Below are 72,089 nucleotides of genomic sequence, written 5' to 3' on the forward strand. Positions count from 1 at the left end.
ACCGGGACCAACGTGGCGGGACTAAAGGGTCCGGTTTAAAGTTGCACCGGGTCTGAAGGTCCCGTCACGTGGTGCGGCCAGGGGGCTCGTAGTGGAGGACCTTTGGTCCCTGTTCGTGGTACGAACCGGGACTGGAGGGTCTCTGCCGCGGCAGAAAATTGCCGTTTCTCTGCCGCGGCACAGGTTTAGGATGGAGCAGCGTTTCTCTGCCGCGGCAGAGTTTCAGCAGTGCATATATCATTCAAGAAACCACAAAATATCGTCGTGAATATATATAGACATCGGCAACAGTACACGTAATGCATGCATATTTACAATATAAAGTCGGATCTCTTTACTAAATCTATTTGCCTTTACGAAGTTGTTCAATACATAGCTACGACCTTCCGATAGTGCTCGCCAGTTGGATTTCCTCTTGAATTGCTCGTATGCGATCCTCCGTTATGAGAGTGTCCCGCAGGCGTATCATCTATATTAAAAAAGGAGATCAATATATATGAATGGAACTCAATACAATTGATGGTAATAAGATTAATTGTGAAATATTGTTCACGTACACGAGTGTGGTGTATAGCATCCTCCGCATCCCTGTGACAGGCCATCTCACGAATGACGTCGCAAACGTAGTATCCACATAAGTTATTCCCGGGTTCCTGCCTCATACACTTTACGAAAAAATAGTTCGATCAAACTAATAATCAAGCATCGTATTGAAAGAAAATATCATAGAGTTTCACGGACATAGCTATATATATAGTACTACTTACAGGGTAATCTTTAAATGTAACCTCCGGTTTCCATTTACCCGGAACAGTATTGATGAACCGTTTCCAAGCCCTGCCCGGCAAAGAAAAAATGAGTAAATGAGTTATTGATTAGTCGATGATATCGTCGAATTAGAACCGATGAAGATGCCGATACGAAATTGATTGAAATTACCTCTGGAGCAGGGCAACCATGTTTACCCATTCCGCATGTTCTTTACGTTTCGAGTCCATGACATTTACGACTCCTTTGTGAAGATCAATGATTAGGAGAATAAAGTGGAATCTGCACAAACATAGCTCAATGATTAAGAGAATAAAGTGGAACCTGCACAAGCATAATGTATGTTATAACACTCACTTGAAGTTGTAGGGAAAGAATATATCCTCTTTGTCTGCTTGCTTCACTAAAAACCTTAGCATGTTGTCTTCTGTGTCCTTGGGGTACTGTCGAACCGTAACTTTATGAACTGTGTCTGGGTCAATGAACCCCAGCTCGTGGAGCTTGCCTCTTTTGCATTCGAGCTTCTTCATTCTGCATAATTAATATATAGCGTACACAAAGAATATAGTGAGGATAATTGTTAGTGCAAATGAATGAGCTGAGCTACAGACTTAATTACATAAATAAATCACTTACAGCCAGTAGCAACTGATGACAGCTTTGTCGAGGGTGTCTTGATTGAATAACTGAAATAGTTCTTCTAACTCAAGGTTTATCTCCTCTCGCCCCCGGAAGTAATGCTCATCTCTAAGATACACCGTGAGGTAGCGATCACCTCTTCGACAGGCTCTCAGGTACCATTCATGCAACCTTCGCATCTGAGTCCCTAGACGCGCGAGCTCGCCAGGTTTGACGAGATCAGATCCATATCTATACTTGTTTACGACTTGAGCCGTTGGATAGTAATCTTGGTACTGAACATCTGCTCCCTGACCTCTAGCCTCCCGTTCGATCATAGATGCCGTCTCTGGATCATCATAGGACTGCACGACGAAGTGGGGTATGGACTGAATGTCCTGCTGTCCAAGCTGGGCGACATTTTTCGCTTTGCTCGCTCTAGAGGACTGTCCAAGAGAGCGGTCATAATCACTTCTCAGCTCAGCTCTCTTCATTCTCGTCTCGGCAAAGTGCTTCACTGTATGCGGTGGAATAAACATCTTCTTCGGTGCAAGAAAGGCCTTTTGCTCATCAGTCTGCTCATGTGGTAACAACTCTGGAGTCTGTGCCCTCATCGGAGTTGATGATCTCTTCGGAGCTTAGGAGGTGCCGCGGTTAGCTTCCTCTTTTGCTTAGGTGGAGGCGGCGGAGTCTCCTGACGAGGAGGAGGAGACGGCGGACAAGTATTGTCACGCGTGGGAGCCGCCTGTGATTCATGAGGAGACTGTTCATGCACAGGGGAATCATCATCGCGCATAGGAGAATCAGACTACACAGGTGGCGGAGGAGGTGGACGAGGTGGTCTGCTTGGTGGCTTCTCACCTGGAAACACAATGTTCTCCTTCCGCCATTGCACGGTGGTTCTACGGGCTTCTCCCAGTTCTTTGATTTCCCCATCTTCACCTGCAGGGTGCTCAAGGACCAACTGCTCATAATCTCTCAGCACTTCATCCACCATCACAACAGCAAAGTCGTCTTGGACGGGACGGCAATGGTAAGTCCTTGTAGGTAAGAAAATGCCGACCGCCGCCTTGAAGGATAGGTTGAAAACTTTAACATGCAGCTCACAAGGACGGCTCTCAGTGAGATCATCCACGGGGGTAGTGAGGAGGCTCGACCACCTAGTCATCATCATCATTATCCAGCTGAGTGGAAGCCACGCTGCTTTTCCGGTGTTGAGATTGCAGCGGGACGATAGCATCGAGCAATGCAGGATCTACAGCCTGCCGCTGACACTACTAGGAAAAAGCTATTCACTGGCGCACCACTATTCCCCATCAGTGGCGCACTGCTGGTGCGCCACTACTATCACGCCACTGCTAGGTTTTAGTAGTGGCGCACTACTGGTGCGCCACAACTACCCTAAGTAACAGTGGCGCACTGCGCCGTGCGCCATTGAAATGTCTGGCGATGCGCCACTATTACTCCAAATGGGTGCGCCACTGTTCTTGAGTAGCAGTGCGCCACTACTCTCAGTTGTTGGTGCGCCACTACTGCCTCCTGGGGTGCGCCACTGTTACCTCGAGCTGGTGCGCAATTGCTGGTTGTCAAGGTGCGCCACTGTTGTATCTCAGACGTGCGCCATTGCTAGTAGCTTCGGTGCGCCACTGCTACTTTCGAAGGGGATCACCGAGTAGTGCGCCACAGGTCCCAGACTAGTGCGCCACTGCTACTTAGTGGTCGTGCGCCACTCAGGGTCTACCAGTGCGCCACTGCTAGTTTTTTGTTTTTATTTTTTTGCATTTCTGGCTGGTAGTTGTACAGGTTGTATAGAACAGTATAACAGCACAAATACAACACAAATACACATATAAACAACATCACAGTATATCAATACATAGTTCTTCACATTAGCCTCCATGATTCACAAGATTTCGAATATTAGACGAGTTACGGGGTTACAAAGTCGCAAATGAGCTAGTGGTTACACAAGATCGATCATCTAAAGTACAATCACATAGAAGAGAGCTAGAGTCACTACTAGCACCATCCCGATGATAGTGGTCTTCGTCCGGTTCCTCCTCCGCTCCCTCTCTCCCGCCAAATAGCGTGCGTATCTATCTTCGGCCTCCGCTCTAGTGGTGTACCCTTTGTAGCTGTTACCGCTAAAACGATGAACCTGTCTCCGACACTCCTCCCAGTCGTTGTAGACTCCGGGAACCTTGCCCTTGTACACGACATACCACGTCATATCTGCACATATATGAACAAGCCAAAGAAACATTAGTGCACGCTCATAGATGTTTGCAACGAATAAGAGCAAACTCAAAAACGATCCAAGTAGTATGAACTAAAAGGCATGCCTCATACATTGTTGGTCGGAACAAATATTAACATTTAGGGAAGGGGTCAGTGAAACCAAGTAGGATGCACAAGAGATTGATACTTGTGTCATTGCACCAGGTTCACTGACCCCTCCCCCAAGTGTATAGGTGACCAAACATTCTAATCATCGGCATTTTGAGATACCAAAGCAAATGGAATGACAATGGCCTCATACATTGTTGGTCCAAACAAATATTAATATTTAGGGAAGGAGTTAGTGAGACCAAGTAGGATGCACAAGAGATTGATATTTGTGTCATCGCACCAGGCTCATTAACGCCTCCCCCAAGTGTAGTGACCACAAAATTTAATCATCGGCCAATGCAATTAAGAAGTGCCAACTCAAATAAGAAGATAAGTAGCTAGTATGAACTAAATGGAATGCCTCATACTTTGTCAGTCAAAACAAATATTAACATTCCGTGATGGCGTCAGCGAGGCCAGGTAGGATGCACAAGAGATTGATATTTGTGCCATCACACCAGGCTCGCTTACGTCACCACGGAGTGTACAAGTGACCAACCATTCTAATCATCGGCCAATACAATTAAAAAGTGCCAACTCAAACAAGAGATAAGTAGCTAGTATGAACTAAATGGAATGCCTCATACATTGTTGGTCAAAACAAATTTTAACATTCAGGGATGGAGTAAGCGGGCCATGTAGGATGCACAAGACATGGATATTTGTGCCATCACACCAGGCTCGCTTGCTCCACCCCCGAGTGTACAAGTGACCAACCATTCTAATCATCGGCATATGCAAACAAAATTAACGACCAAATCAAGTGCGGAAAACGATAGAGCCATATATATAAGTTCACAAACATAGCCGAACTAGTAATTAATAGCAAGTAAAGTGTTGGATAAAGTTTATTACAACAGAAGCTCGTCTTTACTTCACAACTACATAACTAGGCTCGCACATCAAGACTTTCTCAGAGCGTGGATAAAACCGCCGCCTTTCTTCAAGCACATCCATGAGCGGTAGTCGTCACCCTGCATTTGGAGCATTGTGTCTATGTCACTGTTTGACGGCTGATAGCCGGCGTAGAACTCCCCCGCGCTTCTAACAACATCTTGATGGATGATTTCACAAAACTCTACTTGGATGTGGAAGAAGTCTTGCTTGATGCCGTCGTCAGGGACCCGCGACAATTTGTTGGCCCAGTCTCTGAGATGCTCAGGTAGCGTAAGCTGCTGCTGGTCCCGTATGAACTTATCCATGTGATAGAGGGCGTAGTAGGCATCCTTGTTACTAGAAGGCGGCTTCTTGACGCAGGGAAACTTTGCTTGGTGCTTGAACACATGCTTCCCTTACCTAACATTTGGCCTCTGCATGTTGCCTTTCGCTTTGACGTAGCCATCGAGAGCATCATCAAGTACGGCCTTGACATTCGTGTAGTCCGTGGTTGACTTACCGTCCGCATCGAGATATGTGGCCATGGAATGTTTCGGGGTTATGGAGATGAGTGTGCAGGTTTTGTCTCTGCGTAGAACACATAATGTTTAAGAACATGACGATTGAAATCTAAAAAAATCACGAGTTAAGACCGGTACGGTGAGGGGGTGACTTACTCGGGAAATACAGGCAGGAGGATGTTACACTTCTTCTGGTTCGCTAGAAAGAAGTCTTTGAGGTATCCACTCGCGACTGCCCGGTCTCCGGCGGTGGCCAAGTGGACGGCACGCATGTAGAAGGTGTCGGCTATCGCGATGTCCGGGATGTTGTGTCTAATGATCCGCATCGCCTTGCTGAGCGAGTATAGGCGAATGAAGGTGTAGTGCAGCGGATAACTGTTCAGCATGGCGAAGATGTCATCATACCACAGGAAGATCTTCTCCGCGAAGCCACTATCGACAAAGCCATGGCCCGAGGGCACCTTGGCAACATACACTAGGTATCCATGATCTTTCTCCCTGAGACGCCGCTCCTCCATAAACATAATACCGTCAACCAGAGATCGCATAGGACCGGGTGTAGCATCGTACAATCTTTGAATTAGAATCCGCTCACCCGACACATGCACCCTCGCCTCTATATTCTTGGGCACTGGTGGCCCGTCCTGAGCACGGATAAGTGCCGGCCGGCTGGCAGACTTGTCGTCCTTCTTCTTTCTTTTCCGTCCCTTCAGCTTCGTTTTTAGTGGGACTGCATTCTCCTCTTCGCAAGCCTTCTTCAGTGTGTTAGGACTGATAACACTTCTCACCTCAGCTATTGGCTGAGTCTCGGTGAAGTCGGCAGCTGGAGGCGTCTCCTGAGAACAGAATAGGCGCCGCTTGTTGCAATAGGTTTTCCCCTCGGCGGCAGCTTGAGAGGGTTGGCTACTGAGATCGTAGTCCATCACCCCAAAATCGAAGTTGCAGTCAAGGTTGGCGAACGTACTGTCCTTGTCCGGACCATCGTTCGGATCCTGTGCCATCTGCATGTCCACATCAGCTGATGGCAGCACCGTTGGGGTGGTCTTGCCATGGCTTGGCGCCGGCACGGCTGGGGGTGCTGTCTGTGGGGTGGTGTCCCTCGCCCCCAAACGAATTTGGCTCTTTGGCCAAACCATGGACCAATTGAAGCAATGCTGGAGGGTAAGGACCTCATCTTCGTCGGCACCATGGGGTTGAAAGGGAGGTAGCACGTCGTCGTAGCCGCTAAGCACCGAACTAGTTGAATCCTATACACGTCGGGTTGCATGGGTCTACCGTGTAACTGACGGTTGATCGGTTGAACGATTTTGGCCTTGGCAACATCGATCAACTCGCCGTTCACAAACTGCAGGAGAGTGCATGGGACGTCGACAGCGGAGCTCTGCGGAAAACATGTAGGGCGTTAGGGATGGCTAGCTAGTCAAAGGCAAGGATATGGAAGTCATTGGCCAAGGGTTGGTTACCGTGATGGCGTCCAGCTCGGCTAAGGTCGAGGCACCGCCGGCGGCGGGTGTGCAACTGATGGAGTGGCCGCTTGTTGGCACGGTGCCGGGAGGCGTATTATCCGCAGCGACGGGTGCATTGAGCTGAAGTAATGGCGCCGCGGGAGACACCAAGGTTGGCACCGCGGGAGCCACCACGGTTGGCGCCGCGGGAGCCACCAAGGTTGGCGCCGCCAGAGACACCATTGTTGCCGCCTGCGGACTCACCGATGGCTCCACGTTGTGGGAGTTGCTGCCCGCGAAACTGGGAACCGGGGGTTCCCCCTTTTGTCCTCCCCTATACCACGCGTCCAGACCGGCAACCAAGGTAGGGATGAGGGAGCTAAGCGTCGTGCCCACTTGGTCCTCCACTTGCTGTCGTTGCGTCCTCTGTTGGGTCTCCACGATGTATTTCACTTGTTGCCGCACTTGCTCCTCGACCAATGTCGGGATCTGCGCAACTTGTGCCTTGAGCTGTGCGACCTCCTTCTCATCGATGGTGGCCTTTTTCTCCTTTTTCCCCGACTTATAGTATTCTGACCATTTCATAGAGCATCCTTCGCCGACCACACGACCAGCCGACGTCGGCTTACTCAATGGATCCCTCTTCTTGTGGACATTCAACGCCCTATTTAAAGGGTTGTCCCAAGGGGCACACTGCGAGGAGCTCGTGGACCCCACGCCGCTACTAGCTTCCTTTTCACTTTCCGCAGCAACCTCCTTAGCCTATGGGAGGAACATGCATGAACCATTTAGAAATTTGGATTCATCAATAAGAATGCAACCATAAAGGAGCTAATTAAGCGGGTGCATTCCTTACCAGAAGAGCCTCAAACTGCTTCACCTCCGGAGTGGTGGTGAGCTCCTTTGTTTCCGGGTCAATACGGTACCGGGCAAGGAGAAAGTTCCTAGTTTGCTTGTTTTTGTATTGCGAGAAGAGGGGCTCGAGGCCGTTCTTCACACGCTCCTCATCCGCGGCGTCCCATTTCGGCCGCGCCACCCTAAAACCGCCAGGACCAAGTTTGTGGGTGCCTAAGTTCAGTTTTCGCATGTCCTTCCCCCACTGACTAGAATCCGACGTTGACTCGCTCTCGCACTTGATCTTGAAATCAGCGTAGTCTTGCTCGGTGATCGAGGGATTTGACTCCTTGATCTTCTCGTAACTCTCACCACTATTAATCATTTTCTTCACTCGGTTCCTCCAACTAGCGAGGGCGGTGCTCATCTTCGTGAGGGCGGCATTGTGCACTTTGTTCCGCATGAGACGCTTTTCTGAGCAGTCCACCGGGAACTCGTATCGTTCGTGCAGCTTCTTGAAGACACTACTAGGAAAAAGCCTATAGGTGGAGGCAATATGTGCCGGCGCACCACCTTGCACGTGCGCCGGTGGGAAGTGTTGCCGGCGCACCCCTTTTCCGCCGCGCCGGCGATGGAGGCATACTGCCGGCGCACCTTCGGAAATGATGCGCCGGGGACAAAGTTTGGCAGGGGCTCGGCCGGTTCGGGCCAGGCCCAGGAAACATTGCCGGCGCACCAGCCCAGGAGCGCGCCGGCGGTAAATTTCTATTGCCGGCGCGCTCCTGGGCTGGTGCGTCGGCAGTGTTTCCTGGGCCTGGCCTGGGGCAGATAGAGCCGGATCGGCTTAATACTGCCGGCGCACCCGTGCCATGGTGCGCCGGCAGTAACCTGGGCAGTTATTTCTGCTCAACAACCACTCCCCCCACTACTACCACTCCACTCCTCCACACAACCCGACCCTTCTCCCAACCCACCTATTTTTTGCCCATTTCTATCCCAAATTTAGCCAATTTGACCAAACAAAATCATATTTTTTACCAAATCTTCCCTTCCTACATGCATCTCCCACATCCCCCTATGTAGATCTAGATCTACTATCCCGCATTGACCGCTCAATCTAGATCTAGATCTAGAAAGTCGGCTTCCATACGCTGTGGTAGCGGCGCGACGTCTCGATCTTGTTGACGAGTATATCAAACCAATAGGTGATTAATGAACAAATTGAGGAATGAAATAATTTGAAGCAAAGCTCGTGTGTGGCATATATATATGTTGTGTTTGTGCTTGTGCTTGTGTGTGTTGTTGGCGTTGAAAATGAGTTGCCAACGTTGCGCCGAAATGTTGATTCTTTAAGTTTCCGTTTCGGCACATTTCTGGCGCTCCTATGTCCTACCGTGTAGGAAGGTCATGCCAAAATTTTCCGTGAAAACTATACCAACGGATGCATGGTTCTAATCAATTATGTAATCTTACCATGCAGGCGATAATGGTTATCGAGATGAGTGAAAGCATCGTGATGAGATATCTGAAACACGCGATCATCGACATGTATGAAAATAACCGCACGGAGGTATTGTGTCCGTGCCGGAGATGCAAACGATGGAAATGGTTTGACCCGTATTCAGGCAAATTGCAGGGGCACCTGCTCACTAATGGTTTCATGCATGGACACACTCAATGGATGAGTGATGATGGCGCGGAGGTCAATGGGGCGACGGCAGCAAGTGGTAATAATGGCCGGCAAGAAGGAGGGCATCATGATATTGATGACGATGAAGAGCTTGTCGCACAGGACGATAACCTTGACGACGACAATAACCTTGACGACGACGAAGAGGTGCCGCTAGCTTCAGTCGTGCGGGACCCTCATCTTCAAAATCTGCTTCTCGAAAAGACAAAAGGCGCCAAGCGGAAATCAAAGCTTGAGCAACTCGAGATAGACTCGAATACTCCGTTGTACGACTCAGGTCGCGGGTTGGGGGAGTCTCGCTTGAGAGTAGCTCTCGATGTGCTGCAGATGAAGGCGAAACACGGATGGACGGACACAAGCATCGACGACATCCTGGAATACGTGAAAGATCTCCTTCCTGCCGGGAACACGTGTCCTGGTAGTCTAGCCGAGGCCAAGAGAATCACGTGCCCTCTCGACTTACCCCACGAAAAGTATCACGCCTGCATCAACGACTGTATCATGTATCGCAAGGAGCACATGGACAAGACCAAATGTCCTGTGTGTGAAGCTGAACGGTACAAGAAAGGGAAGAAGAAAGCTCCTCGGAAAGTTGTGTGGTACTTCCCGCTCGCCCCCCGGCTTCAACGGTTCTACGCGGACCGCAAGGAAGCAAAGCTCATGCGCTGGCACGCAGAAAGAAAGGAGGCAGTGTTGAATGATGAAGAGCGGATTGAGCACCCGGTCTTGACGCACCCTTCGGATGCAAGCCGTTGGAAAGCATTAGACAATGAATTCGGAAGTTTTGGGGCAGATCCCGAAACATCGGGTTGGGTGCGAGCACGGACGGATTCAATCCGTTCGGAAACCCGAGCAGCACACATCGCACATGGTCCGGGTTTGTATGGATCTACACCCTCCCGCCCGGGCTGTGCTAGAAGAGGAAGGACATAGAGATGAGTATGCTAATTCAAGGGCCGACACAGCCAGGAAACGATATCAACATGTATCTCGAACTATTAAAGGAGGAGCTTGAAACGTTGTGGGCGGAGGAAGGGGTAGATACATGGGACGCCGTCGCGGAAGAATATTTCCCTTTGAGAGCCGCGTTGATCACGACGGTGCAGGACTACCTCGGATACGGTTACATTTCGTGCCAGGTGTGCCATGGACACAAGGCATGTGTCAGGTGCATGGAAGAGACGATGTTTTTGCAGCTTGGTAAGGATCCCGGCTCTTCGAAAACAGTTTACATGGGGCATCGAAGGTGGCTACAGAAAACTGACCCGTGGAGAAAGCGTGGAGATCTGTTCGATGGTACAAATGAACCCCGAGGACCTCCACGTAAGAAGAGCGGCGAAGAGATCGATACATTACTGAAAGGTTGGAAGGAGTGCCCTGCGCCGGGAAAGATTCGTCAAAAGCCTGGAGAGAAGAAGAAGAAAAAGGAAACGATGCCGCTCATTGGTGTATGGAAAAGGAGGTCCGTGTTTTGGGACTTGCCGTTCTGGAAAATTCTCGATACACCTCACTGCCTTGATGTCATGCATATTACAAAGAACGTGTGCGAGAGCTTGCTTGGCACTCTTCTCAACATGCCGGACCGGACCAAAGATGGGCCGAAAGCAAGACAGGACCTGAAAGTTTTGGGCATCAGGGAAGAGCTTCAGATCCCGCCGGCCCAAGAGGGACAGTCGGAGGAGGAGGCGGACGGCGGTCAGAAGCGCAAAAGGATTAAGCAGCCAGGACTATTCTGTCCCCCCTCCTGCTTCACTTTTAGTCCGGCCGAGGTCGATCAATTTTTCAATTGCCTTGTAGGAGTCAGAGTGCCCTTCGGTTACTCCGGGCTAATAAGCAGATACATGGACCCCAAGAAACGAAACTTCAGCGGCATGAAGTCTCATGACTGCATCACGTGATGATGACGCAGATTCTTCCGGTTGCAATCCGAGGTATAATGGATGACCATGTCCGTGCAACGCTGATCGGGCTCTGTAACTTCTTCGACGTCATAACTCGGAAGTCGATAAGCGTGAAGAAACTCGCAAGGCTCCAGGAAGAGATCGTGGTGATCCTATGTGAGATGGAGATGTACTTCCCGCCTGCATTCTTTGACGTGATGGTCCATCTGTTGGTCCATATCATGGATGATATCGTCAGTCTAGGGCCGGCATTCTTACACAACATGATGCCGTTTGAAAGAATGAATGGGGTCATTAAAGGATACGTTCGTAACAGGTCACATCCGGATGGAAGCATCGTACAGGGCTGGCTCACCGAAGAGTGCATCTCTTTACGCACGAATTATCTACACATCGAGGACCCTGTTGGATTGCCTCTAAACAATCAACTCCGCAGTATCGAGGGAGTAGGCCACAAAAATGGAAGGAAGGAACTGCACGTGCACATGTCTGGTCGGAGTTCCGACTTTGACAGGGCCAACTTAGTAGCGCTACAACACATTGACTTGATCGATCCTTGGTTGAAAGAGCACAAAACCATGATAGAGAACAGTGGCAAGCCGATGATGACGGAAGCGTAAATATACGAGAGCACAACTCCTCTTTCGCGCGCTGGTTCAAAGACCACATTGATGCTAATCCCCCACCAATGGATTCTGACAAGGATAAACTAGTATTGGCCTTGTCACATGGCCCCGCGCCCAACATCATGACTTACCAAGCGTACGATATCAACGGGTACACATTCTACACGGAAGAAAAAGACAAGAACAGTGTTTACCAGAACTCAGGGGTAACGATGGATTCCTGGACGGGTGACGTAAAGACTAGATACTACGGAAGAATCGAGGAAATCTGGGAGCTTAGCTACGCTGGGGAGAAAGTGTCGATGTTCCGTATCAGATGGGCTAAGAGCGTCAGAAAAGAAGACCGGTATTTCACCACCATGTTTCTACCCGAAGCCAACAAATCAAAGTCCACGAACGCCACCGCGCAGAATGAGCCATGGGTACTGGCAGAACACGTGCACCAATGCTTCTTCATAACCGACCCATCCAGGCCTAGCCGTGTTATCGTGAGGAGAGGCAAGAGGACCATCGACGGAATGGATGGAGTCGCCAATGAGGAAGACTTCGAAGGACAAGTCGGAGACCCAATGATGGAAGAATCCGAGGACGAAGACACAACATACACCACAAGAAGAAGCAGGACCACGCTACCGAGGTCAGGTCGACCCTTCAAAAGAAGAAGTCACGACACGGGGCTAAATTATTCAACGACGAGCAAGAAAAGCAAGAAGAAAGCGAAACACTCTTCTCAATCGATGATGTAAAACTTTATTTGCAATCTATAACTCATATTTTGTGTAATTCATAACTACTCATATGGTCATGGCCAATATTTTATGTATGACTAATTAATATTGTGTTGGTCAATATTTTGTGTATGTATAACTCATTTTTTTTTGTTTTTGCATACTCATGCATATATATATTGCTTTGTTATTATCTTGAAAAGATAAGAAAAATAAAATAGTATAGCATTTGGGGTAAAATAAAAGAAACATAAAATAAAGAGAAAAGAAATAAACAAAAAGATTGGAAAAAAGAAAAGGAAATGGGCAGGCTAGCTAGGTGAATTGACATGTCCCAGGTTACAGCTGTGCCAGGTTTATTGCCGGCGCACCAGGCTTATTAATTCGCCGGGGGTATACTTGTCCCCGGCGAACCAGGTAGGTGGTGCGCCGGCAATAAGCCTGGCACGGCTATACTACGGACTTAACCGTTTTCTCCTCATCTTCTCCAGTACACAGTCGATCCCATCCCCTTTCTCCTCATCCGCCGCCGTTCACCGCCAAATCCCCCCTCCACCGTCCGCCTCCGTTCTGCCCCACCACCATCCTCCACCAGCGCCGCCACACCGTTGGAGGAGGGGACATCGGCGCCGCCGTTGGAGAAGAAGGAGCCGCGCGCCAGCCGTTGGAGAAGAAGGAGCCGCGCGCCATCCGTTGGAGGAGGGGATGTCGGCGCCGCCGTTGGAGAAGAAGGAGCCGCGCGCCAGCCACTGTGAGCTTCCCTCTCCCCTTCCCTCTTCCCTTTCCTCTCCCCTTCCCTCCCCCTTCCCTATCCCCTCCTCCGTAGGGTTAGGATTTACCTACTGCTAGTTAGGGTTAGGGTTCCTGCTAGATGCTCTCTGGTTGCATAGACATATTGCATCATATTTTTCATGTTGAAAATGAAATTGAATCATATTCATACATTCAAATGAACTACTTCCAATTGAAAAATTGTTGAATAAGAAAATGGAACAAGTGCTGTTGAAAAAAGAACAAGTTCTACTGAATTGGGGTTATTCATAAAAAGAACAAGTGCTGTTATTCATAAAAAGAACAAGTGCTGTTGAAAAAAGAAATTGAGTTGGGGTTTTTTATTATAGTGGAAATGAAATGGAAATGCTACTGGTTCATTTAAAATAGTTCTCTGGTTTAGTTCACTATTTCTACTTCACTATTTAAAATGGAAATGGAAATGAAATGAATGCTCATGTTGATGCTCACTGGTTGCAAATAAAGATTTTGAAATGGTTTTGAAATGCTACTGCTCATGCTCATGCTCACTGCCAAAAAAGAAAATGAAAATAAAAATGCTTCCAGTACCTAGGTAGCTAGGCAGTAGGTTTTTTTTGGTTATGCTACTGCCAATTCATATAAATTACAGTAACAATTAAGCTCTCTGGTTTGAAACTAAACCAATTTTAAACTAAACCAATTAAGCCCTCTGTAATTTTTCAACTAGAAATAAAATGATGCAGTAGGTTTAAATGATATAGCAATCAAGTTGGTTTAGATGAAATGCAAATGAAGTAGCAATATTTAGACCCTACATTAGAATATGATTTTTCAATGATGACAGTTAGGCACTTAGGCTGTAGCTCTCCATCTCTGACCACCTGGTTCATTCTCCACCAGTAGGCACTTAGGCTGTAGCTCTTTGATACTCGAGCTGTATGCAAGATATTAGAAATGAGGTAGACAATTTGGTGAATTTAGAAAATGATTTTAGTTGCGGGTTGCTAGGGTTTAAAAAATTGTTCATTTAAAAAATTGTTGCTACTACTATTGTCTCTGGTTATATTACTTGAGTTATGTAATTTGAGATGGGAGGTTGGAGAAAACTCTTAGATGTATCAGGAAATCAGGTTGAATTTTTTTAGCAAATGTATGATGTGTTTTTGCAAATATATGATGTGCTGTTGCAAATGGACAGTAGCTAGCTAGGTTCATTTAGTTGATTTATAATTGGAGCTTTCTGATAATCCACAAATGAGAAATGACACATGAGCTTCTCTGGTTCATTTAAAAGAAAATGAAAATTGGTGCTATGTTCCTTATCTGGTTCATTTAAAACAAAATGATAAGGTACCTAGTGTATTTTGTATAAGTGGGTACAAGCTCTCTATGTTGATGTAAAATGGTTATGGTGTAAAATGCTAAAGATGGTTTGAATTCTGGTTTTTATTTTACTGTTTGAATTCTGGTTTTTATTTTAGTGTTTGAATTCTGGTTATGGTGTAAAATGCTAAATAATACAGAGAACATAGTCAGGTGCTACTGTAATGCTACTCTAATGCATGCTACTGATCCGGGGATTTACTTCATTTCTTAATTTGCTAGCAGTAGGTTTACTAGCAGTAGCTAGTATGCAAGGTTCTCAGTAGGTGCCAGGGATTTAAAGTGTTAAGTTGCAAATATTTCATTTGTTTATGTAAATAAGCAGTAATGCTAAGTTGCTAGCTACTGCTATGCTAGCAGTAATGGGATTTAAAGTGTTAAGTTGCAAATATTTCCTTTTCTGGTTTTAAATGGATGCTGTCAAGTGTTATTTTTATGCTGATGTAAAATGCCACTGTAATGTATATGCTGAAATGCTACTGTAATTTATATGGTGATGGTTATGGTGATGGCATGGTTATGGAGATGGTTATGGTTATGGTTATGGCATTTATATGTTTGCATTTCTCACATTGGATTGAGTTGCTATTGAGTGCCGGAATGTCGATTCATTTCCGTTCCGGCAATTCTAGCACTCGGCATGACCAATTTTTAGCAAAGGTCATGCCGAATTTTTCCGTGAATTCTAACTCTTTTTCATCTTCTATTAGTGCAAGCCACCATGTCGTCTCAAGAAGAGTTAGAGGAGCACTACAATAGGCACTTCTTTAGGACGGAGGAGGATGCCGAGGCCGCTGGTGTTGGCGGCGACGAGGACCATGAGATGGAGGATGCCGCTGGGGGTAGTGCCGACGAGCCGAGCGGCAACGAGGCAAGCGACGCCGCCGGGGGTAGTACCTACGAGCCTAGCGGCGATGAGGCAACCGGCGCCGCCGGGGGTGGCGGCGAGACAAGCGGCGACGATCCTAGCGGCGCCGCCGGGAGTAGTGGCACCGGGACAAGTGGAGCCAAGAGGCCGCGGAAGGCAAGGCGCCAAAACACGGTCGGCACCGGCAGAGACACAGTCAAAGAGGTGGACCCCGCCAGTGGTTTGCCGGTGGAGCCTAAGGATGTTGCCAAGGGGTACGGCAACCAACTGGCATGTATCCTCCGAGAGGTCGTCAATCTCAACGAGACGGACCTCCGAGCTGAGAGCAAAGCGCCTTTGCGAGCCCAGGTCATTGCGAGGTTGCACGCACGATACAAGTTCCTAGGCGACTACGCCTCCAGTCATCAAACCAACAACATTGTGAACTCACAAGCCCTCCTGAAGTTCACCAAACACCTCAGCAGCTATAAGTACATGGTGCGGAAGCTGATTGCTGAGGGCAAAGGTTTCGAAGAGGTCCACTCCGCCTTTCCGCATGTCACCCAGGCGGACTTTGATGGTTTTGTGGCCAATGAAGAGCTACAAGCAACCAAGAATCGCAAGTTGTGGGGGAAGGAAATGCGGGAGCTTAACATCGGCAACCACAACCTTGGGAGCCGTGGGTACGAGGGAAAGGAGCCCTATTGGGCGAAGGAGGACGAGGAGTATGTAAATGCCGGCATTGAGAACCCCTGGCTCAAGTACAAGGACCCGCTTGAAAGAAGATTCATCAGGTCCCGGTACCATAAGAAGAAACTAACCGGGGAACTTGTCACGGACCCGAAGGTCGTAACCGACATAATTTGGTTCACGAACGACCGAAGGTCTGGCGTTGGAGAAAAACTGGTAAGCAATTTACCGGTTTAATTAGATCAAGTATCGTTCATATAATAGTAGCAACATTTCTAAATGGTTCGCGTTTCTTCCGCAGGAAGAAGAAAGACAAAGACTTTCTCAAGGTGACGAAGGCTCCTCGTCCCAGGCGTCGACGGGCAGGGTAGCATGGGACAAGCCTCTCGTACGGGCGCTAAACATCGTTAATGAGCATTCACCGACGAGAAGGCCGCATAGAGGCCGTGTGGCTGGCGTCGGTACAGGCTACAAGCATGGTCACTATGGCTTGTCGTCTGCGGCCGATAAAAATGCGCGTAATGAGAGGAAGCAGCGGGAGGCGGAGGAAATGAGGGAGTCAATCCTAGCCCAAGTCCAAGCTGGTTTGGTACCGCAACTGGTACCGCAACTCAAAGCTACACTCGTACCTGAAGTCAAAGCTGAAGTCGCCGCTTCAGTCCAAGCAGATTTCAACGCTCTACAAGCGTGGTATGAGGGTGGCAAACAAGGCCCCCGAAAATGCAAGTGGTTAGCTTCAACGGCAGCAACTCGATGGTGCCGCCATCCGCCGGCAATGACAATGTTATAATGGAGACTCCACCGGCCGCCGGCAATGTCGCTGGTGCTAGGGATTCACCGTCCATGCCGGGTAGCAGCCCCTCCGTCACTTGCACGCCCGCCGCCGCATGTGCTGGCCCGTCGACATTAGCCGAGCTCAACGCCCTCACGGTAATTAACTAATGTGTACATCAAGTTAATATATTAGTTTCGTCATCCTTGCCCTCTCTCTAACGCCATACACATGTTCTCGCAGGCGCTCTCGACGCCATGCACCTTCTTGATGAGAGTAAACGACGAACTCAAAGACGTCGCGAGGGTCCATCCTTCGGCCCCCTGGATAAGAAGTGGCACACACGAGATATGGCGGATGACGTTTACCGGGTTGAAGTGGATCGGGCGTTACCGGGCTATGAGGATTTGTTTCCTCCTAATCAACCGCATGGTGCCGATGACGATAGCCCGTTGAATCTGGCCTCACTGAAGGGTTGGGTACTGCTATGGCCGAAGACCCTAATTCGGATCAACACCTACTCGGGGTCGACGGCAAGCAAAGACAAGCACCTTGCGGTGCCACATGTCAGCGTCCCTCCACGACAGCCAGCGGCGCCGATGGTCATCTCCCCACCGAACGGCCAGCTGCGCCAGAGGTCAGTGCCCCACCACAACAGCCAGCTGCGCCAGAGGCCGAGGAATACGAACGTGACAACTTCCAATGGGATATTCCTACATCTTCACAAGTTGTCCATGAGGATGCGCCGGGCTTGAAATATGTGTGCTCCAAGAAGCTGTTCGATTCTCAAGAAACGGCTGAGGAGGAAAATCCTGAGGAGGTCGCCACCGCCGCCGTCAAAAATATGTTGAGCCCAAACACACTCCGTGCTACGGCCACTACGGCGATGGAGGGTCCATCAGTACAACCCAAGAAGAGGAAGAGGCAAAATAAGAAGGACGCCCAAGACAAGGCGGCGGCGGCCAAATCCAAGGACAAGGTCCCACTCCTTGACAAGTTGCCAAACAATTGGCGACCTCTGCATCACTTGGGTCAACCGATGCTGCCGGAGCATGTCGTGAAGAAACTCACCCCGGATATGAGGAGCTTGCATGAGACTGTCTTGCATGTGGAGAACCTTCTTCTCAAATCAAAAGATCCTGGTTACCCTCTCTTGGTGGCGAAGGTGCCAACTGGCATGAACTTCGTCGAGAAGTACCCCGCGGACTTGTGCTTCATCCGGTTCAACGACATCTTCAGCATCTATCGCATGCAAGCGCTCCACTTTAGTGTGGTTCGCCTAGTTGCTCTTAGCTTGTCTGCCCAGATTGTTAAGGAGGAGACGCCGACCATCGCGATAATGGACCCCTTCTATATGCGGGAGAGCATCATCTGCAACGCTGGGGATCGGGCGATTGCCACCCAGCAGGTCGAGGATTTCATGCTGGCGAACATTAAAAAGGGCGCCATTCTCATCCCTTACTTCCCCGAGTAAGTAATCACTCGCTAGTCCCCCATTACCATTCTATCCTATATCTCCATTTGCATTTCCAAAGGTTAATCCGTGTGTTTTCCGCAGAGACAAGTTCTGCACCCTCATCGTCGTGCACCCGCAACACTCGCATGCAATTTATCTCGACTCGGGTAGGGACCACAAGAAAGACTACACCCACATCAAGGCCCTTCTCAATGATGCTCTCACCGGCTTCGCCAACAAGGCAGGCCCCCTCAAAGTAGAGAGGAAATCCCGAGGAGGCTTGGTCTTAACCCACACAATCAACTTCCCCTGCCTCAGGCAGTCGACGCCCGACAATGGGATGGACGCGTGGTACGCCATCCTTCAGATGCAGGAGTACATAAAGTACGCAGATGACATGTTGCTGCCAGAGAATCTCAGAAACAGGTTTGCAAACATGGCGGATGTCCCTGATAGAGAGATTAGAAAGAACTGGGGTCGCATCCAGCAGTTCATTTGCACGATAATCCTACAGGATGTCAACAATAGGTCTGGCGAGTTCTTCTACGGCTACGGTCTACCACCTAATGACGAGATAGAACTCCGCTTGGAGATGTCGCGTGATGAGAGGCCGTTCAACTCGCTTGAGGGCTGCCGTCCATTCCCCCCTAGGCGTACAACCTGATCCTACGACGGGAACACTTGTTAAAGCTTGAACGATATGTCCTTTAACTTCCGTACTGTAATAATTGCTATATATTCCCATAGAATCGACTAGTTGCTTTTATTTAGTTGTATGAATGTGCATGTGAACATGTGTCTATAGTTTCATTTACTTTGCTATATATTTCAAGATTATGGCGTACATAGCTCAATAATTATTTGCATTTACTCGACCACTACTTGCCTCGTATTTGGAGTTCGCCGATGATTAGAATGTTCGGTCACTCGTACACTCGGGGGTGGAGCCAGTGAGCCTTGGTGTGACGGCCACAAGTATCAATCTATTGTGCATCCTACCTAGCCTCACTGACTCCATCCCTGGATGTTAATATTTGTTTCGACCGACAAAGTATGATGCACGCTATTTAATTCGTACTACTTGTCTTATATTTGAGTTCGCACTTCTTAATTGCATTGGCCGATGATTAAAATGTTCGGTCACTTGTACACTCCGGGGTGGGGCTAGTGAGGCTTGGTGTGATGGCCACAAATATCAATCTATTGTGCATCCTACCTAGCCTCACTGACCCCATCCCTGTATGTTATTATTTATTTCGACCAACAAAGTATGAGGCACATGCTATTTAGTTCATACTACTTGTCTCTTATTTAAGTTGGCACTTGTTCATTGCATTGGTACTAACGTTTTACTTGTCTTGTGAATGGAGATGCCGACGACATATGTCGTGTACAAGGGGAGGGTTCCTGGAGTCTACGACGACTGGGAGGACTGTCGGAGACAGGTGCACCGTTTCAGCGGCAACAGCTACAAGGGATACCCCACTAGGGTGGAGGCGGAAGGAAGATACGCCCGTTATCTAGCGGGAGAGATGAGGGACATGAGGAGGAACCGGATGAAGACCATGGCCTTCGTGATGATGGTCATCATGACCATGTTGGTCATGTTCTATGTGATTGTAGTTTAGGTTAGGACCTACATTGTGAGGTGTATGACGATACTTGTGACGACTATGTACCGAGACTTCTAACTTTGTGAAACTTCGTCGTTCGGTGTTGCATATGCACATGTGTTGTATGAATCAACACATTCCGGAACGAGACTTGCGTAATTGTGTATTGATACCGAAATGAAACTTGGCTCTCTATGTGCTTCTCATATTGCATGTAATGCTGTCTAAATATGAACTGCGTTGTAAATATATACTGCTGTCAAATATGTATTGTAATATGCTAGAAAAAAAGCTGTAAAATGAATTTTCGAATATAATTACCGGCGCACCTAAATGCCCTACTACCGGCGCACGTGGCATGCGCCAGTGCTGGAAGACCTACTGCCGGCGCAGCTGCACGTGCGCCGGTGGAATTTGGCTTTGCCGGCGAAGCTTGGGTGGTGCGCCGGCAGTAGCTGACATATCGTCGGCGCACTGCCTGGTGCGCCGGCAGTGGCCATTTATCACCGGCGCGTTCGCACCGGCGGGCTCGTGGTGCGCCGGCAATGGGCCTTTTTGGTTCGCCGGCGGTAGGCCTTTTCCTAGTAGTGAGAGGAGGGTGCGCAAATTCGCTTGGTCAGGATGCCTAAGGTTCTCGGTGTTGATCGAGACCGTGCTCCGGAGGATGCACCCGAGTTGGGCAGCGTACCCTTTGACTAAATCAGGGGGCGCCGTTGGAAGCCCACTGGCGTTCACTTCGGTGAATGCCTGCTTCACGGTGCTGAGCACATTCGGGCGACGCTCCCTCCGTAGCTTCTTCGGTGCGCCGGTGTCATCCTCGCCGGCACCATCCGTGGTGTCATCCTCGCCGGCACCATCAGTGGTGTCATCCTCGGCGGCATCGTCCGCTCGGTACTCTGGATCGGTGCCATCATCCTCGCCGTCGTCGCGGCGAGGTTGTGACTCCATCACCTCCATTTCATCGGTTAGCATCCAGAATGGCTTGCTGCCGCTGCCGCCGGCCTCTTCGTTGTTGGCCATGTTCGAACTAAGTAGGAAAAAATGCATAAAGTTAGCGCAAGATTTCACAGAAAAATTGGGCATGACCTATGCTAATTTATGGACATATGAGTGCCCCATTTTCGCCGAAACGGAAATGAATCAACATTTCGGCGATAATGGGCAACTCTGTCGATCCCTGCACAAGAATATGACACCATATACACTAGCAAAACAAACCACCAGCTGAGCTCCATGGCACGTATACACCAAAAAATCCAGCTAAGCACCATAGCACATTGTACACCAATTGAGCACCATAGCACATATACACTAGCTGAGCAGCCAGTAGCACCATCCAACATCACCTAGTAGCATCAGCAATCTAGCTAGCAGAAGCAGCAAGCTAGCACCAAGCTAGCAGCAGCAAGCAAGCTAGCAGCAGTAGCTAGCACCAAGCTAGCAGCAGCAAGCTATAGCAGCACAAGTAGAAGGCGTGAAGCAATTACCAACGGCAGCAATAACAAATGAGAAGGTCCGCCTCGAAGAAGACGACGATGCTCCGGGAAGAAGACGATGACGCTCGAGCAGGTCCGGCTCCAAGTCGATGAAGGGTGCCGACGAGGTTGCAGCCACTGGAGCACCTACACAAAGAAGCTATGAAGGTTACTGGAAGTCGTAAATAAATAGAAGTAAACAGATACAAATATTAGAAATAAATAGTACTTGGCCCACTTGACAATGAATCAGTAACCTAGGTATGGAAAAACACATCCTAGATATAAATTCACAAAGATTCAGTAACCTAGGCATATGTTTCAATAGTGAGTTGTACTCTGGATATGTTTCAAATGGATTTTTATAAATTCTTCTTGGTCACAGAATTGCTTCTACAATATTATTTTGCTTCAGTTAGCACTGCAGTACCTTTCATCAAATGAATTGATAGTAAATTACTTTCGGGTTCAGTTAGCAGGGCAGTAATTCGTATTATCAAAAGCACACCTAGCATGTTACACCATAGCAAAATAGATGTGCATTACACTAACTAACTGCATTTGCAACAAAGAACTCCAATGAACTACAGAGAACCACCTTTTGTGAAATCAAAATTCCTCATTTGGTTTGCATAAGGTGCACAGACTAGTTACTTAGCAATTTTCTTTTGCTTCACTAGACTATCAATTAAGCATCTTGACAACCCCTATGTTATCCATGTTAGCATGAATCGCGATGTGAGAATCACAAAATGATTAGGCCAAGCTATGTTGCATCAATGAATGCCAGTGCTCATGTCATTTAAAGAGAACATTTCCATCATGATTAACTTATTTTAACCTTGATTTGATGAACAGCAGAGTACTTGAGCAATTACAGAGTATGGAAACCACATTTCTACAGCATCACCATGACAGAAATTAACAGCAGTAGGAGTGTTGATGCTCATAGTGCCATGCTTCTTCTTCATTACTAATTCTTTTGCAGTTAAATCAGCAGTAGTATGTTGTATCTAATTTTAGTTTCTCTGCCATTTAGTAACTACTGATTCTTTTGTAGTCAGTAGCTTAAAATCATAGCAGCCTAACAGCAGCAGCACCTAACAGCAGCGTAACAGCAGCAGCACCTAACAGCAGCATCAACCTATCTAGCAGCAGCAGCACCAAGCAGCAGCAGCAGTGCCGGCTCAAGGGGGAGCACCGAGCAGCAGCATCATCGCCGGCTCAAGGGGGAGCACCGAGCAGCAGTAGCATTGCCGGCTCGAGGGGGAGCACCAAGCAGCAGGAGTAGCACCTAGCAGTCAACCTAGCAGAGGAGGAGGAGGGGAGGAGCACGGCGGCTACCTGGGAAGGATGCGCAACGGTGAAGGCGTGTGGCGTCAGCGGTCGAAGGCTCCTCCGCGGTGAGGTCGAGGACGAGGTCGCAGGCGGCATCAGAGGTCGAGGGCGTGCGGCTCCTCGGCGGTGAGATCGAGGACGAGGTCGCAGGCGGCGTGCGCTTCTCCTACTCCTGCTCCACGGTGTGTAGCCTGGGGAGCGACGAGGCAGAGGATGGGGCGCCGGCGGTGGGAGAGGTGGTCGCCGCCGGGGATTCGAGGGGGAGAGGGTCCGGTGGAGAGAGGCGTCGGTGAATGGGGGCGAGATCGAGATCGAGAGGGGGCGCCGGCGGGGATTGGGGAATGGTGAATGGGGATGGGGAGAAGAAGATGGTCGGGATTTGGCTAAGTCCCCGACTCCCCTTAGCAATAGCGCACCTCTAGGGGTGCGCCACTACGAGGCTTAGCAATAGCGCACCTCTCGGGGTGCGCCACTGCCTCTTTAGGTTTAGGTCAAAAGGCTCGCGGCACCTACAGTTGACAAGATCCGAATTGTACCGCAGTGGCTTGCTCCCCCTCTCTGTTCGGTTTACCCTGGCCGGCCAGGTTCGAACCCTGGCGGCCCCAAAATTTTTCACCTTTTTATTAAATTGATTTAACACTATAATAAGTAGCATAATACACCAAAATAAAGGCATAAATAATTATAATTATGTAGAATATTTAAAATACTGTAGAATCTAGAAAATATCCAAAAATATAAATTATATGTCTATTTTGATCGGTACAATGTGTAGATTAACAATATGACATCCATTATTCATACAAGAAAATGATACATAATTATCTTTTCACAATCTTCTTGCCCTTCATTCTCGCGGTTGAATAATTTAGCCCCGGAACTCCTTGACTTCTTCTCTTGAATGGACGGCCTTTAGGTAGGGTGGTCCTACTTCTTCTTGTTGTGTATGGTTCTTCATCATCGTCGTCGTCATCTTCCATCTTCGGATCACTGTACTGGTCAAAGTCTAGCTCGTTGGCGGCTCCATCCATTCCGATGATGCTCCTTTTGCCTCTCCTCACGACAACACGGCTGGGCTTTTGCGGGTCGGTAATGAAGAAGCATTGGTCCACTTGGGAAGCTAGTACCCATGGCTCATATTTCACGGTGACCTTTGCGCCCGCTGTCTTGGATTTGGCTTCGGGTATAACCATGGTGGTGAAATGCCGGTCTTCTTTTATGACGTTCTTGGCCCACCTGACACGGAACATCGGCACATTCTCTCCGGCGTAGCTCAACTCCCAGATCTCCTCGATCTCTCCGTAGTATCTCTGCTTGACGTCACCGGTGTAGGACTCCATCGTTACCCCGGAGTTCTGATAATCGCTCTTCACGTCCTTTTCCTCGGTGTAGAATGTGTAGCCATTGATATCGTACGCCTGAAATGTCATCAGGTTGTGTTCGGCGCCCTGTGACAAGGCGAATATGAGTTTTTCTTCCGCAGAAGAATCCTCGTCTATAGGGTACGTCAGCATCTTGTCCTTGAACCACCGCGTGAAGGTTGAGTTGTGCTCTTTGATTATATCTCCGTCCGTCCTCTGTTGGCCCTGATCACTGTACGTCTTTGCGATGAAGGTTTTGTGCACTACCACCCAAGGATCGACCACGTCTATGTGTTGTAGCGCGACTAGGTTTGCTCTTTCAAAGTCGGCGATTCGACCCTTGAAGTCGACATGCATTTCGCGGCTACCGTCGCGGTGACCCCATCCAGCGAGCTTCCCGAGATGCCTGTTTACGGGCAGGCCAACGGGGTTCTCGATTTCTAGATAACTCGTGCAGAAGGAGATGCACTCTTCGGTCAGAAAGCCCTTGGCTATGCTTCCGTCTGGACGTGCCCTGTTGCGAACATACCCTTTGATGACATCATTCATCCTTTTGAATGGCATCATGTTGTGCAGGAACGTCGGCCCCAGTTGGATGATATCCTCCACGATATGTACCAGCAGATGCACCATAACGTCGAAGAATGCGGGCTCAAGCTCGCACAGTATCACCACGATCTCTTCCTGTAGCCTTCTAAGTTGCCTCACACCAACAGACTTCCGAGAGATGACGTCGAAAAAGTTGCATAGGCCAAAAAGCGTTTCACGGACGTGCGCATCCATGATCCCACGGATTGCAACCGGAAGTATCTGCGTCATCAGCACGTGACAGTCGTGAGACTTCATCCCGCTGAACCTCTGCTTCACTTTGTCTAGGTACCTGCTTATCTTCCCCGCGTAACCGTAAGGAAGTTTTACTCCTAGGAGACAGTCGAAAAACTGCTCGATCTCCTTCTGACTTAGAGTGAAGCACGCGGGGGGGCAGTAATATTCAATCTTTTTGGCATTTTTGCCCTTGCGACGACTTTGCGTTTCCTCCGCCTCATCATCGTCATCGTCATCATCATCATTAGGGCGTCCCGCGTGAAGCTCCTCCCTGATCCCAATTGATTGCAAGTCGTACCTTGCTTTCGGCCCATCTTTGGTCTTCTCTGGCATGTTGAGGAGGGTACCAAGCAGACTCTCGCACACGTTCTTCGTGATGTGCATGACATCAAGGCTGTGAGGCACACGGAGGATCTTCCAGTACGGCAAGTCCCAGAAAACAGACCTCGTCTTCCATACCTTAAGCAGCGGCTCCGGCGCCTTTCGCTTCTTTCCCGGCGGTGGGCACTCTTTCCAATTTTTCAATAGCTCGTCTATTTGCTCGCCATTTCTCATACGTGGCCGTCTTCGGGGTTCGTCTTGACCATCGAATAGATCCTTGCGTTTCCTCCATTGGTCGTCCTCGCAAAGCCACCTTCGATGTCCCATGAACACCGTTTTCGAGGACCCGGGATCTCTATCTAGCTGGCAGTACATTGTGTCGTCCATGCACCTGATGCATGCATTGAATCCGTGGACCACCTGCCCCGCGACATATCCGTAACCGAGAAAGTCGTGCACCGTCGTGAGCAGTGCGGCTCTCATAGGGAAATATTCTTCCGCGGCGGCGTCCCACGTATTGGCAGGCGTGTCCCATAGTGTGGCTAGCTCCTCTTTCAGAAGCCCCATATACGATTGATGTCGTTCCCTGGTTGTTTCGGCCCTTCAATTAGCATACTCATTTGAATGTACTTCCTCTTCATGCACAACCAGGGGGGGAGGTTGTACATCCACACAAACACGGGCCAGGTGCTATGCGTGCTGCTCTGGCTGCCAAACGGATTGACTCCATCGGTGCTCGCGCCCAGCCTTATCGTTCCCTGGTTGTTTCGGCCCTTCAATTAGCATACTCATTTGAATGTACTTCCTCTTCATGCACAACCAGGGGGGGAGGTTGTACATCCACACAAACACGGGCCAGGTGCTATGCGTGCTGCTCTGGCTGCCAAACGGATTGACTCCATCGGTGCTCGCGCCCAGCCTTATGTTCCTAGGATCGTCCCCAAATTCTGGGTACTCGAGGTTCAACGCATTCCACTGGCTAGCATCCGAAGGGTGTCTCAACATCCTGTCCTTTTTTCTTTTTGTCCGGATCTGTTATCACCAGAATTTGACCGAGTCAGAGGTGGGCCGCGATCAAGATGGGCTTAAAGATTATACATGGAAGAATATACGTGAATCGGCCTGTTATGCAAGGTTTGGGCTAGTTTGCCCGTGTATCTGTAACATAGTAGATTACGTGTCGGTTAGTTAGAGTTTGTCTCGTGCACGGTTGGGATTATTCCCACGTTAGAAAGTCTACGGACTATAAATATGTATCTAGGGTTTATGAAATAAACAACAATCATCGTTCACCACAAATCAATCTAGGCGCATCGCCAACTCCTTCGTCTCGAGGGTTTCTTCCGGGTAAGCATCATGCTGCCTAGATCGCATCTTGCGATCTAGGCAGTACAAGTTTATTCGTTGCCATGCGTTGCTCGTACTGAAGCCTTTTTGATGGCGAGCAACGTAGTTATCTTAGATGTGTTAGGGTTAGCATTGTTCTTCGTATCATATGCTGTCGTAGTGCAACCCTTAGACATCTAGCCGCCCTTACACCTATCTTAGGTGTAGGGGCGGCACCCCGCTTGATCATTATTTAGTAGATCCGATCCCTTACGGTTGCTCCTTGTTCTTCAAGGATTAGTTTAATATCTGCAATAGTTAGGCCTTACAAAGGGTTGGAGGATCCAGCGACGCGTAGGGTGTAGTTTGCTAGCCCTAGACAGGATGTTCCGGGGATCAACCTCGTGTTGGTTTTTAGGCCTTGTCTAGGATCGGCTTACGATCACCGTACGTGACCGCGAGGCCCAATCATGAGTAGGATGATCCGATTATGCGGTGAAAACCCTAAATCGTCGTAGATCGTTTTAGCTTTATCTTGACCAAGCAGGACCACCATATATTCGTACACCTCGTGCGAATCATGGGTGGATCGGCTCCTTGAGCCGATTCACAGGATAACCTGAGAGCCGATCGAGGCTCGTATTTAATGTTTACGTGTATGCCATGCAGGAAACTAAGCGAGGCATCTCCATCACCTTCCTGACCAGGTATAGGTCAGGTGGCACGCCCTTGCACCAGCATCGGACGTGCGTGCCGGAGGCTTTGCGGGCCGTCGCTCGGAGGGACCAGGGCCAGCCGCAGCCCTAAGTTGTTCCCGGCTCTACTGTGTTGCCCGTCGCTACTCGCCGGTGGGTTTCTGACCGCAACACATTCTGGCACGCCCGGTGGGACAATCTTCGACATCAACCACATCGCCATCTACATCTGAGATGGCGGACGGCACCCCAGTCACGTACGAGGATCTGACCGACGAGCTCAAGAAGAAGTATGACGAGGTTAAAGCGATCCTCGAAGCCGGCCTCATCGGCTCTTTTCACAGAACCCGTTCGCATGGCATCAGGTGGAAAGGGTTCTCACCTGAAGGCGCGCTCGATGGAGTGGACCTGTCTGTCCCGTCAAAAGAGCGCACCAGGTCCCTGCATCAGGAGATTGGCTACATGGTGACTCACTCGCTGCGTCGCCATTCTGAGAGCCTGGTGAATACTTTGGAGCAGGTCGCTTTTCGGATGATACAGGAAATCATGAGGCATCAGTACTCTCCGTCAGGACCAGCTCTTGGGACCTACCAAGGAGAGGTGCCACTCCAGTCCCGTCCACCGTTGTCATTCGCATTGGCAGCACCAGAAGTGCCGAATTCACCGGCATACGTCGTTGACATGGTGGAGGGCATGTACCCTGGGAGGTGCCAGCCAGGATACTCGTTCAACATCAATATGGTAGAACTGGGGCACCGCCCTGATAAGGGTAGAGACGAGGGCAGCTGCTCTCATAGCGAAGATAAGGAGGAAGCTGCTCCACGCGATCGGCCCCGACACTGCCAAAAGATCCTGGTGATGATCAAGATGAAGGCCGATTCTAGCGATCGGCCCGTATTATCCGTACCACCTGCTCTCCCAGTATGTGGCGTCGACCTCACAGGTGACGGAAAGCTAGGGTATGGGTTTACATCGGCTGATGAGCTAGAGGAAGTCGACATCGGTCCTGGGGAAAAGCCGCGACCAACTTTTATCAGCAAGAAGTTAGATCCACAGCTCAGGGGTCAGATGATAGCTCTGTTAAAAGAATACCCAGATTGCTTTGCATGGGATTACACAGAGATGACTGGGTTGGACAGGAGCATCATTGAACATCGGCTCCCCCTCAAGAAAGGATTTCGGCCGTTCCAACAACGAGCACGTCAGATGAGGGCCGAAATTCTGGAAGAAGTCAAGAAAGAGATCAAGAAGATGTTGGCCGCCGGGTTCATCAGGCCATGCAGGTATGCTGAGTGGATCTCCAGTATCGTTCCTGTAGAAAAGAAGGACGGCCGATGGCGTGTGGCCATCGATTTCCGAGATCTCAACAGAGCCACTCCAAAAGATGAGTATCCGATGCCTGTGGCAGAAACGTTGATCAATGCAGCTGCTGGCCACAAGGTGTTGAGCTTCATGGATGGCAACGCCGGCTATAACCAAATCTTCATGGCTCCGGAAGATATACACAAGACCGCATTCAGAGTACCGGGGGCAGTAGGCTTGTTTGAATATGTAGTCATGACCTTTGGGTTGAAGAATGCTGGTGCAACGTACCAACGAGCCATGAATTATATATTTCACGATCTGATCGGTAAGCTGGTGGAAATCTACATCGACGACGTGGTAGTCAAATCTGTCTCCATGGAGGGACACTTGGATGATTTACGGCGCGTCCTAGACCGAACTCGGAAGTTCGGACTGAGAATGAATCCGAAGAAGTGTGCTTTTGGTGTGACGGCTGGTCAGTTCCTAGGTTTTCTGGTTCATGAACGGGGAATTGAGATCGGCCTGAAAAGTCAAGAGGCGGTGCGTACCATGCAGCTGCCCACCATGAAGAAGGAACTCCAACGTCTCATCGGCAAGATCAATTTTGTCCGACGATTCATTTCTAATCTGTCAGGACGAATCGAGCCGTTCATGGCACTGGTGAAGACTAAATCTGACGACGAGTTTCACTGGGGGGCAGAACAGCAGCAGGCGTTTGATGAGATTAAGCGGTATCTGACGACGCCGCCTGTGCTAGTTCCGCCCCAACAAGACATGCCTTCTACATCTACTTGTCAGTAGCTGACACGTCCATCGCTTCGGTGGTGGTGCAACTTTACGAGGGTGTTGAAAAGGTCGTTTTCTACCTCAGCAGAAGGATGTTGGACGCGGAGACAAGGTATCCTGAGGTCGAGAAGCTTTGCCTCTGCCTGTTCTTCACCTGCACCAAGCTTCATCACATCCTTTTGACGGCAAAGATCATCGTCATATGCAAGTCAGACGTTGTCAAACACATGCTGTCGGCCCCTGTTTTGAAAGGCCGACTTGGTAAGTGGATGTTTGCATTGTCAGAGTTCGATCTTCGGTATCAGCCTGCAAAAGCAGTCAAGGGGCAAGCATTGGCCGATCTCATAGCTGAACGGATCAGTACCAATATAGCAGCACTGTCTATACGTGCATGGGCTATGTTCTTCGATGGATCGGCTTGCGACGATGGTTGTGGCATCGGCATTCTGCTCGTGTCGCCTCGGGGGGCAGCATACTCCTTTTCAATCAGATTATCTACCCCTTGCACCAACAATGTCGTGGAATATGAGGCGGTGCGTAAGGGAATGGAGCTGTTACTCGAAGCCGGGGCAGAAGCAGTAGAGCTTTTTGGAGACTCCAGGTTGGTAATTAACCAGCTCACGGATGAATATAAGTGCGAGAGTGAATCGCTTTTCCCATATTGGATGGAATGCCGTGAGTTGATGACACGTTTTCGGTACATCAACTTTAATTGGTTCCCAAGATCCCAAAACACCGAGGCCAACAATCTCGCACAAATGGCGTCAGGCTATATAGACATACCTGACGGGGCGGAGGTTCAGGTGCAATTCCTGGAGCAGGATGATTGGAGAGCCGAAATCTTCAATTACTTAAAAGATTCGGCTCGGGGGGCACCTAAATGGATAAGGTACAAAGCCATGAAGTATGTCCTCATAGGAGACGACATGTTCTACAGGACGTTGGAAGGGTTACTACTCAAGTGCCTGGGACCAACTGAGTCTAATCGGCTCTTGCATGAGGTGCATGAAGGCGCCTGTGGAACTCATCAGTCGGCTCATAAGATGAAGTGGTTAATCAGGCGATCAGGGTTTTATTGGCCCACCATGCTTGAAGATTGCTTCAATTACTACAAGGGGTTCCAAGCGTGCCAGATGTTCGGGAAGATTCAGATGGTACCCGCATCAGCAATGAACCCTATCATCAAGCCTTGGCCGTTTCGAGGGTGGGGCATGGATATGATCGGCAAAATCCATCCGGCGTCGAGTAAAAAACATGAATGGATTTTGGTTATCACAGATTACTTCACCAAGTGGGTGGAAGCCGTCCCTATGAAGAAGGTGAAATCAGAAGATGTGATCAAGTTTGTGAAAGAACACGTCATTCATAGGTTCGGGATTCCCCAAACTATCACGACCGATGGAGGTTCGGTCTTTGTTTCTAAAGAATTCAGAAAGTTCTGCGATGACATGGGGATTAAACTGATCCGATCATCTCCATACTATGCTCAAGCCAATGGGCAAGCTGAAGCGTCCAATCAGAGCTTGATCAAGCTGATCAAGAGAAAAATTGACGAGAGCCCTAGGGATTGGCATGAAAAGTTATCAGAAGCTTTGTGGGCCTACCGCATGTCGTGCCATGGAGCTATAAAGACTTCGCCGTACCAGCTCGTCTATGGACAGGAAGCCGTATTACCTTGGGAAATTACGGCTGGATCAAGACGTGTCACGTTTCAGAATGATCTGACAGCTGAAGAATATGCAGCTTTGATGAGTGACACTATTGAGGACGCAACAGAACTTAGGCTTTGGTCGTTGGAGAAGATTAAGGAGAACAAAGCCAGGGTAGCTCGTGCCTACAATAAGAAGGTTAGACCAAAGGAGTTTCAAGTTGGTGATCTAGTATGGGAAGCTGTGTTGCCGTTAGGAACTAGGGACAAGGCATATGGCAAATGGTCTCCTAATTGGCACGGTCCGTACAAAGTCGTCCAGGCCTTGAAGGGTAATGCATACATGCTGGAACAGTTGGACGGCATGAAGTTCCCAGTAGCCGTCAATGGTCAACACCTCAAGAAGTATTTCCCAAGTATGTGGGATGATGGGCAGTAAGGTATGGAGGCCGATTTTAAATCGGCCAGTAAAAAAAAAAATCACAGCCGATGCGCAGACATCGACTTGAGAAAACATGCGGAGACAACAGTATGCGAGTACAGCCGATGCACGGGCATCGACTTCAGAATAATAAAGCCGATACATTGCTATCGACTCTAGAGGAATAAGCTCAAATTAGCAGGTTAACGGGATCGGTACAGGCCAGAAATCATGATATTTGGGATGAATCTCCTAGTGGCTTGCTGAGGAGTTCAATCTGATGGTTTGGACGTGGTTTGGATGTGAGTTAGACCTGTTGGACCGCGTGTTTAGGCGACGGCTTGGCCTCAGATCGCGTTTATACTGCGAGCCGATGTCCTGCTATCGGCTCTCTATACGACGACTTCGTTCGACGATCGGCAAAGTTGACAAGGAAGCGAAATTAATTGAGGAATATTTTCTTCATTAAGAGAGGGATTTCTTACAAAGAAAGAGCCGATTGCTCAGAGAAGAAGAGGACAAAAGCCGACTACTACTACTAGTCCCTAATCTAAGGGCCGTTGCTGCCCTCGTCGTCGCTGCCGCCGGCGCAGCTGCTGATAGGCTCCTCATCGGAACTCCCGTAGCCTTCTACGGGAGCCTCATCTTCCTCATCGTCGTCATCGCTGTCGTCGTCCCACCAGGTGCGGAGGCGCTTCGCTGGTGGGTAACCTTCGAGGGAGTCGTCGTCCTCCTCCTCCACCTCTTCCTCGGAGGAGGTGAAATCGTCCCAGGAGAAGCGGTCGTCCTCGCTCTCCGCCTCCTCTTCCCCTTCGACGAGGAATTGAAGGTCGCCCTCTCCATCGGTCAAGGATTTGTCATCCTCAGACCAGACGAAGGAATCGTGTTCCTCCTTGTCCCACGTCGTTGGGGCGAGAATGTCGTGCGCCGCCAACGAGCCCCACTCCGGCGTCGGCTCGCGAGATGAGGAAGAGTCGGAGAAGACCGACGAGGCGGAGGTGGAAGAAGAGGAGGACATGGCTACGGGAGATTGGGGGTTTTTTGGGTGCCGATGGCCGGAACAGAGCAAAGGGATGAAGTGGCAAACTGCTCAGAGCGGTTAAATAAAGGGGATATAGTAGAGATTCAATGCCACAGCAGTTTCCGAGGAGGCGGTGCCCAAAGACAACGGTCAAATCACGCGGAATAGTTGAGAAGGCAGGGCATCATGATGGAGGGTGCTGCGACGGTTCTGCTCTGCCACGACATGACCCGACGAAGAAAAACAGAGTGATTTTGGAATTATCAAATCCAAAACCAGGGGGGCATGTGTTATCACCAGAATTTGACCGAGTCAGAGGTGGGCCGCGATCAAGATGGGCTTAAAGATTATACATGGAAGAATATACGTGAATCGGCCTGTTATGCAAGGTTTGGGCTAGTTTGCCCGTGTATCTGTAACATAGTAGATTACGTGTCGGTTAGTTATAGTTTGTCTCGTGCACGGTTGGGATTATTCCCACGTTAGAAAGTCTACGGACTATAAATATGTATCTAGGGTTTATGAAATAAACAACAATCATCGTTCACCACAAATCAATCTAGGCGCATCGCCAACTCCTTCGTCTCGAGGGTTTCTTCCGGGTAAGCATCATGCTGCCTAGATCGCATCTTGCGATCTAGGCAGTACAAGTTTATTCGTTGCCATGCGTTGCTCGTACTGAAGCCTTTTTGATGGCGAGCAACGTAGTTATCTTAGATGTGTTAGGGTTAGCATTGTTCTTCGTATCATATGCTGTCGTAGTGCAACCCTTAGACATCTAGCCGCCCTTACACCTATCTTAGGTGTAGGGCGACACCGCTTGATCATTATTTAGTAGATCCGATCCGTTATGGTTGCTCCTTGTTCTTCAAGGATTAGTTTAATATCTGCAATAGTTAGGCCTTACAAAGGGTTGGAGGATCCAGCGACGCGTAGGGTGTAGTTTGCTAGCCCTAGACAGGATGTTCCGGGGATCAACCTCATGTTGGTTTTTAGGCCTTGTCTAGGATCGGCTTACGATCACCGTACGTGACCGCGAGGCCCAATCGTGAGTAGGATGATCCGATTATGCGGTGAAAACCCTAAATCGTCGTAGATCGTTTTAGCTTTATCTTGACCAAGCAGGACCACCATATATTCGTACACCTCGTGCGAATCATGGGTGGATCGGCTCCTTGAGCCGATTCACAGGATAACCTGAGAGCCGATCGAGGCTCGTATTTAATGTTTACGTGTATGCCATGCAGGAAACTAAGCGAGGCATCTCCATCACCTTCCTGACCAGGTATAGGTCAGGTGGCACGCCCTTGCACCAGCATCGGACGTGCGTGCCGGAGGCTTTGCGGGCCGTCGCTCGGAGGGACCAGGGCCAGCCGCAGCCCTAAGTTGTTCCCGGCTCTACTGTGTTGCCCGTCGCTGCTCGCCGGTGGGTTTCTGACCGCAACAGGATCATCTGCGTCATCTTCTCCCTTCCTCATCTCCGCGTGCCAGCGCATTAGCTTTGCTTTCTTAGGATCCGCGAAATACCGCTGCAGACGAGGAGTGATCGGAAAGTACCACACCACCTTCCGAGGAGCTTTCTTCCCCTTCTTGTACCGACTGACGCCACACACCGGACATATGGTACACTCCGCGTGCTCGTTCTGATAAATGATGCAATCGTTCAAGCACACATGATATTTCACATGCGGTAAATCCAGAGGACACACGATTTTCTTGGCCTCCTCGATACTAGTCGGACACGTGTTACCTTTGGGAAGACGTTCGTGCCAGAATGACATGTTGTCGTTGAAGGATGTGTCGGTCATTTTGTGCTTTACCTTCATCTCCAGAGCCATGAGCGTTACTTTCAGGCGGGTATCCTCCGGCCTGCATCCTTCATACAATGGAGTAACCGCGTCTACCTCCAGTTGATCCATCTTGGCTTTCTCTCGGGCGGCAGCTCTTGCGTTACTCGTTTGCTTGAGAAGCAGCTCTTGAAGATAAGGGTCCTACACCCAGTCCATCGATGATGGTCCATCGTCTTCATCTTCATGATCGTCATGATGACCTCCATCTTGATCTTCCTCATCATCAGGTCCAGGATCTCCTACATTGTGATCATGATCATCTCCGGGATCTTCTACATCCTGATCATGTCCGAGATCTTCTACATCCTGATCACCTCCTTCCTTATTTCTTGTTGAAATCCCATGGACAAATTCATAATCATCTTCGTCGCCTTCCCACCGATAGCCATCCATGAAACCACGCATGAGAAGGTGGTCCCGCACCATATCGGCTTTAGGGTCCATAAGGCTCGTCAGCTTGCATCTTCGACACGGACATCTTATCTCCTTTTGGTTATTTCTAATCATCTCGGCTGTCGCGGCTTTCAAAAACCTAGCCACAACGCCTTCGCTCATCATGCGGACCATGGTCGCCTGCGGGTATAGAGAAAATGGATATCTTAGCATACCAAAAGAAAATTTTGGCATGACCTTCCCTAAAAATAGGACATATGTATATGCGTAGTATGCCCACTATTCGCCGAAACAGAAATGAATCAACGTTTCGGCAAAATATTGGCAACTCCATCGCATTTCAAATCCCTGCAAACAAAAACATGCAACACATGTGTGGAGGCTTCGCATATACAACACATGTGGAGGCTTCGCATACAACACATGCACGTGACGCTTTTCGCGCGTGCGCACAACACATGATCGAGCTTCGCACATAACATATGTGCACACACACGTGTACGTGACGTGTGTGCAAGACGATCGGAACCGGTCACACACAAAGCATAAAACCAACAAAGTTACCGATACGGCGAGACCTAGAGTGTTGGATGCGCGGTAAAAAGTTGAGATTGAGTAGGGTATTGAGCTAAGAAAGCTTCACCATTACTTACCTATGAAGAAAATTAAGTTTACCAACTTAATTTTGGTGAATGAAGAGGTGAAAATGAGGTGGGAAGGAGGGGCAACACGACCAGATCCAGATTTGGTGGGAGGTGGTGGTGGAAGAGTGTTTGGGGAAAGTGGGTGGCACATGTGAGTGGAGGGGTTAAAAGCAGGAAATGGTCCCAGGTTAGCAGTGGCGCACCACCTAGCCGTGCGCCACTGCTAGGGTGACATAGCAATGGCGCACTGCCAGGTGGTGCGCCACTGCTAAGCCTGTCATCTCTAAAGGGGCTCTGGCCACCCCCTAGCAGTGGCGCACCTAATGACATGCGCCATAGGTAACCTATGTAGCAGTGGCGCACCACTGAAGTGCGCCATTGCTAAGCCTATCATCTCTAAACTGGCTCTGGACACCTCCTAGCAGTGGCGCACCTCTCCAACGTGCGCCATAGGTAAGAAATGTAGCAGTGGCGCACCCCCGGGACGTGCGCCACTACTAGGTTGGGGGAGGAGCTGGCTTCCTGGCACCACTTACTTATGGCGCACCACAATCAAGGTGCGCCACTACTACTTTTGTAACAGTGGCCCACCGTTTTGTGGTGCGCCACTGCTAAGTAGTAGTGGCGCACGGCAGTCATGGTGCGCCACTGCTGGCAGTCTTACGGCTAGGCCTTTTCCTAGTAGTGTGAGCCATCTGGGATGTAAGTACTTCGGTTACTTTGACAAATTGGGCTTGCATGACGCTAAAAGAACTCTCTAAGCACGCTATGCGATCTGTTTCCCTGGCCTTTCTCCTCTCATGGCTTTTATCAGGAAATCTCTTCCTTTCCGGAGCAAAGCCATACACTACAAGAAATCTGCCATAATATGACGTTTTTTTATGACTGGAAATCAAAATGTCATAGCTTTATGACTGACATAGGCATCCCAAATGGGCCTGCCGAAGATAGTACCCGGGGTTTACTGAAGGCCCACTACCCGAAGAATAAGAAGATTCGGGAGCCCAAGATATATCAAGGAAAGTCAAGAGTTGTAATAGGAAGTGTTATCTGTAATCTGGCGGGATGAGTTAGAAACCGTCCCGGACTCTGTAACTTGTATAGCACGAATCCCTCGGCTCCACCTCCTATATAAAGGGGGAGTCGAGGGACGAGGAAATAATCGAATCATCGTCTACAAACCCTAGTTTTCATAATCGTCGAGTACTTTTCGGCTGAAACCTTCGAGATCTACTTACCCTCTACTTCCAACTAAACCCTAGCCTACAATCCATAGGCATTGACAAGTTGATACCTTGTCAATTGGCGCCGTCTGTGGGAATTAGAGGCGTAAGGATCTGATCTCGATGGCACGTTCAAGATCTTCGACATCATCAACTGCAAGCAACACAATGGATCGAGGTAAACAGATCGCTGCTGGTCTTGTCGATTTTGTTCCTCACCCACCCTCCCGTTTGGATGCATATGCGTATCTGGCGGAGCCCATGGAGATGACGTTCGGAAGGTTTCACTTTCGCGTCGAGAAGGAAGGATCGTATCGTGTCAAGGTTCCGATTTCGTCGGGATCGTCGAAGGTCGATACCGATTTTTCAAGCTATGCGTCGTCAACCGAGTCAGGAGAAGAAGAAACTTCGGCGACACGCTACATCAGCACCAGAACAAGAGAGAAACTCGCCAAGATCTTCAACGACATGTCGTTTGAGTCATCTGCGGACTCATATATAAGCGATGGCTCAAGCGATGTCGACAGTTACGACTTCATCGACAAATCTATCACAGTGGGCAAGGTCTTCATCAATCTCAACGATGATGTCACCAAACCCAACGTAGATCTGAGTACAAAGTATCATCAGATTTACGCCATTGAAGATCAAGAGGAGACATCTGAGGCTTTCGACAGTCTGGGAAATCCATACGTCGATCCCTCCAATCTGCGACAAGGCCTGGGCAACAAATACGTCGGGCCAGAGCCGCGAGATAGAGTTCAACTTTCACAAGCAGCGTGGGACAGAGCCGCGAGAGCTATGAACGGCACAGAACCAATGGCTACCACAGCCACACCAGAAGAATTGCAAGCATATCAATATAGGCTCGCACGAGCTGCGAGGGAATTGGAAAAACAGACAGCTGAGTTGAACAGGAGAAAGGAAGCAGCTTCTGCATCCAGCAGGAGAAGGGCAGATCTGAGTCGACAATCTAGAACTTCGGGTGATAGCCACAGGGAGGCTCGGAACAGAGGAAGATCAAGGTTACAACACATACCCGAAGCAGAAAGAGAGCACTTGGTTCAAAACCTCGACATGTCCTTTATGTCGATAGACACAAGAGGAAACATTATCCCTAAGACACCAGAAGCTGGGTATATGGCGACACAAGCTTTTATCCTCGCGTCTAAACCACCTCCAGGTGATCCAAGGGAAACACTATACAATATGGCGATAGCAGGAGTTGGAGCTATGGGGACAGCGTTCGCTACAACGCCTCCCGAAGGAACAGCAAGGCAAAATAGTCCACGACCTGCAGCAGCAACGGCGGCAGCCCCTGAAGAACCAAGTGGAGCAAGAGATACGGCAGCACAAGCAAGAGTCGACAGAGCACGACAAAGCAGAAGGGATCATCGGCAATCTCCGGAGCTTAACGACGAAGATATGTGCGGCTTGCCATGCTTCACAAGGAGAGTCCGGAAAACTCGAGTCCCTTCAGGATTCAAGCTACCCGACAATTTCAAAAAGTTCGACGGCCTTCAAGATCCAGAGGATTGGCTAGTCGACTATCTGAGACGATGAAGCTCACGGGAGGAACCAGGGCAACAGCCATGCAAAGCATTCAGGTGCATTTGAGTGGAGCTGCACGATCGTGGATAAAGAAACTCACTCCAGGATCTATCGACAGCTGGGAAAGTTTCGAGGACGTGTTCGTCAAGAACTTCAGATCCACGTGCAAAAAACCCGCGTCATTAGAGGAGTTGAGAGCATGTCGACAAAAGCCAGATGAGCCAATGAGAAAGTACATCCAAAGGTGGAATATCATCAAAAACTCGGCAGAAAATATATCTGACGAGAGAGCAATAGATGCGTTTGTCGCAGGAGTCAGGCGTGGAGATTTTGTCGAGGATTTGGGAAGGACCAATCCAAAGACAGTATCCGCGTTAATGGAGATAGCAAATAAATGGGCAGATGGAGAAGACGCTGTCCATAACAAACGGCACAGGTCGCCAGAGGAGGACCGTGGTCGAAACTATCAACCGAGGCGAAGATTTCCTCGGCAGTACCAGAACTACGACGCTCCAGGACAAATTTCGGCAGGTTTTCGGACAAATACAGGAGGAAGCAACAGAGATGATTACCAGAGAAGCAATGAACAGCGAGGTGATAACAGGGATGATTCACGCAGCAGGCAAAATAGCGGGCCTAGGTTCCCAAGACCTTTCGTGTCCCCTGAAGAGATGATGAATGGACCGTGCCAGATGCACTTTTTCCTCGACAGCAACGGAAAAAGACAGTTAGGGCACTTGCAGAAAGACTGTCGAAATTTTCAGGCAATGTTGCGGTATGCAGAAAACGCTAACGCGCGGGCAGCACAGAGAAATCCTCGAGAACCCAGAAGCGAGATTCACTTGCCGCCTCCTCCCGCGATTACAGACGACAATCGGCATCAGCTCAGAATAGCGGCAGCACCTGCACCACCACCTTATGTTGATCCTAACTCCAATGGAGAAGTGTCGATGATTCAAAAGGGAAGGCCGTCCAATAGAGCTCGAAAAGTAATCTCACGACAGGTGTTTATGGCAGAGAAAATGCCTCCACCAACAGTTGAGTACCTTAATTGGTCAGGACAAGATATCGGCTTCACAATAGCAGATCATCCGCAGCAAGTTCCTCGACCAGGGCAGTCAGCACTTATTCTGCCAGCAGTTATCGCGGGATTTGATGTCTCTCGAGTGTTCATAGACGGCGGCAGCAGCTTGAACCTTATGTATGCAGATACATTGAGGAAGATGAACATATCCTTAGCAAACTTGAAACCAACAGACACAAGGTTCCACGGCATCACACCGGAGAAACCAAGTTATCCATTGGGAAAGATCAATCTCGACGTTCAGTTTGGGACCCGAGAAAATTATAGAATCGAGAGGCTCGAATTTGAAGTCGTGGATTTTCCGTCGCAGTACCACGCTCTGTTGGGACGACCAGCATATGCTAGATTTATGGCGGTGCCACACTATACATACCTGTTGTGGAGGTTGCCTGGGCCAAAGGGACCAATCACAGTCAAAGGAAGCTTTCCCTTAGCCGATAAATGCGACAAGGATTTTCACCGGCTGTCAGAAACTTTCGGGATGCAAGCTGAGTACTTGGCGTCAAAAAGCATGACTGATTACGACGTACTACCAGACGTTGGAAGGCCAAACAAAGAATCAACTTTCAGTACCGAGAAAAATTCAAAAGAAGTGCAGATTCACCCGACAGACCCGAAAAAGACGACATCTATCGCAAACGACATGGATATCGCATAGGAAAGCACGCTCGTCGAGTTCCTCCGTGAGCACTGGAAAATCTTCGCATGGTGTCCAGCTGACATGCCAGGAGTACCCAGGGAACTTGCCGAGCACCACCTAAACTTGGATCCACTAGCGACACCAATCAAACAACCTTTGCGGCGTTTTTCGGAACCAAACCGCAAAGCCATGCTGTCAGAAATCAATCGACTACAAGAAGCTGGTTTTATAAAAGAGATATTCACAGAAGCCACATGGGTAGCAAATCCTGTGCTAGTGCCGAAGAAAAACACTAAGGTCCTTCGCATGTGCGTCGACTTTACGTGTCTCAATAAACATTGTCCAAAGGATCACTTTCCCCTCCCGAGGATCGATCAAATTATCGACTCCACGGCTGGATGTGAACGTCTTTCCTTCCTGGATGCATATTCTGGTTATAACCAGATCAGATTGAAAGAAGAAGATGAAGTAAAGACCGCGTTTATTACACCTTACGGCGTGTTTTACTACAGAACAATGCCCTTCGGTCTAAAAAATGCGGGAGCAACATATCAGAGAATGATGCAGAAGTGTTTGGCGACACAGATCGGAAAAAACGTACAAGTATACATCGACGATGTCGTCATAACGTCAAAAAAGGGGACAACACTGATCGAGGATCTCAAAGAAACTTTTGATAACCTCGACAAATTCTGCCTGAAGCTGAACCCGACGAAGTGTTCCTTTGGCGTCCCAAAGCAGGAGAACTTCGGGGTTTCTAGTCTCAGCAAGAGGGATTGAAGCAAATCCCGACAAAATACAAGCTATCATAACAATGAGGAAGCCAACAAAGTTGAAGGAGATACAACAGCTAACTGGGCGAGTCGCAGCTTTGAGCAGATTCGTCGCTAGGCTGGGCGAAAAAGCGTTACCATTTTACGCTTTGATAAAGCAAGGAGATAAATTCCAGTGGAACGAAGAAGCCGACAGAGCTTTCGAGGATTTGAAGCGCACAATCTCGACACCACCAATTTTGGTGGCGCCAAAAGAAAGGGAACCTCTCCTGCTGTATATCGCAGCCACGCCCCAAGTGGTGAGCACGGTGCTAGTTGTTGAAAGGGAAGAAGAAGAAGGAAAACTCCACGGCGTGCAGAGGCCAGTATACTTCGTTAGCGAAGTTTTATCGCCCTCAAAACAAAGGTATCCTCAGTACCAAAAGATAGCATATGGAGTGTTCGCGACAGCACGAAAATTGCGCCACTATTTTTCGGCACATCCGATCATAGTGGTCAATGAAGCTCCCTTGTCAAATATCTTGAACAACCCCGGAAGCTACGGGTCGTGTCTCCCTTTGGGGAATAGAACTTTCCCCTCGGGACATCACGTATGAAAAAGAAAAGCAATAAAGTCGCAAATACTGCCGGACTTCATTGCGAGTGGATGGAGTTGCAAAATACGGGACCTCCGGACTTGTCGAGAACCTGGACCATGAACTTTGACGGGTCCAAAAGACTAGAAGGAGGCTGGCGCAGAGTAGTAGTCATATCACCTTAAGTCGATAAGTTAAAGTACATCCTTCGGATGACGTTCCCTAACGCATCTAACAATGAAGCGAGAATATGAGGCTCTCATACACGGGATGAAGATGGCGAAAGCTGCGGTGCAACTCGACTAAAAATCTTTGGCGACTCACAGTTGGTGGCTCAGCAAGTTATGAACCAATGTGACGCAGTCAATGATAGCATGATGGCATACAAGGAGGTGTACAACGAGCTCGAGAAGTTGTTCGATGGATGCGAAGTAAATCATATTAGCAGATTGAGCAACGACGAAGCCGACGTTCTTACAAACATCGGGTCGCAATGCCTTGCAGTCCCGCCAGGTGTATTCTGGGAAGAGATAACAGAGAGGTCCACCAAATCAACAAAATCAAAAAAGAAGGAGAAGAAACCCTCGGGGGCTACCGAGGAAAAGCAAGAAGAAGAAGAAGAAGATCAGGACCTGGTCATGATGATACAGACACCGTGGATGCAGCCGTACATATCATACATCCTCAGGAAAGAAATACCCGACGATCCAGTTGAGGCAAGGCGAGTAATTCGACGCTCCAAAGCTTTCACGGTGGTCAAAGGAGAACTGTATAAGCGAAGTATTTCAGGCGTCTTGCAAAGGTGTGTTACACCCGAAGAAGGAAGAATAATTCTGAAGGACGTACACGAAGGAATATGTGGCCACCACGCGAGTAGTCGAGCTATTGCAGCCAAGGTCTTTCGGGCAGGATTCTACTGGTTGACAGCAATCGAGGACGCCAAGGACATAGTAAGAACTTGCGACGCGTGTCAAAGGTTTGCCGCAAAACCTCACTCTCCAGCAGCAGAGCTAGCACCAATACCATTGTCATGGCCCTTTGCTCAATGGGGACTTGATATGGTGGGCAAGTTACACAAATCCTGGCCAGGAGGAAAGGAGTATATGCTAGTAGCTGTCGACAAATTTACAAAGTGGATAGAAGCGAAGCCGATAAATTCACCAGACGGAGCATCCGCAGTAAAATTCATAAAAGGCCTCGTTTTCAGATTTGGAGTGCCCCACAAAATCGTCACGTACAACGGCGGTAACTTCACATCCCACGAATTCAAAGATTATTGCGAAGAGGTGGGTATCAAGTTGCACTTTGCGTCAGTTGCACATCCTCAAACCAATGGGCAAGTCGAGAAAGCCAATGGTATAATCTGCAATGGCATCAAGAAACGCTTGTTAGGACCACTGGAAAAAGCTCGACATACCTGGCCAGAAGAACTACCAAGTGTGTTGTGGAGCATCAGAACAACACCAAACACAGCAACACAGGAAACTCCATTTTTCTTGGTTCATGGAGCAGAAGCAGTACTACCAATCGAGATAGAGCACAACTCTCCACGTGTCGTCGAATATGACGAAGAAGTGTCGAGAAAAGCACTAGAAGACGACGTGGACACACTTGATGAAGCCCGAGACGAAGTATTGTCTCGGGTAACCAAATACCAACAGGACTTGAAGAATTACCACAGTCGACGTTTGCGGCCAAGATCTTTTCAGGTGGGAGACCTAGTTCTTCGGCTCACGCAAAAAAGTCATGAAAAACTCGAGTCACCATGGCTTGGCCCTTACATTGTCACGGAAGTAATCGGAGGAGGAGCATACAGGATAAAGGACAAGAAGACAGGGGTGGAGGAGCCAAACCCCTGGAACGTGGCGCAACTCAGGCGGTTCTACGCCTAGAGTCGAAATATAGTCCTTGTAAAACTTCAATATACTGAAACGCCCGCGAGTTTTCAGACGCACTCTTTTCCTTTTTCGGGGCACCGAGTGGGGCCGGAGAAGGTTTTTAATGAAGCGGGCTCGCGGTGCTGCAATATAATAAAGATAGTGTCAATATACCTTTCTCTTTATCGACATGTTCAAAGTCTTCGCTCAGACGAATTTCAATATAGTCCATCAAAAAAGAAAAAACCTTGCCTTGGTATTAAAATACCTCGTGAGTCAGTACAAAATAGTACTCAATAAAGAAGCTCGGGGGCTCATATTCGCCATAAATATATAAATGCCTTGGTTCAAAACCTCGCAAATATATAAATACAGTAAAGAGTCACCGAAACACTCGGGGGCTAGACGAACAGAGAAATATAATGATTGCTTTACAATATAGTCATGGATTACAAAGAAGAAGTATCTACAAGAGGAAAATAACTAGTCTTGATTCAATATGTCATCAAGAGTAACTCTGTTTTCTTCAGGAGCAGCACCAAGAAAATCGGCATAATGGCCATCGGCAAAAAAGTCGGCGTCCATCCGAAGAAGGTCCTCAATCATTTCTTCGGCTATAGGCGTAACCTTCGTGTTAATCCTGTCAACACCAACTCTTCGACGTTGTACCTTTTGATGAACTTTTGCGACAACTTGGGTAAGGTCAAGATTTGAGTGGCAGATCTGGAGCATGATAAGAGCAAATCTGGCGCCAGCTACCAGTTGAGCTTTGACAAAATCATGGATACTGCCAGCATCCTTGAATCTTTCCATCAATTCAGGGAGAGTTTTTGGTTGGACGTTCCGAGGAAACATTTGTAAACCATGGACAAGGTCTTGGTACAGAAGTCAAGGAAATTGCGAGTTTGAGAGGTGCGATCTTGGAATCTGACAATTTGTCGGGTCCTCTCTGGGGTAGCCCAAAACAAAGAACCATGGTCCAGGGAAAGGTTAACAAGGAGGTTCGTCCTAGCATTTACCCTCTCTCCCTCGGCAGCAGCATCAGTAAAGGAGCCTATCAAAACAACGAAGGGGAAACCTTTAAGAGACATAGCATGAAGATGAAAGATATCGGAGGATGAAGCAAGCATACCCGACATATCTGCACTGGCTTCATTCATTAATTCGAGCATGAAATTTTCTCGAGTGGTCGCCTTTTCAGCCTCGGAAGCAGCAATTTCCTTAGTAGCCACGGCCTCGCGAGCTTGCTGAAGAGCAACTTTTTCGGCTTCAGATGACTTACGAGATTGCTCCATCATCACAAGTGTTTGCTTCTTCGCATACTGAAGCTGCTGTCGAAGCTCATCCAGTTCTTGCGACAAGGTATCGTCGACAGGTGCAGTATCAGCAAAAGTTCTCCTCGCGCGAGAAGAAGAAGGCGAAACATCGGAAGAAGCGGAAGATGGAGTATAGTTATCAAATATCAACTGAAATTTAAACAAGACAACATCAAACAACAAGCAAAGATAGAGTTTTCATTGATCTCTCGGAATAATTACAAAGGCATTACAGTGGAGCTAAGGAAGTACGTGTCGCCAAATGGCTACTTTGGCGACAAGAGCAAAACAAACATAGAAAGAAAAATAAAGAGGCATGCAACTAGACCTCCGGCCTTGATGAGCTAGGAGTCGACGCTGGCTTGATCCCGAGATAGGCCAAGATCTTCTTCGTGTTGGGCTTGGCTGCCTTAATCAACGACCTCCATCTTGATTGCTCTATCTGCTCGGTGTCGCCAACTTTCGTCCAATCAACAGCCTGTTGACTGTCAGCAACCAAAGCGACAGTGCTTTCGACAGCAATTTTCATATTTTCTTGGCGCATCTTCAGTCCAAGGTCTTCCGGTGTATTGAACATCTTGGCAAGGTAGAGGAAAGTCGCAGGCTCCTCTTTCTTCGGGAAGAAGTAGGGAAACAATGCCGACAACACTGCGCTAGCATTCGACACACCTTCACGAATCTCGGATCCATGAAGCTCCAGATAGGAAAGTGCGTCAAGGACAGGGTCATTGACAGGATTCGTCAGATCAAAATCCTGGTTTGTTTGGGCTGTCAAGGAAACAAAGCATTAGTGAAAAGACAAGAAACAACGATTCTCATAAAAATAGAAGGGATCAGCAAAATTACTGAAAGTGCGGCGACTCTGAGTTTTCAGGCGCTTGAGGATTCCTTCTTCACGAGAAGCTTGCGCAGCTTTGTGCTCATCCAAGGCAGCTGTAGCATCCTCAAGTTTTTTCTGCAGTTCCTCGACACCAGCAGCTTTCGCCTTGGCTTCATCAGCTTCGGCCTTGGCTTTGCTAGCAGCGAGTTCGGCTTTCTTGCGAGCCGCCTCACTTTGCTCAAGTTTTCGAGCAAGTGCGTTGGCGCGTTCGTTGGCCTCTGCAAGTTTTTCTGTCGAGATATGGAAAAGAGAGAGAAGAAAGATCAAAATCACGAAAAGCAACAGGAGTAAAAAATCAAGGAAAAACAGCAAGTATAAAAGTCGTTACCTTCGGCTCTATTAGCATATTCACGGTATCCAATAAATTGGGAACCGATGCGGAGAAGATCTTTGATCATAGGCTGTTCAAGGTGAACACAGCAAGAGAAACATCGGCATGAAAAAGAGAAAAGGTGTGAAAAAACAAAATAAGGAAAATATAGATGTCGACAAGCTTACATCATCTAAGAGCAGAGTCGACGAACTGCCCAACTGAGGGGCAGGTTCAACAATCTTTTCAACCCTTGTCCTTTTTGGTGAAGGAGCAAGGGGGCTTGATGGTGGAGTAGTGGTGACGACGTTTTGTTGAGGAGGCGAGGTTTCTTCTCCTTCAACTAGCGTGTCTGAAGCAAGTACAGTACGTGACGTGCTTGTCCGAGGAGCCACGTCAGTAGTTGGTACTTCTTCCTCGTCATCACTGTTGATCAAAAAATCGGCAGCATAAAAAGCAAGACAAGATAAATATTTCGAGTACAAAAAAAAAAAAAAAAAGGGAGAAATAAAGACGACTTACGAGCTGACGAGGGATTCAACATAAGGATCGTAAGTTGCCTTCGGATGAGAAGGAACAACTTCTTCAGCCTTAGAGGTGCCAGAATCCTCGGCATCAGTCCTTTTCCTTTTGTTCCTTGGAGAAACAGCAGGAGGAAGGGATTGTGTCGACTCACTGGCTTCAGACTCAACTTCTTTTTCGTGAGAAGCCGCAGATTTGTGAGAACCCGCGACTTCACTTTCAGGAATAGAAGAACCTTGAGTATCTTCGGCAATGATGGCCTGTTCTTCGACTTCTCCATCCTCAGGAAGAGGAGGAAGGGAAGCCATAGTAGGATGATTCTGCAAGAAAATAGCGACAAAAGAAAATTAGCGAGATACCAATACAATGAGATGCAAGGAAAAGTTTAGAGCAAGACAGAAACTCGAGAAGATAAAATACCTCGGGAAGAGGATTGGAAGCACTGTATGGTTCTACTCGACAAGAGGAGGGAATAGGATCCTTCTTGGCTAGTCGAGAAACTCTTCGAACCAATTTCTCCAAGTCCTTTACAGAAAGATCGTTGGAGATTCTGTTGGCGTCGTTTTTGCCAGAGTACGTCCAAAGGGGATTTTTGCGAGCCTGAAGAGGCTGCACTCTAATCCTAAGGAAGTAGGCAGTGATTTGAACACCAGACAGCTCTTTGCCTCGAGTGTTTTGAAGCTGATGAATACGAGACATGAGTGCCTCTGTCGCCTTTTTCTCTTCCTCAGAAGCTTCGGCATCCCAGGAGCGGCGGCGCTGAATTCTGGCACTTCCGTCGAAAGGAACTATGTTGTGTTCAACGGAGTTGGCGCTTTCTTCGTGAATGTAGAGCCACTTTTTGCGCCATCCTTGGACAGAATCAGGAAATTTGACGTCGAAATAATCGACATCAGTACGCACACAGATAACAACGCCACCTATGTTATAAGTGACGTTGTGGGAGCCATTGCGGCGGAGGCAGAAAATGCGTTTCCACAGAGCCCAATTGGGAGGGATTCCGAGGAAGCATTCGCAAAGTGTGATGAAAATAGAAATGTGAAGGATGGAATTGGGGGTCAACTGGTGCAGTTGAATCCCATAAACGAAAAGAAGGCCGCGGAGGAAATCGTGAATTGGGGTCGAAAGACCACGGATAAGGTGATCAACAAAACTAACCCGGTACTCCATTGGAGGCTTGGGGTAGCTTTCTTCGCTGGGAAAGCGGATGGCGTCCTCCTTCTTCATGAGGCCAAGCCTCTTCAGCATGTTGATGTCTTGGTTGGAGATTTTGGATCTCTCCCACTCAAGATCCTCGGCGGCCATCTTGGATTCCGGGGTACTGTGGCGAGTGAGTCGCGTGCGCGGTGGCATCAACGGCAATGGGCAGAGCAATGCTCGTGAGTGCGGATGATCAGAGAGAGTTGGGCGCAGGGGAAGCTTTTGCGAAGAGGAACAGATGAGCGGCGCAAGCGAGGGGATGAACGGAGGTTGAAGAAAGGTTTATATAAGAATCGGGTGAAGCAGTGCGCCGTTGGATGAAGAAATCGTGTGGTGAAAAAAGATCTTCTAGATACAAGGGTAAAAAGGTATTTTTACTGAGATAGGCGTTACTGTACGTGCGCCAGAAAAAGCGGAGGACGTGTGTCCCCCACTTGCACGACGTGTCAACATGGTGGAAACAATGGACCCACAAGGCAGAAAAATCAAGACTATAAACAGAGATGAAGCAATTTTGTTTAAGGGAAGCATGTCGACAAGAAAAATAAAAGAAGATTGGCGACAGGAGGAATTATTAAATACTTCGGGAGCCTTTGATCAAATACAAGTTTTTGCCCAAACGCTCGGGGGCTACTTCGATAAAAAGTAAAATTTCGAGTATGGCAATATAGAAATTGCGGGAGCCTACAACCAAGCACAAGTCCTTGGCTGTAGCCTCGGGGGCTACTCCCATCGGGAGCGCTGTTCGCGCACCCGAGAGATAAAAAAAGAAGAGAGAGATCATATTGGGAAATAATGACAATATAGCGACAAGGTGGACTAAAATGTTGAGCCTACAACCAAGCACAAGTTCTTGGTTGTAGCCTCGGGGGCTACTCCCATCGGGAACGCTGTTCGCGTGCCCGATGAAATTAACAAAGGAAAAGATAGAAAGGCAAGAGAGTATATTTCGAGTTATAATTAACTCTACATATACTCCCATCGGGAGAGCAATATAAGTCATATTTGACTCGATAAAATGTGCCATTCCAACAGCCGAAAAGCACTCGACAATATATTCTCAGAACGCCGAAGTTGCGATCAATTTCTGAATGCCGCAAATTTGCGAAGGTAAGACCCCAGATCCGTTCTGCTGGGCGTGGCATCGCCGAAGACTGCGCTCTGCTACCTTTATCCGTATCAACAGATACGAAGAAAAATCCTAACGGACGCGTTAGGTACCCGATAAATTTGACTGGGACTCGACAGAATGGTAAGACCTTAAGCGGCACCTGTCGAAGTTTACACCAGTATCCCGAGATCATGTCCAGGGACGTGATCTTGAAGTAGGTTTTTGCGGATTGCCACTAGAGCAGTTAACTAGTACCTGATCCGTCAGATGAACTAGCCCCAACTACCATTATCCCTGTACAATATAGAATTTTATGTGAAGAAATATAAAAAAGTTGAAGCTTTCGAATAAAAATAAACAGTGGAGATTTTCCCTGATTCTACGATTCAAGCAAAATCTCGGGGGCTACTGACATAGGCATCCCAAATGGGCCTGCCGAAGATAGTACCCGGGGTTTACTGAAGGCCCACTACCCGAAGAATAAGAAGATTCGGGAGCCCAAGATATATCAAGGAAAGTCAAGAGTTGTAATAGGAAGTGTTATCTGTAATCTGGCGGGATGAGTTAGAAACCGTCCCGGACTCTGTAACTTGTATAGCACGAATCCCTCGGCTCCACCTCCTATATAAAGGGGGAGTCGAGGGACGAGGAAATAATCGAATCATCGTCTACAAACCCTAGTTTTCATAATCGTCGAGTACTTTTCGGCTGAAACCTTCGAGATCTACTTACCCTCTACTTCCAACTAAACCCTAGCCTACAATCCATAGGCATTGACAAGTTGATACCTTGTCAATGATGTTCCTAGCTTTCACTGTCCTTGGCCACTCGGGGGGGGACAAAACACTAGAAAATCGTGACGTTATTGGGCAAAAACGTCATTGGCAATTTAGGTCAAAACGTCATTAGCAAAACTAAGTGGCCTACGACGTTTTTCCACTGCCGATTGCGACAAATCAACAACGTCATTAGCATGCCAAAAAAATTTAGCCAATCAGAAGACAGGAAACAACCTACCAAGGATCAGCCCAAGACTTGGATCTCAACCGTCCGAAGCATCCAACGCACCAAACAGAACCGAAATTGCCACCCAGGATTTTCCCATTCGCGCCGAAAACTTTTGGGCCACACGCACCGAAAACTTTTGGACCGACCCAACAAAGCTGACCGACCCGCGCCGGCCAGACCACTCCAAACCCTACCTCATGTCCATGTTCCTTCCGCCGCCGCTGCTCTCCAGCCTAGATCCCGGCCAACTCCTCCTCGCCCTCGTCGCCACCATCCCAAACCCTAGCCCGCCGCGGCGCTCCCCTTCCCCATCCACCGAAACCCTAGATCCCCCCTTCCCCATGGCCTCCGCCGCCGCCGCCGCCGCGGCCCCCGTATCGGGCCAGGTCGTGCAGCAGTTCCGCGCGCGGCTGCGGGAGGAGGCCGGGGACGAGCCGGGGGCGGCTGCGGTGGTGGCCGTATACGACGAGGTCCTCGCCGACCTCACCTTCAACTGCAAGCCCATCATCACCGAGCTCACCATCATCGTCGACCAGCACGCCGCGCGGGCCGCCAGGGGCATCGCCGCCGCCATCTGCGCCCGCATCTTCAAGGTGCTTTCTTGTTCTGGCACCCCAAGGATTTTTCTGCCGGGGGGGCGGTTACGTTGTAGTATTTTCCGAGAGAATGGATTGGGCTAGGTTTTCGGCTAGGTAGCTTGCTTGCTGTGCTTGTCCGTCAGATAGTTTCTTGTGGGTTTGCATCATTGCCGCTAGGATTTGGTGGAGTTGAGAACTTCCGTAGAATTAAATGTACACTGTCGGTCTTGATGACGAATTGGTGCTCATGTGGTAGTTCACAATCTCGGAATTCCTGTTTGTATTTGCTTGTCTGGTTGCAAATGTGATTGCCTGAGTTCAGTAACCAGAGTGAGTGAGATTCAAGAATTTCCATGCGAATGAATGCAACCCGAGCGTATACTACCGGTGTTTAGGAGGAGCTTGTGGTTTAATTTGCTCAGTTTACTTTTCATATTATCATTCTGATATTGGGTGAAAACCCAAACCTAAAAGTAATATATATGGCTAAAACACACATTGTGCTTGTGCATATTTTGGCTAGGAATTGTTGATAGGCTGAAACTGAACTAAAATTGACACCGCAGAAGTTTGTTATGATGAATTGATGACAGACAGGTTCCTAGAATACTTTGTGTACGGGATTTTATTCTGTGAAACTGCATGTCTTATTATGTCGTGAAATAGGTGCAGGCTCAAGTAGAATGTTAGAAACAACTTTTTTTATAATCTTTCTGAAGAAGACACACAGTAAGCAATATTAAATGGAACCAACTTGACAACTAACTAACCTAAAAGAAAACATTCTGTTACGTATTTCTACACCTAAGGTTCCTTTGCGTGACAGGAATCATTCTGCAATGCTTGCAGGTGCCCGCCGAACAGACATTGCCGTCTTTATATTTGCTAGATAGTATTGTGAAGAACATAGGACGAGAATACATAGCGCAGTTTAATATGTAGTGTCTGATTGTTAGTGAGGTCTGACATATGATGGGCTTTACCGAATTTGAGAGAAATGTCAAGAATTATATCATGTACTAATTGTGATCTGATGCATCCGGTGGTACGTGGACCTGGAGGACGGATACTTGGCCGAGCTGGAGAAGCTACAGGGGCAGACCGATGCGGAGAATACCCGAGTAAATATTGCACTGCTACATAATGGAGTAAATATTGCAAGTTACTGTCAATTGCTAATGTTATTCTTCGGTTACTGTAACTAGTGTCATGTCCACTACTGGTGCATCTTGGTCAATTGAGTCCTTGCTCTCTCCCTGGATGTACATTAGCATGATTAATTCGGAAAAACGAATCAAGTTCTGTGATTCTCTTATTCTATTTGTATACTTGATGCATACTCGATTCTGTATTCTTCCTTGCTTGCTTGTGTACTGCATTACTCCGTGATTGCTTGGTGTGCTTTTAGGAGTAGGAATTGGCTTGCATAAATATCTTGATCATGCAGCTTAAATACAGTCCAAATTGCTACTGACAATACTCCTGCTACTATCAATACTCCCTACTGCTGCTGCTAGTATTTTCTATTGCTAATAACATTATTTGAACACATTGTTATACTCCAGGACGGTGGCGTCTAGGTGATTCAGCTTGCCCCAGGCAGTAGTTTGTGTAGAAACAACAATACAGTAGCAGTAGTCTCTGTTGGCTGAGCAAGTAGTTTGTGTAACAACAACAACAACAGTACAGTAGCATGAGCAGTAGTTTGTGTAACAACAACAATACATTAGCATTACAGTAATGTACTCCAGTAGCTTGCATTTTCTGGTGTCAATTGTTGAAGATCAATAGGTACAAATTCCAGTAGCTTGCTTCCACTGCTTGCTTGCAACAAATTCAGTTAACAAATTCCTGTAGGTTGCTTCCAGTTCTGATGTAGCTACTTGTGCCTGTGCTTGCTTGTGCTTGTGTTGCTTACGCTTTTTGCTTGTCTCACTGAATCTATCATGCACTTGCTATATATACCAGGCGCAATACAAATCTGCTTGTTCCGTTAAATTCAGTGATAATGTAAACTGTAACTTTGTTTTTGCATTAGATAATGTATCTGCATGCTCTCCTTCAGGTATATGGACATCGCCTTCTTCGGGTGGAGTGAAATTCAAGTCTGGGAGCACCATATTGATCTGATTGTTGTTGGGTCTCTTCGTTCAGGTATGGGGCTGCTCTTTTTGTAATCTGTTGCTGCTGCTTTCTTTGTTCAGCATAGGTTCTGATGTATACTGATCTGCTTTTTGTGCGAGACAAAGCTAGGTGCCAGTCATCGACAGCTTGGGCGAGGAGTTGCTTGGTCCGGGCAAATAATCCGGAGGAGATTGTTCTCCAAGAGCTCCAGGTTCAAGAAGTTTGAAGACACTCGGTGGAAATTATGTAGTTATCAAATTTGTAGACCTAGTAATACTGTGATTGTATACACATCTGCTTGTGAGAGGATCTACATTGACTAATTTTGGGTGTTATTTGAAGTATAATTACGTGCATTTTTTGTGTATTCGATTTAAATGTGGGTTATTTATTAGCTATCAAGTTCGTAATTGGAATCTGAATAAAATGTGACCTGATGCATACCGTGAAAAAAATGAGGCCCAAAAACCATGAGCCCAAAAACATTGAAGCTAAAAATGCCAAATTCAAATAAGAATTGGGCTCGTAACAGGTCAAGGCCCAACAAAGATGAAAAAAATTAGCATTAGGCCCATATAACATACTGAATGGATCGGGCTGATTTCAGATAACGACGTTATTTTTTCGTCACAATTTGGCCACGTCGGATTGCCACGCTGGACTCGGGGGCAGGTGCCCATGACGTTTTGGGAACGTCATGCCGTCAGTGACGTTTGCAAATGTCACAAAGCTCTATGACGTTTTCAAGTGGAACGTCTCAAGCAGTCATTGCTGACTCCCAGCTTTCGACGTTTTGAAAAGCGTCACCGTAACGTCACAAGTAGCCATCAGTGACGTTTCAGTGACACCTTTTTTTTGTCAACTTATGGTAGATTTCTTGTAGTGATACTTCCACGGAACGGAGCCTTCTGTGCCACGTGTATGTCTGCCGTGTTCTTTGTTCCCAAGGGCGCGTGTCAGCTCATCATCCTCTCTATCGGGCCAGAACCTCCCCTCTTGCACGTACTTATGTGCTTTTTTCCAGGGCTTCAATGGGGCCCTTCAGATGTGCTTTGTTATAGATACACTTCTCTGTTTCTGGGTCTAACCTTCCCCCAATCCCGTAGAACCACTCCTTCATCCGTTCGAACCAACTGTGTGTCCCTAATCGGATCCCTTTCTTGGTCAGTTCCGCCTCAGCTGCCTGCCACTTACAACGGTTAGCCCTGTAGCCACCTGGACCCAAAATTTGGTGATATTTCTTCAACGCAGCATTTGCCTTATTTGTTTTCGACCTTTTCTTAAATTCTTCTGACTCCGTGTTGTACTTCACGAATTCGTTCCAGTGATCTTTTAACTTCTCACTGTTCGGAGTCTTCTTTTCCTTGATAAGGCCGCGCAATCTTTTCTTGTGTGCCTTGAATAGTTCGGCCATCTTCTTCAAAGCAAATGTCCTCACTGCCTCCTCCATCTCTGCTTTATAGCGGCATCCTCCTCTGCAGGTACTAGGTTGAAATGTGCCATGAGATTGGTCAGAAGGCTGTGTTTGGCTACATCATCGATATAAAGACCTTGAGTTGCTTCATCTGCAGATAGCTCTAGTCCCTTCGGCTTGTGCCATTCTCGAACGGTGATCGGGATGCAGTCCCTAACAAGCACTCCACATTGACTTATAAATAACTTTGCATGCTTCTCGGGAGCAATCGATTTACCAGCCGCATCGATCTCGGTGATGTCGCGCCTAGCACCGTCGCTCAACATTTTGGCCGGGCCTCGCTTCGACTTTACAGAAGAAGTGCTCGATCCGGAGGGCTTAAAAATAAATAATTCATTGCCAGTACAAATTAGTTAATGCATCTAGTCAGCATCGGCTTAATTTATATACCTCGGTGATAACTACGGTTCCATCACCGGAGCCATTATGTTCTTCTTCCTCACCGGAGCCCCCTCTTCTCCTCGGTCAATATTCTCCGCTCCCTCACCAGACTCATTCAAAAAAGATGCTGTGATATCGTCACCGCCATCATCCGGAATACCGTCGTCGCCATCATCCAGAGTACCGTGGGCTATGAGGTCATCCATGAACTCTTCTTCGGCTTCGTCTATGTATCCCTCCATGCTTTCTGCAACAACTTGCAAAGTTATAAGCCGGAAGCATCATGTATGATCACATATATAGATATTAATTAAGGATAATGCAGAAAACTGAAATTGGAGTTACATATATAGTTATTAATTAAGGATCGATAATGAAGTGCTGAAAGCAGATAGTGCAGTTACATCCGTACATAGATCTTATTTAACACTAATACATCGATCACTACTAAAACCACTCAACGGCGCCGACCGGGTGCTGAACCGCGCCGGCTGAACACCCAAAGCCACGGAACAGTAACAGGGTCATAGCTAATGTGAGATCCCTGCATAACTGACCATCCGGTCCTATACATGGTGTCTAACGCATACATGTAACGGCGAACGTGCTCGTCCTCCTCTATAATGCGCTGAGCTACCACCTCCGGCGGGGCCGGCTCCCTCTAAAACGACCGTGGCCCACACGACCTCCACCAGAGAATATCCGGGTCGGCGACGGGACCCGGATTTCGCACCAAGGTGCGCGCCCCGGAAGATAACACCTCCCAGTGCCACCCCGGCGGAGCCCAGTCCCGGACCTCCCCCATCGACAGCATCTGCTCCAGAATGGACCCTCCACGACGCACCGGCTGGCGCGGCATCGTAGCTACGAAAACTAATTCATATATGTACTAATATAAATAAAAAACATGATATTGTGCTAAATTAAATTCATATATCTAACAAATATTACTTTATATTCTTACATGTTAATATTTCTAACATATAAATTCCACAACTTTTTAAATTTCAATATTTTGAATTTGAATAACTTAATTATTTCTAACAAATATTCTTTTCACAACTATTTTCTAACTATAATTTTCACTACTTTTTTTTAACATATAAATTTTTGTCTAACAATACTTATAACTAATATTTGTAACTAATATTTCTAACTATATATTATTTCTAACTAATACAAATTTCACTATTTTATATAACAAAAATTTGGAAAAAAAAAATTTGTAACTAATTTTTCTAACTAATATTTCTAACTATTTATCTAACATATATATATTTCTAACTGCACTAATTAATCAACAAATTAATAAAAAAAAGAGGAGGAGGCCGGGGCTCTTACCGGCCGGCGCGGGGAGGCGCGCGGAGGGAGGGGGCCGGGGCAGGCTGGGTGGCGCGTGGGGCGCGGTGGCGGGGCCGGCGGACAGCGAGGAGAGGCGGCGACGCGCGGTGGCGGAGGCGGTCGAGAGGAGAGGAGAGGCGGCGGGCCGGGCGCGTGGCGGCCGACGCGTGCGCGCGCGCGGGAGAGAGAGGAGGGCCGGGCGGCGGCGACTGGCGGAGTGCGCGAGGAGGGCGGCGGTGGCGCGCGGGAGGCGAAGCGGCGGCGCAGTCGGGCAGCCTGACGGCGTAACTAGCTTCGTCTCCGAGGGATTGATATCCGCGGAGATGAAGTCCTTTCTTTTATACCCCCCCCCCTTTAGGCCCGGTTCGTGGCATGAACCGGGCCTAAAGGCCCCCCTTTGGGCCCGGTTCATACCACCAACCGGGCCTGAAGGCCTATTTTCGCCCCATTTTCGCTGCGCGCGCAAAATAAGCCTTCAGGCCCAGTTTATGGTACAAACCGGGCCCAAAGGCAAATTTTTTAAATTGTTTTCGTTCCCGCCTTATTTCAAATCAAAAATAGGGCTATGATATATCAAAATGTTCAGAAAAAAGGTCTATCCAATAAAAGTGTAATTTACATATGAATTTGAATATAAATTGACATAATTTATGAATTTGAATTTGAAGCCATGTACTGGCCACCGACACCGCCGCCGTGCCACACGTGTCCCTTCCCCGTGCCACGTGTCGTCGCCACTTCCACGTGCCTCTCGCCCTGACGCCGCTGGCGTGCGACGTGTAGAGGCCGCTTCCACGTGCCTCGTCCCGACGCCGCTGGCGTGCGATGTGTAGACACCGCTTCCATGTGCCATGCCCCGCCGCTTCCCCGCGCCACCTGTCGCCAAACTTGTCGCGTCGCTTCTCGTGCTATAAAGCGCCGCGTGCGCGAGCAACCACACGTTGCCGTCGCCTTCGCTCATTCGTCTCCGGGATGCCGCCGCGCCGTCGCGGCTCGTCCGGTTTCCGTGGTGTCCGAGCGCGTCCGAACGGTAGGTTCTACACCGAGATGCGCGCTGGTGGCTTCCGCATCACCCTCGGCACGTACAACACGCCGGAGCTGGCGGCGCGCGCTTACGACGCGGCCGCGTGGCGATTTCGGCGGCCACGGCGCGACATGAACTTCCCAGACGTCGAATCGTTAGAGGAGGCGGAGTTCCTCGCGCCAACGCCGTGCCTCGTCGATGACTAGGACCGTCGTCGCCACCGCCAGGTGCAGCGCTAGATCGCCATCGCCGAGCACGACGAGGAGTTGATGCGCCAGTGGAGGGCGCAGTTCCCCAACGACGTCGTTAACACCGACGCGTTCTTCGCTGACCTCAGAGCACAGCGCAGGTCCGATAGGCGCCACCGTCGGGCCGTCGCCGAGTTCGAGATCGACTAGACTAGTTGTTTATCTATTTTGATTGTATTTTCAATAAAGTACATAGCACCCCTTTTATCCCAGAGCTGGTGGCTTCATTGTGGCTGACGCTGATGATGCAAATTTTATTACGATTGAACTGGAATTAAAGTACAGATCGAGCTCAACTGAAAATTAAGATACATGGTCAGATTCGACTGTTGGAGTCATTCAGTCATACTCGTGTCTAGCCCTATAGTAGTCGCCACTGTAGTCGTCGTAGTCGCCATCATCATCGTCGCTGGCATCGGGGTCGCGGTAGTCGAACCTCGGCGGGTGAGCACGCGTGGGCTGGGACTGAGGGTAGCGCAGGCGGGGGCCGCGGTAGGCCATGACGCCCTGGAGAGTCCGGCCGCGCCACCACAGCCGACGGCCGGCCTCGTTGAAGTTCGAACGAGGCGGGCCGTCCTCCTCGTGCCAGGCAAGCGCACTCTCACGCCGATTGATGAAGAAGCTTTCCCAAGTCGGGTTGTAGTCGGGATGCCACTGGGGATTCCTCCGCTGCTCTGGCGTGAGCTCAAAGTAGTAGTGGTTCGTGATGGCCATCTCGCGCGCCACACCTAGAGGGACAGGAGGGACCGGTACGCCTCCAACGCTCAGCAACCAGTCGGTCGGGACGCGGTAGCCCGGCGGGCAGGGGTAGTTCGAGGCGCAGAGCGCCTCCGCCTCCCGGGGGGTTAGAGATACGATGGAAGCCATGTGACAGAGTGATGAGGTTTGCAGATATGAGACTAGATGTGATATGTAAATGGAGGCCAAGCCTACATATATATAGTGAAAAAATGGCGGGAAGACGGAGGCGGGAAGCAGTGGAAAGCGCGGGAAGAAAAATAGGCCGGAACGTAGTGGCGCCGGAAACTTTCATCCCGGGTGGGGGCTCAAACCGGGGCAATAGATGGGAGGCTTATTCTGGGGGAGGCTTATCTGGTTTCTGCATTACCTGGGGAGGATTAGTCAGGCAAACATTAGTCCCGGCTGGTGGGTACAACCGGGACTAAAGATCCTTTTTTGTCATCTAACTAAACTGTCGGTGGGATAAGGACGTATGGGTAACCTTTAGTCCCGGCTGGTGGGTGCAACCGGGACTAAAGATGTCGGCAGGATAAGAAAGCATGGGTGGACCCATGGAGGACACCTCCTCTTTCGGTATGTGGGTGTGGACGCCATCTCCGCGTCGCATCGCCAAGGTGATGTGGTGTACCTTTGTCAACAAGGCCCCTTGCGGCCTCTCCTCGAAGCTGCGCATCGACGAGGACAGACCTGACCAATGGAAGAGAGGAATGACCTTCAGGGTGCTTCTTCATATTGACCGGATCGAAGATTTCAACGGCGCCCCGGTGCTGGATGGTGGCGAAGCCATTACGAACTTCAGGCCGATAGTGCACACCCCTCCGACTTATCACCTGGGCACCATTGATGGCATGCCGGTGGGGGCTGGCTCGGGTTCCGTCCTCCCGGCATCGATCCCCCCGCTCGGCGACCTGCGCCCAAAGGAGCCGGACTCTCGTGTCAACCGCGAGGCTTACGAAAGCCGGGAACTGGCCCCTCGCTCCCGCTCCTCCCATGCTGATCATGGAGGCAGGCGCCGCTCCTACTCTCGCAACAATGTCCGTGGCGAGGCGCGCCACTCTCGTTCCCAGTCGCGCCATCCTGGCCGCAGATCGGCGCGTCGCTCCCGCTCCCAAGATCACGAAGACCGTGATGGCGTCGACTCGTACAGGAGATCCCATTCTCATGGGCGTGACGACCGCTACCGCAGCCGCTCCAGGCCAAGCCTCCGCTGCGACGACCGACAGCCCCATTCACGCCGCCGCCACGATGATGATGAGGATGCGGACCGCAGCCCTGCCCGTCACGCTCGTCGCAGCTCACACGCTGCTAGCGCTGGCATGCGCTCCACGGCGGGCGGCCTACGGAAGGGTCGTGATCGCCATGGCCACCCTCGCCGCTCCTCCAACAGCCATGGAGGTCACCGACGTCCCCTCTCGACGGCACGCCTGGCGTCAACCATTGTTCCAGCCCAGGTGCCGACACCACCTCATGCCGAGCGGCTGCCGGTCTCCGTCGTTGTCACCCCGTCGCCACCTCATGCTGTGCGGCCACTGGTCTCCGTCGTCGTCGCCCCGTCACCACCGGTGCCGCCTACCTCCCAGGAGAAGGACACGACCCCATCAAGGATCTCCCCCCTCGTCAACTTTCGAAGCCAAGGGAGCTGTCGCGATTGGTCCGTTGCGATCAAGGAGTTTCCGACCCTGCTCTCGCCGGGCTCCTCACGTCTTGTGTCACCGCCCCTTTGCCCAGCTCATGGGAAGAGGATAATCTGCCGGTTCTTCAGGCTCCCCCCGCCGCCCAGAGCGCACCGCCCTCGCTGACCTTATCGGGCTCACCTGTGCCCGAGTCTTGGGAGATGCATGACAGCAGCGATCAAGATTCCGAGGAACTTGGTGATGTTGCTGCACCTGCGGCCAGGATGGTTCTCGCGCCGCTCGATGACAACACTACACATGATACCGAGATGCAGTTGGAGGGCTCGGGAGACTTGAGGAAGGCTGCTCCTTCCCCTGCTGACCAAACCATGGCGATCATGGCCGGGCCTTATGCTTGCCCGTCCGTGGAGGATATTGAACACCTCTTCGACCGCCCGCCTACACCTCTCCTGCCGCTACCGGCTCCGGCGACTCCTCGCAAAAGGACTGTCATGACCCCCACCGTCCCCGATGTTAGGCGCAGTGCACGCCTTGGAGCCAAGCCAAAGATGCATGCCATGGACAAAGCTATTCAAGTGTTAAGCGCCAAGATGGGTGTTGCTACAGAAGGCATCCCACTTATTCAAGCCCGTGACGAATATGTCAAGCGTTTCAAAACCCAGCTGCCAGACAAGACGATTGACGCTCTCACCGTCCTCTTCAAGCTAAATGTTCGCAGCATGATGAACGCAGACGAAGCCCTGATCTCTCTGGGAGGGCCAAGTGGAGCCGAGCTCGAGCCTGCAGACCAGGAGGTGCCTGTTTAGCTGGCTAGGTCGTTCCTGATCTAGTTAAACTGCGTTTGTTAGCTTTGTATCGTCAGTACTTTCAGTGGTTGGTCGTTTGCTTTTCTGCTGACGTCGTCCCCCTTGCAATAAAAATGATTGGACCTAATCTCAACATCGCGGACTGGAATGTCCGGGGCCTAAATGACCAAGAGCGCAAAGATACCGTCCACTCCTTCCTCGCTGATACCCCGTGCCATATCGCTTGCATCCAAGAGACCAAACTGGACTTCGTTGATCATCAGACCGCGGCTTATATCGGCGGCTTCAAACTCAGATCTTTCGCTCATAGACCGGCCATCGGCACTCGGGGTGGCATCCTTCTGCTTTGGGACGATGAACATGTTATCATCTCCGACATACACATGGGTAACCATCTGATTTCTGCCATGGTCAGCGTACGAGCTTGCGGCACGTCTTTCAAGCTTACCACGGTCTACGGCCCTAGCACTGATGCGGACAAGGGATCCTTTTTAGCCGAAGTTACCGCCGCTTCCCCTGCCAACGACCAAAATTGGCTTCTCATTGGGGATTTTAACCTCATATACCAGGCGGAAGATAAGAACAATGACAATTTAAACTTCAGGCTCATGGGACAATTCAGGCGCGCCCTCACCACTTGCCAGCTTGGAGAGATCAAGCTACAAAACAGAAAGTATACCTGGAGCAATGAGAGAGAAAACCCTACACTCGTGGGACTAGACCGCGCCTTCTGCAATGCGGGCTGGGATTTGGCTTTCGACAACCATGTTCTCCATGCCCTTTCGTCTTCTCTATCGGACCACTGCCCTCTTCTCCTGTCCAATCAAAGTGGTCCTCACAAGGCGCCTACCTTCCGCTTCGAATCTTTCTGGCCCAAAATTCCGGGTTTTCAAGACAAGGTCATTCAAGCCTGGACGGAGCCGACTACACACACTCATCCAGTCCATGTGATCAACCACAAGTTGAAAGCTACAGCGCGCAGCTTACGAACCTGGAGCAAGGGTCTCTTCTCAAACTGCAAGCTTCAGCTTCTCATGGCGCTTGATGTCATCCTTCAACTGGACACGGCCCAGGATTTTCGTGCCTTGTCCGCAGATGAAAGGGCTCTCCGTAGTGGTCTCAAAAGACGGGTTCTGGGACTTGCAGCTTTGGAAAGATCGCGGAAACGGCAGGCCTCCAGAATAAACTACCTTCGTGAGGGTGATGCCAACACCAAATTCTTCCATTTACGCATCAACTCGAGGAAACGAAAAAACCACATTCAAAGGCTCAGGCACAATACTGGTTGGGCCACGACCCATGAGGACAAGGAAAGGATTATTTTCGACCATTTCTCCCATACCCTGGGCCGACCACCTCCACGCGAGCTTGTCTTCAACTGGGCGGCCATAAACCCCATCCACCACATGCTGGAGGATCTCGACCTGCCTTTCTCTGAGCTTGAAATAAAAGAGGCGATTGATGACATGCCTGCTGATAAGGCTCCCGGCCCTGATGGTTACTCCATTACTTTTTTCCGGTCGTGTTGGGAAATCATCAAGGATGATATCATGAAAGCCGTCAACGCCTTCTCCGAGCAATCAGCCCCCAATTTTCACATCATCAATACGGCTAACATTGTTCTCCTCCCTAAGAAGGATGGCGCGGAATCCATCACTGATTTCAGACCCATAAGTCTCATTCATGCGATACCGAAGATCATCGCCAAAGCTATGGCCCGTCGGCTCAGCCCGAAGATGGACACTATCGTTTCTCGCAGCCAAAGCGCTTTTATCAAGACCAGGACCATCCATGACAACTTCATGTATGTCAGGAACACTGCCCGCAAGCTTCATCGCACCAAGACCCCAGCCCTCCTCATTAAGCTGGATATCGCCAAGGCTTTTGACACTGACCGCTGGGATTATATTCTGGAACTCATGCAACGTCTCGGCTTCCCCCCGAGATGGCGGGCTATGATGGTCACCTTATTCTCCTCAGCTTCATCACGGGTCATCCTCAATGGCATCCCTGGGAAAGATATCGTCCACGGTCGTGGCCTTAGACAAGGAGACCCTCTGTCGCCCTTGCTTTTTGACATCGCCATCGACCCTCTGCAACATATATTGGAAAGGGCAACCTCCTCTGGCCTGCTTCTTGGAATGCCTGGAGGACTTCCGGGACCCTGCACCTCCATGTATGCGGATGACGCTGCCATCTTCCTGGTCCCTAATGAGCGTGATGTGACAAACCTGGCCAGCATTCTTCAGAATTTTGGGATGGTTACTGGGATGGTGACCAACGTGGGAAAGAGTTCCATTGCTCCGATACGCTGCTCTGACATTGACCTAACATCGGTCCTGGCAAACTTCCCGGCCGACATCGTTCAGTTCCCTCTCAAGTATCTTGGTCTGCCCCTGTCGCTCGGCAGACTTAGAAAGGCCGATCTCCAGCCCTATATCGACAAGGCGGCAGCGCGGTTGAACCCCTTGAAAGGCAAATACCTCACTCGGGCCGGATGTTGCGCGTATGTGAAATCAGTTTTATCCTCCATGCCGATTTTCCTCCTCACGGCCCTCAAGGCGGATAAGGGCACCCTAAAGGCTTTTGCCAAGATCAGCCGAGGTATGCTTTGGGCCTGCAAGGATTCTGTGAGCGGAGGAAAGTGCAAGGTTAATTGGCAGAAGGTATGTCGACCCAAGGAGCTTGGCGGACTGGGAATCCTCGACTTGGAAAAATTCTCTCGTGCCCTAAGACTCCGCTGGTTATGGTACGAGTGGAAGGCCCCAGGAAAGCCTTGGGTGGGGACTGAAACCCCCAATGATGATTCCGATCGTCAGCTTTTCAGCGCGGCCACCAGAGTGACTATTGGCGACGGCAGGAAGGCCTCCTTCTGGTCCTCCTCCTGGCTTAATGGTTCGCCCCCTAAAGACCTTGCGCCCCTGATCTTTAAAGCTTCCAGAAGGAAAAACCGGACTGTTCAGGATGCTCTAAATGGCCAGAACTGGATTACCGACCTTGTGGTGGACTCCTTCACTGCCGATCATATTGCTCAGTTCGTTCACTTATGGGACCTCCTTTCGGATGTCCAGTTGTCCCCGGACATCGAAGACTCCATCATTTGGACCATCTCGCCTAATGGCTGCTATTCGGCTAGTTCCGCCTATAAGGCACAATTCATGGCCTATAAGGTTCGATCATCTGGAAGACCTGGGCCCCGCCCAAGTGTCGTTTCTTCGCTTGGCTCGCAGTTCAGAATCGTCTTTGGACCGCCGACCGCCTAGCCAAGCGTGGATGGCCCCACACCCCTTCTTGCCAGCTATGCAGGTGCACCCCGGAGACAGCTCGGCACATGCTCTTTGAATGTCGCTACTCTAGAAGGATCTAGTCAGCCGCGGCCAGCTGGCTCTCTTGTCCAGATCTGCTGCTCAGCATGGGGACCAACCGGCCTAAGGTTCTCGAATACTGGCAGGCCACTTCCAAATCACCCTCCTCTTCCCCGAAAGGTCTCAAAACAGCAATCATGCTCATTGCCTGGGAGATTTGGAAGGAAAGGAACGAGAGAGTCTTCAACGGCAAGTCTTCCTTGCCTTTAGAGGTCATGCGTAGGATCAAAAAAGAAGGGGAAGCCTGGGTGCTAGCTGGAGCTAAAAACCTTGCTGAGCTTATGGGTTGATTCTATCTTTTCAGGGGCCTGTCCCTCTTTATTTTTTCTTTTTGGCCTAGGCCATACCCTGTTTGCTCCTTCTATATCAATATATTGGCAAAGCTTTTGCCTCGTTTCAAAAAAAAAGAACGCATGGGTGGACGCACTGCTCGATGAGATAAAGCATGTAGCGCACGACGCCCTGTCGAAGGAACAAGACAAAGTAGAAGCGATGATGTGCCTATAAAAGGAGCATCGATACGGCTTGCCAAGCAGATCAACAAGCCAAGCAGAGTTTCATTCCCATGGATGAAGGAAAGGGTTGGGATATCTCCCGTGGCGCAGCTTCTCGAAGATGTCGTTGGTGCACACGCCCTACGGCATCTTCGGAAGCTGCTCCTCGGAATTTTTTCCCTGCAAGCCCGTGAACGACTACATCTCCTCTAACAGTGTTGGGGGAAGGGTTGGGAAATCTCCCGTGGCGCAACTTCTCGAAGATGTCGTTGGTGCACACGCCCTACGACATCTTCGAAAGTTGCACCTCGGAATTTTTTCCCTGCAAGCCCGTGAACGACTACATCTCCTCTATATATATGGTACAAAAAGCCAACCACATCTCTACTTTTAATATCTTACATACGGTTACATGATTACACAAAAATAAATGGGAAATTGATTGCCATGTTGAGATAGTCATTTGTGCCATGAACATTCTTCAATTAACTTGATGATGGAGCATCTTCATCATTTAACCTTCTGCGGCCGTAACCATGGAGCATCTTCATCATTTAACTTGATGCTTGGATCAATGTTCACTCTGAAGGGTGGAATTTCATCAAACTTATTATAATCTTCTGACATGTCTGTCTTGTCCTCCACTCCCACGATGTTTCTTTTTCCAGAAAGAACTATGTGGCCCTTTGCCTCATTGTTTGATGTATTCGTTTCCTTATGTTTCCTTTTTCTTGGTTTGCTAGACATATCCTTCACATAGAAAACCTGGGCCAGATCCTTGGCTAGGACGAATGGTTCGTCTCTATACCCAAGATTGTTGAGATCCACTGTTGTCATTCCATACAACTTGTCTACCTGAACCCCGCCTCCTGTTTTCTTGACCCATTTGCACCTAAACAAAGGGAGCTTAAAAGAAGGTCCATAGTCAAGTTCCCATATATCCTCTATGTAACCATAATATGTGTCATTTGGGCCTTCATTGTTTATTGCGTCAAATCGGACACCACTGTTTTGGTTGGTGCTCTTTTTATCTTGGGCGATCGTGTAAAATGTATTCCCATTTATCTCGTACCCTTGGAAAGTCACTACAGTCGAAGATGGTGTCTGGGCCAACAAGTACAACTGATCTTCAATATCGCTGTTATTCACAAGATGTTTTTGCAACCAACCGCCGAAAGTCAACATGTGTTCACATCTAATCCAATCGTTCGACTGCCCCGGGTTCTGGGAGCGTACAATGTTCTTGTGGTCACCGATATACGGAGCCACCAAGGTGGAACTTTGTAGAACTGTGTAGTGTGTTTGAGTGAAAGAAATCCCATCCCTACATATCATTGATTTCCTTCCTAGCGTGCCTTTTCCACTTAGTCTCCCCTCATGCCGCGATTCAGGAACACCAATCGGCTTAAGGTCAGGAATAAAGTCAACACAGAACTCAATGACCTCCTCTGTTCCATAGCCCTTGGAGATGCTTCCTTCTGGTCTAGCACGGTTATGAACATATTTCTTTAAGACTCCCATGAACCTCTCGAAGGGGAACATATTGTGTAGAAACACAGGACCGAGAATGGAAATCTCATCGACCAGGTGAACGAGGATATGTGTCATAATATTGAAGAAGGATGGTGGGAACACCAGCTCAAAACTAACGAGACATTGGACCACATCATTCTGCAACCTCGATAGAATTTCTGGATTTATTACCTTCTGAGAAATTGCATTGAGGAATGCACATAGCTTCACAATGGGCAGTCAAACATTTTCCGGTAGAAGCCCCCTCAATGCAATCGGAAACAACTGTGTCATTATCACGTGGCAGTCATGAGACTTCAGGTTCTGGAATGTTTTTCTTCTCCATATTTATAATTCCCTTTATATTGGAGGAGAAGCCAGACGGGACCTTGATACTGCTTAGACATTCAAAAAATATTTCCTTCTCTGCTTTTGTAAGAGCGTAGCTGGAGTAATGACGTCCTTTATCTGTCTCATGCAGTTTTTTGGGGTCTTTCCTACGTTGTTGGTCCTCCCGTGCTTCCGGTGTATCTTTTGTCTTCCCGTACACGCCCAGAAAGCCTAGCAGGTTCACGCAAATATTCTTCGTCACGTGCATCACATCGATTGAAGAGTGGACCTCTAAGACTTCCCAATAGGGTAGATCCCAAAATATAGATTTCTTCTTCCACATGGGCGCGTGTCCGGCAGCGTCATTCGGAACAGACCGTCCGCCAGGACCCTTTCCAAATATTACATCATGATCCTTGACCATACCAAATATATCAACACCCTCACGATGGGGAGGCTTCCTCCGGTGGTCAGCCTCACCGTTGTAATGCTTGCCTTTCTTTCTTACGAGATGGGTAAGCCTAAGAAACCGACGATGCCCCAGGTACACGACCTTCTTACATTTTTCCAAATAATCACCTTCGGGCTCATGTAAACAGTGCGTGCATGCATTGTATCCCTTGTTTGAATGTTCTGAAATGTTACCAAGAGCAGGCCAGTCATTGATGGTTATGAAAAGCAGCGCTCTTAGGTCAAATTCCTCCTGCTTGTGCTCGTCCCACACACGTACACCTGCTATGGACCACAGCTGTAGAAGTTCTTCGACTAATGGCTTCAGGTACACATCAATGTCGTTCCCGGGTTGCTTCGGGCCTTGTATGAGCACTTGCATCATAATGAACTTCCGCTTCATGCACAACCAAGGAGAAATGTTATATATACAAAGAGTCACAGGCCAGGTGCTATGGCTGCAGCTCTGGTCTCCAAAAGGATTCATGCCATCTATACTTAGACCAAACCATAAGTTCCTTGCATCTTGTGCAAAGTTTGGGAACTCTCTATTGATTTTTCTCCATTGAGATCCATCAGCAGGGTGCCTCAACATCACGTCTTTCTTACGGTCTTCTTTGTGCCATCGCAACAACCTAGCGTGCTCTTTATTTCTGAACAAGCGTTTCAGCCGTGGTATTATAGGAGCATACCACATAACCTTGGTAGGAACCCTCTTCCTGGGGCGCTCGCCCTCAACATCACCCGGGTCATCTTGTCTGATCTTATACCGCAATGCAGTGCACACCGGGCATGCATCCAAATTCCCGTACTCACCGCGGTAGATGATGCAGTCATTAATGCATGCATGTATCTTTTGCACATCTAATCCTAGAGGGCAGACAACCTTCTTCGCTTCGTACGTACTGGCGGGTAATTCGTTACCCCTTGGAAGCTTCCTCTTCATTATTGCCAGCAACTTTCCAAATCCTGAGTCAGTGACACCGTTCTCTGCCTTCCATTGCAACAACTCCAGTGTGGTACTTAGCTTTTTATGGCCATCTTCGCAAGTTGGGTATAACAATTTGTTGTGATCCTCTATCATCTGGTCGAAGGCCAACCTTTCATTTTCAGTTTCACATGCTATCCTTGCATCAGCAATGGCCCGACCAAGATCATCATCAACAGGCTCATCTGGTGCCTCTTGATCTTCTGCTTCATTGTCTTCATTGCCTTCTGCAGTATCACCGTATTAAGGGAAATTGGGATAACCCTCATCATCCTCTTCGTCTTCTTCACTCTCTTCCATCATAACCCCTCTTTCTCCGTGCTTGGTCCAACAATAGTAACTGGGCATGAAACCGTTCCGCAGAAGGTGGCCGTGAATGGTACTCGAGTGAGCGTAATTTACGATATTCATGCAGTCAACACATGGACAATACATGAAGCCACCATGTTTGGTTGCCTCAGCCACGGCCATAAAATTACTCAGGCCCGAAGTGAACTCGTCAAAGCATCGGTCAATGTACATCCATTGCCGATTCATCTGCATGATATAATTAAGCTTATCAAAAACCATCAGAACATCACGATGTGTGTATATATATATATATATAGACATGCATTTTATCAATTACAGATGAAAGGATAAAGTTGTTAACCTCGATGGAGAAGAAAAAAGCAAGTTAAGTGTGGCTTGATTTGTGTAAACTCAAGTGGCAAATCCTCTTAAGCATTTCATCGAACACCTCTTGTGCATGTGAAGAGAGCAAACAACATACACCCCTTCTTGTCATTTGAAGTGGAAAAATGGCTAAGTGTGGCTCACCTTGGGCAGGGGCAAGGTTATATAGGCTGATGGCGAGTTTGTCCCGGTTGGTAATCCAAACCGGGTCCAAAGGGGGGGCCTTTGGACCCGGTTTGTGATACAAACCGGGACAAAAGGCACGCGAGCCCTAACAAGGCCTGCCGCGCCCTGCCGGTTGGCCTTTAGGCCCGATTTGTATCACAAACTGGGACCATTACCCCACATTAGGCCTGGTTTGACTCAGAACGGTGACATTTGCTGCCAGGACCTTGGGACGAAAGGCCTGTTCTCCACTAGTGGGGGAGCTGGATGGATTGGGATGGTTGATGGATTGGGAACTGGTAGTAGTGGATGGATTTATACGGGAGAGGGAGGTAGCGTGACAGGCTGTGGTGGTGGTAGTAAGGGCATCTCCAACGCGGCGACCCAAACGGATGAGCTGGATTGTCCGTTTGAACCGTTCGGGTGGCCGCGTGGACATCTAAACAACGGCCCACGTCCGCGTGTCCGTTTGGATCCCACGCTGCTTCCAACACGCGGACGCATCGCATGTGTGAATCAAATCAAAAAACAAAGGACAAATTAAACATAAACGAAGTTTCATTAAACATATGCCCTATTTTGGAAAATTTGTATATATGCCTATTTTGAATAAATTTAAACTACCAAAAGAAGCCCTCTATATGGGATTTAAAATTAAAAACAAATAAAAAAACCTCTATTAGGGTTTGAGGACGACGAGGTGGCCGCCGGTGCGCCGCCTAGTCCCTGTGGTCCTCGTCGCCGTCGCCGTCGACGACGTCCCCGGGCGGCGAGGCGTTGTTGTAGCTGACCATGCCGGGGACTCCGGCCACGGCGACCACAGGACCTCCTCCCAGGCCGAGTGCGGGTCCGGAGCCGCCCGCTGCTCCGCCGCAGCAGCCCGTATCTGCGCCTCCTCCCTGAGGCGATGCTCCCTCTCCTGCCACACGAGGCTCCTGGCATTCTGGCGCCTCTCCTGCTCCGCGAGGCGCCTGGCCTCCTCGCGCATCTCCTCCTCACGGCGGAGCCTGGCCTCCTCGCGCCGCCGTGTCGCTGCCTCCTCCCGGCGGACCTGGTCGAGCAACGCCCAGGCCTCGGCGTCCTCGACCGCCTGCCAGGCCTCCTCCTCCATCGCGGAGGTGCGAATGGCCACCGCGAGATGCGGCCACTTCGCCTCCTCCTCCACCGCGGATAGCGCCAGAGCGGCGCGCAGGTCCTGGTCTTCTTTCTCCCCCGGCTTCGGCAGCAGCAGCGGCGCGGGTTGTGCCATTGTCGCGCTGACGCGGGTGGCCTCTCCGATGTGAAGATTGCCGCGGTTTCCACCGGCCCACAGCGCCGGCGGAGGACGGCGGCTGCTGTTGGCCTCGCCGTCGTTGGCGCCGGGAGCAAAAGCCCTCTTCGGGGCCATGGCGGTGGTTGTGCGTGCGGAATTGTCGAGTGGACTGGGGAGTGGACTGGACAGGGACAGACCCCTTCTAGTCCACATTTAATATGACGCCCGCCCCCACCGATAGCTGGGCCCAAGGGAGACGAGCAGGCGGACGCGACCGGACGCCGCGTGCCATCCGTGGCCACACAAACCTAGCCCAGATTTGGGTCGGGTTTGCATCGTCCCGGACACCACGGCCATCCGCATTCGCGATGCGGGCCGCGTTGGGCCACGGATTTGTCCGGCTGGACCCATCCAGACAAGTCGGCGCATGATGGCTCGCCGCGTTGGAGATGCCCTATGTGGCGTCCAACGGGCAAGTGCCGTTTCGGCTGGCTGGCATTGGCAGGCGCGTTGGGCGAAGTAAATGTGGCGTGGGGCGTAGCGGAGCGGATCGATTTTGGGTCTCGTCGCGCGGCAGCTGGGCAGCGGTTTCGCCCCGCTTTACAGTTCACCCACGACTAGCTAGACCTGCCTGTGCCTTCCTGCGCGATGCCCGATCTGATCCGGCCGTGGCATGTGCGGGCAGTTATGGGATTCGGGGAAGGTTCGCTCCGTTTCCCCATCGCCCAAGGAACGAAGCGGAAGATTGACCGGCCTTCCGTCTAGAACACTGTCAGAATGTTTGCTTCGCTCCATTGGCGGACGACCAACGCGGCTTCCTGGCCGGCGGCCGGCCTTGTGTGTGGGGCATTGCATATTCTGCACAATAATGGGTTAATCACCGTGGCTTCGTCATCGGTGGCGGCATGGTGTTGTCCCACTAACAAGAATGACATCATGGCAGTAGGCTTTATGGTCGGCGACGTCGTGCTTTGACCAGCGTAAACAGTGGTGTCAAGGTGATGTTCGTGTTCGGTGACGTGGTGATGCTTGTGACCGGCGGTGTTATGGTGGTGTTCGGCGACGTCGTTGGCGACATGATGATGCTTCTGACGCGTGAACAACGGTGTCATGGTGGTGTTCGTCTTCGTGTTCGGCGATGTGGTGATGCATATCACTGGCGTGACCGGCGGTGTCATGGTGGTGTTCGTCTTCGTGTTCAGCGACGTGGTGATGCTTGTGACGGGCATGACCGACGGTGTCATGGTGGTGATGGTTATGGTATATGGTAACTATTGTGGCCACTTTCGGCAGCACCATGGCGGTAACTTTCTTGGCCACCGTCGTCGGTGACAACATGGTGGTAACCGTGTAGGTGTAGCCAGTGGTGACGAGGATTTTGTTGTGCTACACCGGAAGTTTCGGCCTATCATATTTAGCCCAGTCTTGCGTGTAGGTAGCGTAAACCGGCATTAGCCACACCATTGGCGAGAGTGGCATGGTGGTCTTTCTTCGTACCGACGTGGTGCCAGGCTTCATGGACGGCGGCGTGGTACATCATTGGCTACATTCAGATTTGTTTTCAGATTTTTTAAAATTCTAAATGTTTAATTCGAATTTTGTGAAAGAACGGGAGATGTGTAGCTCGAGCTAACTTTGAGTTTACCTACTCTAGTGCCGAAATAAATAAAAATGCCTCAAGCATTTTGTTTTTAAACATGGATACGTAGATACTGTTAATAACATCTGCATGTACACAAGTTACAAAGTGGACCAACAAAAAATTCTATTGCAAAGAGATCCCTAGCTTTAACAATGATAACCCCACAAAGATGTAGAGAAAAGCAACCAGGACCTCCGCGTATAACCAAGAAATGAGAACTCTATCCATATACCTTTACAAGTATTTGTAGTTAAGGAAATAACTATGCCCCTTAGATTTCCAGACGGCGTGAGTATAGTACATGGTCCTGTATTGAACTAACCAAACCATTATTTCTCATGTAGATAGAGGTAGCAAGCCATAGAGATCTGTTGAAAGTTGATGACCTAATAATGGTTTGAATCGTGAGCTAGCATACCTACACATCAATAATCCTACATCTACGGGAATTTTGTTACGGGGTGGTTTTACGGGATGAGGTGGATGAACATGGGTGGTGCAAATCTTTCTCCTCCCATGATTTTAGGAACGTAATCCCTCCATGATTCTCCACGTCAGCCCGTAAGTTAGATTTTGTAAAAACGAGCCCGTGTAGAATTGCTCCCTACACATACTAGGGTAACTAAACTTGGAAACGAACCGCATACATATACACATCACCTTGGTGATCTAATAGACCAACAGAACATGGGAACAAGAAAATTCGCACAACCACCGTGAAGTCAGTGAAGTGGTGAAAGACAGACAATGCAAACATAGAGTGACATGAGGAAGCATAGGTGTGCAATCAATTAGAAATGGGAGGCGTCAGAAGCTTGTCTCCAGCTTGCGTGAGACTCCAGGTGATGCATGTAGAAAGGCCATGTCTATCGAAATGCATTGGACAAGCATGTTGCACCGGTTTCATCCCTGAACTGCCTCAGAATAACATCACACGAGAACGCGGTCATACTCGTATGACCAGAAACGCGAAGCTAGCTCTAGGTGGAAACTATACCTGCTAATTGCTTCACGACGCTCATGTCGGGGCTCCAGGCCGAAAGACGTGCTTTGTGACTTGGGAGCGAAGAGTCAGATCCGCCGAAAGGCGTGCTTTGTGACTTGTGAGCGAAGTGTGTGATCACATCTGAATAGGAATGGGGTGGTAGAACAGTAGAAGGTTGTGTGGTCGCATGAAGCACGTATGGCGTAGAGTCACATAATTTAGGCGACTATGTTTTTTGCTCGATCCAACATATCATTTTATTCTTGGGAAATTTTGCTTCCCTCAAGGGAGAGATAGGGATGGATAGGGGAAAGAGAAAGTAGTAAACTATGGATCGTTAGTTGGACGGACTACCATGTACAAACCATCGCAAAAAATGAGATCTTTCTGGTAAGGAGGGATGAGGATGGAAAATAAAGAATAAGCCAACCACGACTTTTTAGGAAAGGATAGTCATTATCAGAGCGAGGATTAGTTAACAAGGAATTGGAC

The 72,089-nt window shown here is 49.2% G+C and overlaps 1 protein-coding gene across 1 annotated transcript; it reads left to right on the forward strand.

The window, feature by feature from the left end:
- The first annotated feature begins 49,586 nt into the window (after positions 1–49,586).
- Positions 49,587–51,079, forward strand: LOC139833299 (polyadenylation and cleavage factor homolog 4-like). The gene is made up of 2 exons (XM_071823542.1): positions 49,587–49,981; positions 50,816–51,079. The coding sequence occupies exons 1-2, from the start codon at positions 49,592–49,594 to the stop codon at positions 50,906–50,908; spliced, it is 483 nt and encodes a 160-aa protein (XP_071679643.1). The 5' UTR covers positions 49,587–49,591; the 3' UTR covers positions 50,909–51,079.
- The last annotated feature ends 21,010 nt before the right edge of the window (positions 51,080–72,089 follow it).

The sequence above is a fragment of the Lolium perenne genome, chromosome 7 (assembly GCF_019359855.2).
Source record: "Lolium perenne isolate Kyuss_39 chromosome 7, Kyuss_2.0, whole genome shotgun sequence".
NCBI classification, from domain to species: Eukaryota; Viridiplantae; Streptophyta; class Magnoliopsida; order Poales; family Poaceae; genus Lolium; species Lolium perenne.

Coding starts and splice junctions, on each gene's coding strand:
- LOC139833299 (XM_071823542.1), top strand. CDS start 49,592: ATGTTCCTTCCGCCGCCGCTGCTCTCCAGCCTAGATCCCGGCCAACTC. Junction 49,982..50,815: donor TCTGCGCCCGCATCTTCAAG/GTGCTTTCTTGT, acceptor CAATGCTTGCAG/GTGCCCGCCGAACAGACATT.